The 72,089-nt window shown below is 40.6% G+C and overlaps 1 protein-coding gene across 1 annotated transcript; it reads left to right on the top strand.

The window, feature by feature from the left end:
• Nucleotides 1–22,833: 22,833 nt before the first annotated feature.
• LOC132815939 (neurexophilin-1-like) lies at nucleotides 22,834–65,849 on the top strand. Its single transcript, XM_060825311.1, has 2 exons — nucleotides 22,834–23,106; nucleotides 65,088–65,849. The coding sequence occupies exons 1-2, from the start codon at nucleotides 22,834–22,836 to the stop codon at nucleotides 65,847–65,849; spliced, it is 1,035 nt and encodes a 344-aa protein (XP_060681294.1).
• Nucleotides 65,850–72,089: the final 6,240 nt, after the last annotated feature.

Raw genomic sequence — 72,089 nt, 5'->3', positions numbered from 1 at the left:
ACACAGTACTCCAGATGTGTTCTCACCAACGCCATGTATAACTGAAATATAACCTCCCTACTTTTGCATTCAGTTCTACTCATGATAAACTATAACATTCTATTAGCTTTCCTGTTGACTTACTGTACCACCATTCTAACTTTCTCTGTGATTCATACATTAGGATACCTAGGTGTCTCTGTATCTCAGAACTATGCAACCACTCACCATTTGGAGTATATGGTTTATTTTAATTATTTCTGTTAAAATGAACAATTTCCCACTTTCCCACATTGCACTGCCTTTGCTCAACCTTTGATTTTCTCAACCAGCTGTAGTGACATGTCAGTACAATGCTAACCTGACAGTACTCCTCAATCGATTCTTAATAGAGAACCCATCAAGGCGAAACTCTCTGAGGTCTGATTAGCATCCTCCTCAGATGTGGATTTTTTCAGCTGAGATTTGCTTAGTTCCTCTATTGCCTATGTAAGAGAAGAGAAAGAATTAGTTGTTTAAGTGGGATAAAAGATAGTGTTGATGAAAAATGAGCTAGCTTTGGTGTTAATGGGAGAACACTGCAGCAAAGAACAATGAAGCTTCTTGCATTGACTGCTCATCGAGGACTTCCCATCCCTAGATAAGTTGTTGTGTTCAGATTTGGCCAATTTCAGTATTGTTTTCTTCATGAAGGAGTGAAGAGCCTGATGTTCACCACACACTGCTGTTCTTGGCCCTCTCAGCCTGGTTGTGGTCCAACTTTTTCTGAAAGAGATAAAGGAAGGGTATGGTGGAAGTGGTTGGGAGAACAGTTAGTAGTGAGGCAGGAGCAGGGAGTGAGCTGTCCCCAGTGAGTGAGTAGGAAGTATTGAGTGCAGGAAGGATTGGTCATTTGGGAGGATCTGGTGGAGGAGAGCTGTTAAGTGGACATGATGCATGCAATGATGAGAATTTTAATCAATGAGCCTTAGTAAGTTGAATGTGAAATGGCAGGTTTAGTGTGAGTGGTTGCTCTGTGAGTGTGAAGTAGTAGAGGGAAGATGGAGTTGGCTACCTTTGCAGATTGCAGAAAACATTTCCGTGCATATGTTTCACCCAGGACTCAGCACTGACCTGAACTGCAATCTGTACCCAGCCTGACTACATCTGTTTCTTTGGTCTCTTTCCATTGTGTGGCAGAGAAAGGATGGCCCTCCTCTGCACTATCCCAAGCACAAACATCTTGACGTCCCTGTCATAAAGTCTGTAGTTACCGTGTCTTCCTGGCCTATGCCTTTAGTGCCACAGTGTGAGGCCAATTCTTGACTTGCAGTTCTTCAGCTGTTGTGTGGCTTGGTTTTAACTATGGTGCCCGTGGTGTGAACATAAAAGATCCCTGCAGTGGGGGCACTTCCCATCTCTCCTGCAGCAGAATTCCACAAAATGAGACCAGTTGTACAGTTAGTGAAGGGAAGAACAGAGATTGCCTGAGAAATGTCATCCTAAGCTATGGAGGACTGGCCTACATGAATTTTGCTTGACAAAATAGTTTAACTGAAAATAGGAAAACACCTTCCACGGTGTCAGAGTAGTGTACGTGTAAATATATGGATTTTCAGAGTTGTAAGAGAGCCATTTACTAAAAGAATCGCCAAGAAAGTTTTTAATTTGAAACAGCTATCTGAATTGTACATTTTCTAACTGCTGTGGAACTGAAAGGAGATATGAGTCAGAATAGAACTGTTTTTCACAGTAAATGGTAAAATAATGAAAACGAAATAGAATGAATTTAAAAACCTGAACATAAAATAGTTACAAACCTGATACCTGTGGCTGGGAAAGAATGTTGAAAGTGTGTTCTAGCCTAGCTCTCAATGAAGAGCAGAAAATTGAGACAGAGATTTGCAAACGTATTTGAACCTTATACTAGAGTAACTTATGAACGGTACTTCTTCAACCATTAGAACTCAAGGGGAAATGGAGATCATTAATCAGTATGCGACCATAATAATGCATTTACCTGAATCCTGAGAGTCTGGATGGTTAATGATATCATCAGAGATGAGGTTATTTTCGGCATAAGAGATCCTTCCATTAGAGCATGCCTGCTGAGAAAAATGAACCCCTGAGATTGTCAATCATTTAATTAAGCAGATAAATGTGAGAACAAATGCTTTATGCTGATAAACTGGGCAAGATCAGCCAAGGCAAGGACATTGAGGTAGGAATTTGGCATCATTAGGAGCAGCAGACAAGGTGAGGACTCCTGAGGCAGGCGTGCAGACTCTATGTGTTAGAGCTGATTGAAAATGGATCTTGCTCTACAGAAGGAAAAAGGAGTTTGCTTTTTGGTGAGTCTCTGGTAAGTGATTAAGGATTTCTATTTTTAAAATTTAATATAGTGTAGAAACTGATGATAATGTTAATAAAATATATAAAAGGCAAAATAAATAAGTTAATAATATATTTAAAAATCATTGGGGATTGTAGTTCAGGTATGCACCAAGACTGTGGGAGTTCTTGGATATCATTGTGATTCAGGGTAAATGCATCTTCAGTTTGAAGTTAGAGCAGCTTCAGCTCAGAGCTTATGGGCTGGAGGCCAGGCTACAGACATTTTGATACATCAGAAAGGAGGAAAGTTACCTGGATAATTTGTACCTGGAGACAAAATTCCTAGAAATATACCAACAGTCAAGACTAGATGGTACAAAGGTAACAAACATAAAACCCTGACTCCCAAACAGATTCTGGAAGATTATAAAACGGTTTTTACAAGTCTTGAACATCTTCCTCATGAATATCATCAATGGATCAGAATACAACGTATCTGCTCAGGAGAGTTCAGCTGCCTTCAACTGCAGCCTGTCAGATAAGATTGAAGAGCTAGAGGAGAAGGGAGTAATCATGAAAGTGGCAACTCCTAAAGGCTGCGATAGCTGCATGGTGTCAGTGAAAAATCTGGATAACTGAGGGCATAGATACCTCCAAAGGATCTCAATAAAACTTTGAAGAGATCTCACTGTCCCATGCAGACAGTTGAAGAAATATCAACATTTTCCAAGACAAGGATCTTTATTACCCTCAATATGACGGATGGTTGCTGGCAAGTGAAGCTGGAAGAAAGCATCAGTTTTCTTACTACATTCTGGATATTATTCAAGGGATGCTGATGGTTGGCTTATGCTGTTTGGCATTTCCATGACAGCAGAACAGAATCAATGCAGACAACACAGAAAACCGGTAAGTTCCCCAGAGTGAAAGCTATTTCCCATGATCTGCTAGACTATGGTGCAGAAACATAATGGAAGAATCCTTAGCAGAGTGTGGCGGTGTGACTGTTCGATGGAGCTCACCCAATTAACTTGAAGCTGAACAAGTGAAGGATGCAATTGAAGATCTGAAACAAAAGCAGAAATTGCTAAAGAAGCTCAACAGGCCTGGCAGCATCCATAAGAGGAAAGCAGAGTCAACATTTTGATCATCATAATTCTGATGATGAGTCGCTGCAATCGAAATGTTAACTCTGCTTTATTCCCACAGATGCTGCCAGAATTCATGAGCTTCTCCAGTGATTTCTGTTCAGTTTCAGATCTCCAGCATCTGCAGTACTTACTTCTATGCTGTGCAATTGAAGATGCCTGAAGTCAAGAACATTAATCATGTTCTGACAGCAAAAGTACTTTGCCCAGATCTTGACACAGTAAGAACTGTAGCAGAAGTTCTGTGACCAACAGATGTGAAAGCAGTGCAAAGATTTGTTTGATTTTGAAGCATTTATAGCAAAGTTTTTGCCTGATTTGTTATGATATTGTGAACCTCTGTGCAAGCTACTCCTAAAGACATGCACTGCTATTGGGATACAGCAGCTTTCACTTGAATGAAGCAACTTGTGAAGACAATGCCAGTGCTGAGATATAGAGGTGTTAATGATGAAGTCATACTTCAGTGTGCTGCCAATGAGATAGAGCTTGGAACAAATTTTATTTATAAAGAACAAATGATATTTGCATTTCAGGGCATTAGTGCAAATTGAACAACACCATAGCCATGTGTCTTTGCTTGTGCGCATTTTAATCAAACTTATTTGAGAGAGACAATTTGATAATGGATTTCGAGCACAAGCCACTTCAAAGCATCTTCTCAAACTGCTTCCATCTTCTCCAAAGTCTTCACAAATAATATTACTTTGTGGGTTTATTTGAACACGACACATTAGCAAAGAAATATATGCTGTAATGCTGCCAGGAGTGGCACTACCTACGAAGGAAGTAGAGGATGATAATATTGAATGTGGAATCTTCCAGCGTTGTTATTGCTAAGAAAATGAGATAAGAGATGTTTAAGGGTAAGTATGTACACCATTAAGGAATTAAGCCTAGCCTAAGGAAGGCAAGGGAAGTGCAAGAGAAAACAAAGCAACAAGATTAAGGGCAATAACACAAAAGCTCTATATTTGTACTGAATATCCAGCTAAGTATGATAAAGAGCTGCTTATGATGCATTACATCCCAGACAGTTGATGGATGAAGCTTAAAGTAGACCTTGTCATTCTTACAGGAACTGATTATCTTGTCACCGTCAACTACTGTTTTGACTTAGGGAGTTAGATCAGCTGGTGCCAATGATTACCAGTTAGACTGTAAAATGCCTGAAAGCACACTTCACTTGGTACAGCATTCTAGACGTTGTGATGAGTGACAATAGCCCTTAGCTCTGAGTGGAGAATTTAGCTACTTCATAAAGGATTGGGAAATTGCATACCATACATCATCCCACACTATTCCATATCAAATAAAAAGGCTGAGGTAGCAGTCAAATTGCCAAAAGGGTAATATAAAAATTGAACAGATCCAACATAGACATGCACAAAGCAATCTGTGAGGAGAGAAAAATACCTACTGAAGGTAAAGAAAATAATCCAGTTCAATGACTAATGTCATGCTGCTACCAAGCTACTCTGCCAGTATTGAACAAACTGCAGAAACTCACAGTAGAAATAGGCAGGAATGATAAAATCAAGATAAAATGACAAAAAGTAAAATTTGATTTCAATAAAATTGTTATTCCCAGAGCTGAGCGTTGGAGAGCCAGTCAGAATGCAAACATTCATTACTCTCATAGGCAGCTCATGTGGCTATTTGGAGCCTGTATTGAGCAATTGTCATCTCAATTGCATTTGGTAAACATGTAAAACCCGAAACATCATTGCAATTGAAGTCATTTATGTACAACTAGAAACCAGGGACATGTGATACAAGTATGAGCACTGAATACAGAACTATCATCAGGCTCAGGCATACACCATTCACCAGCAACAGAAATAAACCAGCCATAAAGTTTACCTCACTAACAGCCCTTACCATAAGAATGATAATCCCAGAGAAGGATCATTGTACCAGGCATAATCTGGCACAAGAGGTATAACCAGTGATTTATGCATGTGTACCATTAGGAGATCTGTATGATTTAAAGACTTTGTATGAAATACTTGAGTAGAGATTGACCAAAATGGAACTGACTGATGTTATCATGCTGTCATTGAGTGATAATTTACTTTGTGACCATATATATTAAGTAACCTGTAACTGTAAATGATAGAGCACACATTTTTTATTTTATGAAAAGTGAGATGATTGAGGAAATGTGATATTAACTTTAGTGTTCAATATGTTTGACAATATGTGAATTACTTTTGACCATTATCACTGTTGTTGGTGAAGGCAACATAGAACAGGATTTTATCAATAGGGTACCATTCCCACTCTTATAACCAGAACTGTGGCTCACTTCCACTTTTTTTCTATTTGCCTTCACCCCTGTGAATATAATTAAAAGCTGAGTGAGAGCATCTTGCATGCAAAACAACATTTGATTTAATGGTTGAGGCAAGTTTCTCAGTTTATTTATAATATCAATAATAAAAGAGTACTTGAGATCAGGCAGACATTTTATGCTGTCGGTAGGTATTTTTGTCCTCTCAGAGATTGCTTTGTATTGGTCTGTACATCTCTGACAGTGTTGTCTCTACAGATGGCCTATTAAAGAATCTACTGTTCAAGCCGGCAGGGTCTGTAGCACAGCCACAACATGCTTACACAACTCCATTATTGTTAATGTAAAAGTTGAGAGCACAAAGTTGGCACAGATTTCACTTTTTTTCATGAAAGCATCATTGTGGTTTTTGTTGACACTTGCTTAGTAAGAAAGCTTAATGTACTGATATAGAACTGGTGGTTCAAGGATATGACCCTGAGGAACGCCTGCAGAGATGCCCTGGAGCCGAGGTGACTGACCTCCAACAGCCATAACCATCTACATTTGTGTCATGTATGACTCCAACTATGAAAGTTTTTCCCCAATTCTAGTCTGAGACTGAAATCCAGTTCTGAAGAGTGATGTCATGTTAATGATGATGTATTTCTAATGAAAATTACGGCTGTAAATGTGCACAGTGGTATTTGAAAAGAAACAGCATTGATGCCCTTGGTTATATTGTACCCAATATGCCTGTCACATAGTTAACATACGTTGATGGTTACAGGGAATTTAGGGATATTTCCCTTATTGTGAAAGAAATGATTATGTTTTTGCATTCACTCATTACTGAATATTAATGTTGGTGTCCAGTGTTTTATTCAGCACTCTGTGGGTCATGGATGATTTGCACACTCAGCTCATCCTCCCTTCAATACTTTGCAAAGGACAATATCCAACAGCAATCTCAGCGAAGTAATTAAAATGTTGTAGCTGAACTCAAAGCCCAAGAAGGACACTGCTATCCTGGGATAGACATACATTTGGACAGCCCTGACACTGCAGCTAAGGCTCCTCATTATCTGATCTTGACTGATTGTCCCCTAGACACAAGGCCCTTTCCAATTCTTTCCTTCCTGCTCCTGAATGCACTCTTGACCTCTCCCAGATCCCTCTTCCAATCCTCCATGCCGCCCAGGCCACTCTATGAACCTTCTTATGTCTGACTTGTACTTGTCAGTCCCAAGCAACAGTCCATTTTTCTGCTCCCCTCCCTTTGTGCTGTCGGGTCAAATGAGGAGAACTGTTGGCCACAGCTGCGCAAAGCTGACTGGTACATGCCACCTTTAAATGGTTATGAACCTGGTGCGATTCGATTCAGTGTGCCACTGACTTTATTTTAAAATTTGGACATTGTTGAAAACTGATTCATAGTAATTAATATTCACAAAATATAAATGTGTTACAAAAATGAACCCACCACAGTCTGACGTAATGCCTCAAGATGCTGCAATCACAAGGCTGACTTTAGTTCGGCATCTCAATCCAGAAATTGAAGTTATGCATTGGCATGAATCAACCGCCCTGCACACCACATTTCTTATCTTTGTAAACTCCATACAATCCCATGCCTTTTTCCTCCCTGAAATAATCACTGAAACCACAAATGAAGTGAGATAAATTAATAGATAATCCTTGTTTTGGTGGAATATCGGGTACAATATAACCAAGGGCAGCAATGCTGTTTCTTTTCAAATACCACTGTGCATATTTACAGCTGTAATTTTCATTAGGAAAATATCATCATTAACATGACATTACTCTCGGACTAGAATTGGGGAAAAACTTTCATAGTTGGAGTCATACATGACACAAATGTAGATGGTTATGGCTGTTGGAGGTCAGTCACCTCGGCTCCAGGGCATCTCTGCAGGCGTTCCTCAGGGTCATATCCTTGAACCACCAGCCTCAACTGCTCCAACAATGATCTTCCCTCCATCATAAAGTCAGGAGTGGGGATGTTTTCTGATGATTGCATAATGTTCATCATTATTCAGCAGATACTGAAGCAGTCCATGTTCAAATACAAAAAGATGTGGACAATATCCTGGTTTGGGTTGATGAGTGGCAAATAACATTCGCGCCACACAACTGCCAAGCAATGACCATCTCCAATAAGAGACAATCTAATCATCACTCCTTGACAATCAATAGTGTTACCATCACTGAATGCCCCAACAGTGACCAAATATTGAACTGGGTGAGCCGCATAAATACTGTGGCTACAAGAGCAATTCAGAGGCTAGGAATCTTTAAGCAAGACATGTCCTGACTCCCCAAAGCCTGTCTGATATTTCGAAGGCACAAGTCAGTAGGATGATAGAATACTCCCACTTGGCTGCATGACTACAGTTCTAACCACACTTAAGAAGTTTGACATCATCCACAACAAAGCAGCTCACTTGATAAATACCACATCTACAAACATTCACTCCCTCCACCAGTGATGCAGTGTGCACCATCTACAAGATGCATTGCAAAAATTAACCACGGTTCCACAGACAGACAGCACTTTCTAAACCCAAAACCACTTCTATCTTGAAGGATAAGGTCAGCAGATACATGGGAACCCCCACCACTAGCTGCAAGTTCTCTTCCAAGCTACACATCATCCTGATTTGGAAATATATTGCGTACCTTCATTGTCACTGGGTTTAAATCCCGGCATTCACTTCCCAGTGCCATTGTGGATCAACCTAAAGACATTCAACTATAGGACAACAACCTTCTCAAGGCAACCATGGATGGGCAATAAATGCTGGCCAAGCCAATGATACCCACATTAAATGAACAAAATAAAAAAAATACATGCTCAACGTTACATGGATCATTAACACATGACCTTCAGACGCACAGAATAGAGTGCCGCCAATGAGTGTTAAACTGTGCAAAATTCTCTGCAAGCTCTGACGAAACTATGAAGAAAAATATCAAAAGCAATTTATGGGATTTTTTTGTTTCTGGTAATACTGAGTTACTAAGTACATTTAAGATGTTGAATATCATGACTGATCAGATCAAAATATTTCAATAATACTGTCTCCAGCATGGACAAGATTTTTGTAGAATTCCAGATTTGTTCTGCCATGTGAGCTGGTTTCTCTTTTAATGCTCCACGTTACTTTAGCTTTATATTACCACATAGGCATCCTGATTAGAACAAAGGTTTAAAAATTTCATGTCAGGCTAGTAGGGCCCATCTGCTGTTAGTCTATTTTGTTCATAATTACTGCAGCTGATTTGTGTTATTTCATTTGAATCAGCATTTTACCTGTTCAATTCCCTCAGCAAAGAGTCAATGCCTGGACTAAAATGATATGAATCCTTATTATAATTCTGTTAATAAGGTAATTAGATTGTGTTTAACCTTCACAACACTTTTTCTGTGCTTTTTCTGAATGAGAAGCTTTGTACTGCATTGGCAGCTGGTGTACCCTAGCTCACAGCATGGCCAACTTCTCCACTTGCTACTTCTTGGCTGAATAATGACTTAAAACATGTCTGCACACAAATACCCCGGGGGCTTCCCACAGAATCTACAGTTTGTCTTGTCTGATGATGATAAAATGTGAGAGCTGATTTTATGATTCCATGCTTAGAAGAGAGCTTTGTGCATTATGAGTTTCAATTGGATGCCAAATCACAGGGAGTGCACCTACATTTACCCAGTATGTGATTCCAACAAAAGAAGCTGGGAGGACATTTTCACATGAGTGACTGCTCTTGTGGATTTTCCTTGGCTGCAATCCATGCCTCTGTTCAGTTTAATTTCCAGTGTTGAAGATTATCGAAGCCCCCCTCCCCGTGTTGAGTGGAGATGCTTCTTCCGGTTAGGTTTTCCAAATTATCAAGGTTATTATCTGCTTACATTGTCTTCATTTTTAGTATATCGATTTCCTTTGTGCTCTCTAATGGAGCTTTGTGCAATGTTCCTGCTGTCAAAACCTCAAGAAGTGTGGTGTTTTTTATAAATTAATTTGTGGGACTTGGGCATCACTGGCTGGCCAGAATTCATAGCCCATCCCTATTTGCTCTTGAGAAAGAGGTGGTGAGCTGTCTTCTTGCTTTGCTGTTGTCCTGTGATCTCTGAATTATGAATTTGTAACACACATTTAGCTCTCTTTTTAGTTTTTGTTATCATTGCTTTCTTTCTCTTTCTCTTTCCAAGTTGAAGAGGTTGAAAACTCGATGTCGGAATTTACAGCTGATTGTTGGAGGTTGCTTCGATAGCTGGCATGAACAGAGCACATCCTGGGAGAGAGTGAAGGCTCCTTTTTGTTTTGCATTTATGACAACTTAAATTGTGGCATTTTATGGCCTGGTGCAGCACTATAGTCCTTAGTTGGCTTCCCTTTTGTCCATCTTACTGTCGGGTAAAAACAATGACTGCAGATGCTGGAAATCAGATTCTGGATTAGAGTGGTGCTGGAAAAGCACAGCAGTTCAGGCAGCATCCGAGGAGCAGGAAAATCATCTCTCTGTTGATAACCCTCTCTCTCGAATGAATCTGGATGAGTTCTTCCTGGAGTTATAACAAAATTTGTCACACAGTCTGTCTTATCACAATCAGAAGAAAATTTCTGCTTTGTTACCTTTGATGGGGAGCATTGTTCCACAAAGCAAAGCCAGTTATGCTGGAATTCCTTGTGGTGTTCTTCCAGTTTAGTGTTTTCTCAGACACTTGATTTCTTGCTCCTTTGAAAGGACCCACATGTTGCTAAAAGATTAATCAAATTCTGTATGCTTTCCTTTGTGATTGATTATGTCACCTTCGTCTGGTGGAAGTGAATGCCAGATTGATCAGGGCAGGTAGAATGGTTGAGTGAGGGCTAACCTTATAGAAATTTATAAAATCATACGGGGCATGGATAGGGTGAATAGCCATGGTCTTTTTCCCAATTTCAGGGACTCCATAGCTAAAGGGCATAGGTTTAAGGCAAAAGGGAAAGATTTAAAAAGGACCTGAAGAGCATGGGATGAGCTTCCAGAGAAAGCGGGTGGAGGCTATACAATTATAACTTCTAAAAGGCATCTGGATGGGTACATCAATAGAAAGGGTTAAGAGAGATATGGGCCAAATGTTGACAAATAGGATTGGATTGGTTTAGGATATCTGTTTGGCACAGACGAGTTGGACTGAAGGTTCTGTTTCCGTGTTGTACAATTCTATGACCCTATTACTTAATGAAGGCTTAAAATGGCTTATTTGTTTGGTTCTGGCAGAATTTGATTGGTTGTTGCTAACATTGTGTAACTACAAATCAATCATGGAATTACAGAAGCTCACAGCAAAATAGTACTTCATACACTATATGACAATGTTATTGATACTTTCCCTTAATGATTCCCTTGTCTCATCTCATTTCTCTCATACTGTTTAAAGTTCTGCTTTTTCGATCAGTTGTCTAATTTCTTTTTAAAGTAATTTGTTGATTCAGTTTCAGCAAGCTATGCTAGGATCTTGTTAGTCCATGGTATCCTATGTTTAAGATGGCAATGCCAAGAGATCCAAGATGGCGGCGACTCAGCAAGTCTGAGTTTACAGTGCTCTTCCCAAAACCTGGGTAAAGTGAGTTACTCACCCTCACCACACTTACCAAACCACCCAAAAAAATTTCTAACCTTAATTAGCTGCTTACTATTATATTTAAGCAGTTTAATATTAAGTGGATAATGAGTAAACTAAAGGGATCCCGCAGCTCTCAGAAAACAAAGACCCCTCCCCCACCCTCCTCTCCTCCTCCGGCTGCAGCTGATGTAAAAACAGGCCTTGAAGAGATGATTGCCAGGCTGGAAATGACACTCGTCAATTTCATCGCAGAATCCAGACAGAGATGGAATGCATTCGAAGAAAAGCTGCAGAAACACAGCCAGGCTCTCGAGGGACTGCAGGGCCGAGTGAAGGGGGCGGAGCTAAAGGCCACGACCTCCGAGGCTGCAGCACAAACAGCTGCAGAACAGGTGCGAGCTCTGGAGCAGAGAGTCCGGGCCTTTGAAATCTACATGGATGACCTGGATAATAGAAATCGGAGAAAGAATATCCGTCTTCTGGGCCTCCCTGAACAAGAAGAGAAGGGACAGTTAGTAGTATTTCTGGAGCGATGGCTGCCCCAGCTTTTAAACCTGGGGGCTGAAACTGACCGGGTAAGGGTGGAGTGGGCCTACCGGGTCGCAGCACGCGGATCTGGCCCAAACCAGCGCCCACGCCCGGTCCTGTTCCGGCTGCAGAGTTATAGGGAGAGGCAGATACTCCTGGATGCCTCCAGAAATCTTGGAAAGGATCCTAAAGCTATGATCCATGAAGGATCCAAGATTATGTTATTTCAGGACTTCTCCCCGGCTTTGGCACGAAGGAGGAAGGCGTTTGATGAGGTGAAGAAATGTCTAAGGAACTTAAATATTCAATACACCTTACGCTACCCAGCGACGTTATGCTTTACCCACGAAGGATCCGAGTATAATTTTAGATCACCAGAAGAGGCTAAGGAACTTTTAGACTCGTTTAAATAAATCGTAAGAGACAATTTATGTTGGCTTGCCTCTTCCACACTCCGTGGGGAGAAGTGGATACTTTACTCTACTTTACTTTTGCTTCTGGGAGCAGGGTTGTCTTCCCTTGCTATTTTATGTTATTATACTTAACTGTAATCTGTTGGAGTTGTAATTTTATAGTTATGTGTGTTTGTACGTGGCATTGATGCTATCAGATATACTCAGGTATGGGTGGGGAGGGGTGGGGGTGGGGCGCTCACTGTTAACTCTAGCTCGGTATTATATCTAAATCCTATTAAGGAGCGCCCGGGTCAAGGGTGGGACACTGTTTGGGAGAGGATATGGTGGACCTTTAGAAAGGAAGTAAGGCCCCCTGAGAACAAGGGGGAGGATCTCCATTCAAACATGTTTTTTTTTGTTCTTATTGTTTGGAAATAGTTTCCTGTTATGAGTGTATTAGAGAACATTTTCTCTTGTTTGAAGGATGTAAGTGACTCAACTATACACTCTGGATAATTGTGGATTAGATTAGTAGTTAACTGAGTTTCATTGTTTTTCTTTCTTCTTTAGTATCATTCCTTTGAATTTTGATGATTATATATTTAAGATCTATTTTTATATTAATGTTTTTGCTTGAAAGTTCTGTTTATTTTTGTAAATCTGTCAAAATATTAAATTTCTAATAAAAATATCTTAAAAAAAAAGATGGCAATGCCAATAAAATGGGACTTGAAGTTGACCAGGATGATATTCAATCCATGGGATGTCTCTGCTACTAACAGTATCATGAGCAACAACAAACTGTCTGCAAGAGCATGAAGAAAGGAGATGACAAATAAATGACCAGAAGGCAGAAAGAGAGTTACTGTAAGAGAAAAGACAGCAGTTAACCTTGAGTCAACTCTATTCATCTCTATCAACTGCAGAAGAGATTGTGCTCACAAATTGTCTTTTAGATCTGCAACAGATGGAGTTGAATTCTGAAGTGTCATATGCACATTCCCGTTGGAGGCATGACCATCATCTCCTGAAAACGGTAAATGCTGATGGGGTGGAGATAGTGGATGTTATTTTTCCACAGTTTTATGTCACGACCAGAGAACAGGCGTGCACCTAGAGTGGTCCATGAACTAAAACTTTGTATGAATGTGTTTGCCGCCCCCTTTTAGTTTGACTATTTCAAAGTAAAATCATCAGTAGCAAAATCTTAAGTCTTAAACAAGATAAAGATTAGCATATTACTGTCTGCAGCTATTCAAGTAAACGTGATATGGTTACCAATTAAAAGTGCATTTACAATGCTAACAAAAGATATTTCTAAATGTTAAAGTGACATTAACCTCTAAGATAATTGCAAGCTTGTAACTTCTTAAAGTCTCTTTTCCTGAAATTAAATGGTTGAAACTTGAAGTCAAAGCCAGCAATAGTAATGAGTTCTCCGGTCAATTCCTAGCACTTGCCTTTATAGTAAACTCAATGGGTCCGCAGGATTTGCAAGGGAGAGACAGAAAGTTTCATGTTCCTGGCCACTCCAGACTGTGTCGTCACTTTCAGCAGAAACAGCGGCTAATTTCTGAAGACCTTCCTCCTTGTCTTCCCTTTTACTGAAAACACTCTCTGGTCATGTATCTCAGATTTCCTCCTGCGGTTCTGCACAACATGGTTTTCACAAACCTCTCTTTATTACAATCAAAGCAAAATAACTGCAATGTTAGTTTAAAATGGGCCATAGTTCTGCGAGGCAAATAAATTAATTATGTTAAGGTCCTATTGGACTATAACCTGGTGTAGTGTCATTTTTAATTTTGTCAAGAAAGATTGGTAGAGGAAAAGATCACAAAATACTTAGAGACACAGCTGGCATAGAGAATAGTAAGTTAACAGGTGAACTTAAAGAGGGGCAAAACAAAGGAAGTCCAAAATAGAGTTAACAGGCGGGAATATAAATGCATGGGGAGTTATAGATGCAGAAATCTGATGTTTTGTTCAGACAGAGACCTGACTCAAGGAAGGCAAATTTGGGTGCTAAATATTCCTGATCATAAGTTGTTTAGGAAAGATTGAATAAGAATGGAGGAGGGAATAGTGTATTGATTAAGGAGAGGATTGCAATGCTGGAGAAGCAAGATATCTCAGAGGGTTCAAGAACACAGTCAATTTGGCTTTAGCTGTGCAATAAAAAGTTTGCAATTAATTGCTTGATAGAGTCTACAAACCACCAACTAGTGGGAAGGATGTTGAAAAACAAATCTGCAGGGAAATTACAGAGAAGTAACATTGTTATAGAGTAGTTATAATGGTGACCAATAATTACTTAAGTATAGATTGGGATATTGGTGGTGGAAGAGACAGTGAGAGATTGTGTTTGGGAGAGCTTTCAGCAGCAGTATGGAAGGATGCATTGTCGAACCTGGTAAATTGACGAGGTAGGCCAATGGTTAAAGTGTCAGTGAGGGATTATTTAGGAGGACAGTGATCATTTTATCATAAGATTCGAGATGGTGTGGGCAAGAATAGAGCTGAGCAGGATTGATTAGAATAAAAGATTGGTGGGAGCTATAGTAACTGGACAATGGGTACTATAGCTTTCAAATTGCAGAAGTACATTCGCTCGATTGGATAGAGTGGGACAAAAGAATTCAGATTGCCTGGATTGACAAAGGAGTAAAAAGTGAAAATTAACATGAGAAAGAAAATGTCTGCTCATGACAGGTGTAAGGCAGAAAAATACAATAGAGAACCAATAGAAATGCTAAAGGTTTAAGTGGGAGATGAAAAAGCAAGTAAGAGAAAAAAAGAGGAATCCCAAAGTACTCTATGAACATATAAACAGTAAGGGAATGGCTAAAAAAAGGAATAAGCTTAATCAGAGACCAAAAAGAGACATAAAGTATGGAAGTAGGGAGCATACCTGAGGTGTCAAATGAATACTTTGCAGCTGAGAATGATGCTGTCCAGGCCTTGGTGATAGAGGGGAAAACTCTGTCATTAGAAGGGTTTAAATCCAATAAGGAAGAAGTTCTGGATAGATTGTTCCTACTTAAAGTTGACAAGTATGGGAAGCAATGTAAGGGTTTTGAAGAAGTAAAAATAGAAATTATGGGGATAATGGCCATAAACTTTCACTCTTACTTGGGGAAGATGCCAGAAGATTGGAGAATTGTAAATATTAAAACTTGTTCAAGAAAGGTTGTCAGGGTAATTCCAGTGACTACGAACCAGTCAGTTTAACTTCGGTGGTGGGGAGACTTATAGAAACAATTATCCAAGATAAAGTTAGTATTCACATGGGAAAAAGTGTGATGACCAAAAAAACTCAGCAAGGGAAAATCATGCTTAACTAACTCACTGAAGTTTATTGAAGAGGTATCAGACAGGGTCAATGAAGGTAACATTGTTGATATTATATAGAAGGATATCCAGAAGGTATTTGATACTGCGTCACACAACAAACTTGCGAAGAAAATTATCCATCATGGCATAATAGGGACAGCAGTGACATAGATCTAAAATTGACTGAGTAATAGAAAACAGGGTAATGGTCTGGAGAAGATTTATAATGAAGTTTCTAGGGGTTGGTATTGGGAGCCTTGCAGTTCCTGATCGGTATTGATGAATCTGGCTCTTGGTGTGCAGGGGACAATTTCAAATTTTGCAGATGACACTAAACTTGGAAGAATTGTAAACTGTGAGGAGGACAGTGCAGAACTCCAAAAGGACATTCACAAGTTGGTGGAGTGGGTGGATGGGTAACAGATGAGGTTCAATGCAGAGAAATGTCAGGTTATGTATTTTGGTCAGAAGAGCATTGAAAGACAATATAAAATTGGGGGCAGTAGGGAGTCATACAGTTCTAAAGTGGGTGTAGATTACAGGAGCAGAGGTTCTGTGAGTGTTATTGTATTGATCATTGAAGGTTGCAGGACTGGTGACAGAACAGTTAACACGGCATACAGTATTCTCTGTTTTATTATTGGGCATAGTGTGTAAGAGTAAGGAGGTGATGTTGAACTTGTATAATATACTTGCTAGACCTCAACTGGAGTATTGTGTAAAGTTGTGGGCTCAACATTATTGGAAAGATGTGAAAGCATTCGAGAAAGTGCAGAAGTAATTGTTCCAGGAATGAGAAACTTCATTTATAAGGATAATTAGAGAAGTTAGGACTATTCCAAGGCAGGAATCAAACCCAGGTCCATGGAGCTGTGAGGCAGCAGTGCTAACCACTGAGCCACTGTGCCATCCAACCAAACCTTAGGTCGTTGAAACTGATGCTGTTAACCCAAATTCATTAGCATCTCTTGGTCACTTTAGATTAGATTACTTACAGTGTGGAAACAGGCCCTTCGGCCCAACAAGTCCACACCGACCCGCCGAAGCGCAACCCACCCGTACCCTTACCTAACACTACGGCCAATTTAGCACGGCCAATTCACCTGTACCCGCACATCTTTGGACTGTGGGAGGAAACCGGAGCACCCGGAGGAAACCCACGCAGACACGGGGAGAACGTGCAAACTCCACACAGTCAGTCGCCTGAGTCAGGAATTGAACCCAGGTCTCAGGCGCTGTGAGGCAACAGTGCTAACCACTGTGCCACCGTGCCGCCCACATGCCACCGTGCCGCCCACAGCCCACTTATGCCAAGTCTTCCAAGTAGCTGCACTAACATACTTGTACCATTAGAAATCAAATGAAACTGTTTAAAAAGATAGCTAGGATAAATTCAGAAAATGTGATTTAAACCATATGGTACCCAAATATTAACAATATTATCAAACTTTTGTAGAGCTTCAAAATGCTTCACGACAATGGGTAGTACATTCAAGCAATTTTCAAATGACTAATGAGAGATATCTGCCTATAGTTTTCTGACTGATGTTTGAACATTTTCTTATTAACCTGTTCAGAGAGGGTATTCCACATCTCTGAAACAGGTAGGATTTTAACCATGGCCTTCTATCTTAAAGGTAGGGACACTATCACTGTGCCAGAAGAATCCTGCGTGGCTGCTGTTCCTCTCTTTTCTTTGTATATGCCACATATGCTCGCTTGTCTCCATCGATTTTATATGCTGATGATGTAGATCAGCTCTGAAAAGAGAATGGTCTATATATGAACCAGTTCATCAGCTGCTAGCTTTAAGATCCAGTTGTAGTGTCCCTGCGGATGTCAGACATCTGAAATGCAGGACGTGAGTGCTGGAAAAACCTAGCAGGTCTGGAGGCACCTATGGGGTGAGGAACTGAGTTCATATTTTGAGTCCAGTGATCCTTCTTTAGAAGAGTGAGTTCACATATCAGACTTGAAATATTAAATCTGCTTCTCTTTTCACAGATGCAGCCAGACCCGATAAGTTTCTCTAGCAGCTTCTGTTCCTCAATCATTTGTTGTTTTGGCTGATTAAAGATGAATTATCTTGAAATGTTGAGTGCAATGTAGCCTGGCCCAAATTTTTATTCTAGGTCTTGGTTTAAACTTAGAGCAGTTTACCTGTGTCAGGAAAGAGAAATATGATAAATATCAAAAATTATACTGGAGAGTGCCCTGATCAGTGTATGAATTCTGATATACCAACATTTGCAACTTTTAAGGTATTTCATTAAGGTGCTGAATAATTCAGAATGTCCACTTTAATAAAGCATGCATCAATATTAATCAAAGCTGAAAACAGACCTACATAGTTGAAATCATTTTTCTTGCTTATGCCATGGCAGTAAAGCAGATTTGTAGCACTTAAAGTGATTATGGTCAAGGCCACTAAGAAGTTAGGTCACAGCTGATGGCAGATGTAAAGTTGATATATCTTGCCAAATTATTCAGATGTAATAATGGCACCTGCCTTTCTGAATGCTAATGGAAAACCAAAAATAAGGCAAGTATTTCTCAGATGTTAATCTTTCAATCATGTTTTATTCACTCCTAAATCTTTTATTTGCAGCCATCCATTGTTTTATAAATCTTCCTTCCAAAGTACAAAAATGAAATAATATATGAATAGAGTGAATTACAGATGAATTTGAGATTTATATTGTATGTTGAAGAAGCTGACAGATATTTAGTATTAAGATAAATAATGGCGTTTTATCACTGGAGCATAATGAATCTTTCTGTGTGATGGTGTTGCTAGATGTACATTTCAAATATCTAACTGAAATTCACTAAATACAATGCAAATACTTACTCTTCTAAAAGGATTTTCAACACCATGCATTCAACAGCAAGGAAAAAGTGATGCTTAAAAATGTACAAATCTGAAGCAGTGATCAGATTATGGGTGGAATTGTAATCGGTAAGGCTGTGGGAAGGTTGAGGGGACACTGGTACAGGTTTGGCTATGCATGGATACCTTAAATGTCAAAACTATGCTAGTGATTTAGAAACTCAAAGATTTTGGTCACCCCCAGGTTTGATCAGTGCATGGTTGGAGGTGGCCTGGGAAACGCCTGTGGAGATTGCGGCTCTGTAATGTTAAGAGACAATTAATTCTGATTTTAATCAAGCATTCTGGTTTTAAAATCTAGTGATTGGTCTTCCCAAGATTTATGAAATCTGCCAGGAGTCAGGGGGAGAGAACACAGGGAGGATTCATTTTCAGTGAAATTGATAGGCTGCAAGGACAAAGGAGGAAAGTTATGCCTGGAGTCAGAAAAAATGGGTGAGATTCTTAATCAGTACTCTGCGTCGGTATTCATCGAGGAGAGGGACATGGTGGATGTTGAGATTAGGGATAGCTGTTTGATTACACTCGGTCAACTGAGCATAAGGAGGGAGGAAGTGTTGGGTATTGTAAAAGGCATTAAGCTGAACATGTCCTCAGGTCTGGATGGGATCCATCCCAGGTTAAAGAGGGAAGAAGGAGAGGAAATAGCTGGAGCCTTAACAGACGTCTTTGCAGCATCCTTGAACACGGGTGAGGTCCTGGAGGACTGTAGAGTTGCTAATAGATTCATAGAGATGTATTGCATGGAAATGGACCCTTCGGTCCAACCCATCCATGATGACCAGTTATCCCAACCCAATCTGGTCTCACCTGCCAGCACCCGGCCCATATCCCTCCAAACCCTTCCTATTCATATACCCATCCAAATGCGTCTTAAATGTTGCAATTGTACCAGCCTCCACCACATCCTCTGGCAGCTCATTCCATACATGTACCACCCTCTGCATGAAAACATTGCCCCTTAGGTCTCTTTTATATCTTTCCCCTCTCACCATAAATCTATGCCCTCTAGTTCTGGACTCGCCTACCCCAGGGAAAAGACTTTGTCTATTTACCCTATCCATGCCCCTCATAATTTTGTAAACCTCTATAAGGTCAACCCTCAGCCCCGGACGCTCCAGGGAAAACAGCCCCAGCCTGTTCAGCCCTTCCCTGTAGCTCAAATCCTCCAACCCTGGCAACATTCTTGTAAATCTTTTCTGAACCCTTTCAAGTTTCACAACATCTTTCCGATAGGAAGGAGACCAGAATTGCATGCAATATTCCAACAGTGCCCTAACCGATGTCCTGGCCAGCCGCAACATGACCTCCCAACTCCTACACTCAATACTCTGACCAATAAAGGAAAGCATACCAAACGCCTTCTTCACTAGGCTATCTACCTGCGAATCCACTTTCAAGGAGCTATGAACCTGCACTCCAAGGTCTCTTTGTTCAGCAACACTCCCTAGGACCTTACCATTAAATGTATAAGTCCTGCTAAGGTTTGCTTTCCCAAAATGCAGCACCTAGTATTTATCTGAATTAAACTCCATCTGCCACTTCTCAGCACAATGGCCCATCTGAACTAGATCCTGTTGTAATCTGAGGTAACCTTCTTCGTTGTCCACCAAACCTCCAATCCTGGTGTCATCTGCAAACTTACTAACCATACCTCTTATGCTCACATCCAAATAAGTTTCATAAATACAAAAAGTAGAGGACCCTGCACCAATCCTTGTGGCACTCCACTGGTCACACGCCTCCAGTCTGAAAAACAACCCTCCACCACCACCCTCTGTCTTTTACCTTTGAGTCCCCTTGTTTAAGAAGGGTAGCAGGGATAATCCAAGTAATTATAGGCTGGTGAGCCTGACGTCAGTGCTAGGGAAGCTGCTGGAGAGGATACTGAGGGATAGGATCTATCCTCATTTGGATGAAAATTTGCTTATCAGTGAGAGGCAGCATGATTTTGTGCAAGCAAGGTCATGTCTTATCAATTTAACAGAATTCTTTGAGGAAGTGATAACGTTGATTGATGAGGGAAAGGCTGCAGGTGCCATACATTGGACATTGGCAGAGGTCTTCTTGGACATCTTCAACCTCTCCCTGCAGTAGGCCACTGTCCCTGCCTGTTTCAAGAGGGCCAACGTCTTCCCTGTGCCTAAGAATGCAGCATGTCTCAATGACTACCACCCAGTGGCCCTAACTTCAGTGGTCATGAAGTGCTTTGAAAGGCTGGTCATGGCATTAATCAACTCCAGCCTTCCCACTACTCTTAACCCACTCCAAATTGCCTATCGGACCAACAGATCCATGTCAGATGCCATATCACTTACCCTTCAATCCTGCCTAAAACATCTTGACACCAAGAACAGCTGCATAAGAATCCTACCCATTGCCAACAGTTCAGCCTTCAATACTATTATCCCCTTGAGACTGATTACTAAACTTAGTGATCTTGGACTAAGCCCCACTCTCTGCAACTGGATCATCAGTTTCCTGATGCACAGGCCACAATCAGTCAATATTGGGGATAATATTTCATCCTCAGTAACGCTCAACAGTGGAACCCCCCAGGGATGTGTACTCAGCCCCATACTGTACTCACTGCATCACCAAATACCAGATTAATGCCATTTACAAGTTCGCTGATGATACCACTATAGTCTGTCGAATCTCAGATGGTGACAAAACAGACTACAGGTGGAAGAACTGGAAAAATGGTGCACTGAGAACAACCTAGTTCTCAATGCCGGCAAAACCAAAGAACTCATTTTTGACTTTCGGCGAGATGTTGCTCATGCCCCTCAACACATTAACAGCATAGAGGTAGAACGAGTAGAGCTCCTGGGAGTGGTCATAAACAACAAGCTTTCTTGGACTCTTCATATGGGTGCACTGGTTACAACGGCCCAGCAAAGTCTTTTCTTCCTCAGATAGCTGAGGAAATTTGGCATGATGGCAAATACCTTCGCCAACTTTTATCGGTGCGCCATCGGGAGCATTCTATCTGGATGTATCACTACCTGGTATGGCAACTATACCAATCAAGATTGGAGACGGTTACAAAGAGTGGTGAACTCAGCCCGGACAATCACAAAGGCCAACTTCCCATCTATAGAATGTCAAGGAAAGGCCGCCAGCATTCTCAAAGATCCATCCCACCTTGGCAATGTTTTTCTACAACCTCTGCCATCGGGGAGAAGGTACAGAAGCCTGAACACACACATCAGGTGGTTTCAAAACAGTTTCTACCCTACTGTTGTTGAATGGCACACAAACTCTTAACATTTGCCTGTATCTGTGTATTTTTGTTTTTGCTGCTGTTTATCAATTATTTATTTATCTATGTTACTTAACTACGTGATCTGCTGTATTGCTTGCAAGACGAACTATATGGTGAATGGAAAAGCCCTGGGGAAAATTGATGTACAGAGAGATCTGGATGTTAAGGACCATTGTACCCTGAAGATGGCAACACAGGTCAAGAGAGTGATCAAGAAGGCATACGGCATGCTTTCCTTCATCAGACAGGGAATTGCCTACAAGAACTGGCAGGTCATGTTACAGATGTGTAGGACTTTGGTTTGGCCACATTTGGAATACTGTGTACAGTTCTGATCGCCACTTTACCAAAAGGATGTGAATGATTTGGAGAAGGTGCAGAGGAGGTTCTCCAGGATGTTGCCTGGAACGGAGAGTCCTAGCTATGAAGAGAGGTTGAGTAGATTAAGAGTATTTTCATTAGAAAGATGGAAGTTAAAGGGGGACCTGATTGAGGTCTACACAATCTTGAGAGGTATAGACAGGGTGGATAGCAGAAGCTCTCAGCTGTCAACCTTCACTGCAGCAAGGGACCCGATTATACAGCCCAACCATGGACTTCTGATGAGAACCCAGAGGTGCGCAGCACTAACAACAGCTGTAATTGTTACTTTCTCTTCAAGCCAATTGTTGTTCTACAAGGCAAAGGGAATTGGTTAGGAAATCCAATTCATGGAGGTGATATCTCTATCGGGGCCATATGCAGAGGGTATATTCATCAAGGATCAGCTTTCTTGACATGACTGAGCACTAGTGCCTTTAGGAACACTAAATTTCATGGAAAGTTGATGCTGAAATGTGGACCCTGGTGACCGGGCATTGCTAATGACTGTCACAGCAGCCCCAAATTTCTCCTGAGAAGAGTCATACCAGATTCAAAACGTTATCTCTGTTTCTCTGTCCATGAGTGCTGCCAGACCAACTGAATTTGTCCAGCATTTTATGTTGTTTCCATCACCAACTCCTTCACTAATCTGCAGGATTTCCCAAACTGCTTTTACAATTGCTTCTCCTTGGTGATCGAATCCTTGTTTACCATGGCTGTCATTTATGTCCACTCTGCTCGTGATAAGAGCTATCAGAACCAGAGGAGTCTGATACTTGTCGCAATGGCTTCTCCCATGTACAAGGGCTCATTAACTGAATACATGAGGCAATCAAGGCATCCGCAGGATTTCCGCTTCAGCAGTGTTCAGCTGGTGTGTGACAATTGGAAGGTTATTATTCATGTCTTCCATGACATTGTTACAACACAACAGCCACACTTCATTCTCACCAAGCCCATGTCTCGCAAACAAATCGCTCCCACAGTCAGAAACTCTTTATGTCATTTGCAGTCTTTCCTCATTACTGCACTGGTGATACCATTCTCATCAAAATCATGTCCTTTTGCAATGGAAACTTGAAATATTAACTGTAATCAATTACAATTTGTAATAAGATGGCCCTCCTATACTTTTATAATCACCTGAGGAAAACCCCTCATGTAAATTTTCTTTCCCGTTTATGTTTATGTCGACCTGCTCCATCCCCTAAGGGTTTAGCACAACTGGAGACAGAGCTGCTCATTGGCCCTCCCTGAGATATCCAACCTCTGGGTTTTAAAGCCCAGACAGCCCCCTCAATGACTAGCTCACATGCAATAGTATATGGTCAGACTCAGTTATCAAGGGACAAGGCCACATTTGGAGGCTGACTGAGACTGTTACTTGACAGTAGTCCTCTTCAGGAATATCAATGTTCATTTGAGCAGAGCTTGGTATTTTATACACTGTACCTTGTGGCTTTCCATAACTGTTTCTGACTCCAATATCAGCTCCTGACCCACATCATGTTACAACCTAGTTCCATCTCCATATGGAAATCCTACCAATGTGCATAAGCGACTGGAGGTTGTACATGAATGTTTATCTTCGGTGACTTTCACTCAATGATATTTAGGGTCTTGGATGCTCTGCACTGAGGTGTGATGGAGGCAGGTTCAATTAGGACATTCATTGGATGATTACTTGGATAGAAATATTGTGCAAGAGTAAGGAGAAAAAGGAGATTGAAACGAGGTAATAATGCTTACTTGAAGAACCAGTCATGATGGGCTGAATGGCCTCCTTCAGCACTGTAATACTTTTGTATTCTGTGATTCTGGTTCCTCAGAGTCAGCAACATCCTCATGTTGCAATTTGTGTTTTGCTTATTGAACCTGTGAAAAATGGAAAATGTAAATTAGACTGACATGGTAAAAGGGTAAAAATTGATTAATGTGAAGATATTCACGTCAAATATTATTGACATTTCTGACTGTTAAGTGCCATTTGGCATTGTGATATTTAATTCTGTAACTGTCTGTCTGCACATCTCTCTCCATAACCACACACTGTTCCTCCGATGGTGCCCCTTCTTTAGTAGGGGGCTGGACTGTTCCTAAAGCTCCACTTCTCATTCACTCGCTCTGCATTTTGCATTCTCTCCTGCAAACAGTGAAGGCGAGGAGCTTTAAGTGTGAGAAACAGTCTGTATACAGGCAGATGGATTTTAGAACACAGAAATATTAATGTTAAATAACAATAAGATGAAGATAGACATCAATATTAGTTATTCAGACGTAGATAAAAAGAATTGCCTGGAAAGAGAAATCTGGAGAACTGCAAGGTGTGTTTTTGAGCAGTGTTATGCAGGAGAATGTAGTAAAAGTCTGAGTGTGGGGGTTAGCACTTGAAACTTGGATATTACTTTACCTGCTGTTATGAAATTGTTGAACTTCTTCTGGCATTATATCCAGGATTGAGGCACCACCTTCCAGTTGTGTGTGCCACCATCTATATCTTCTAAGTGGTTGAGCTCTTCTGGAAGCTGCCAAAGTTAAGTCTGCACAAAGGTAACCATCATCTGATCTATGTTTATGGAGTAAACAATATGTAGTTCATTACATCACTGCTACAATTCACAGGTTATAAAATTAAGCATAAAGGTCCTGCCTTCTCAACTTTGTCCCTCTCCTAAAGTGTGGTGAGCTTCAGGTTAAACTCACCACCAGTTGTTTCTCTTTCTCTGTAATGAGAATGCATCCCTAATGTCCCTAAAGATTACAGTGACTCCACTTTGTAGTTGGCTGGATAGTTGGTTTGTGATACAGAATGATGCAAACAGTTTGCGTTTAAACCAGTTACTATGAAAGTACCAGCTCCCTGACCTTCAGGTTAAGCAACCCCAGGAAATTCTCTCTCTCGAATAATGGGAGAGTAACCCTCTGGGAGTATGGTGAGTTTACCTTTAACTGTAAGAATAAACTCTGCATTACTAGCCTTAGGTCTGTCTCCCTATGTTACACATCTACCAAGTCCCCATGACATCATCACAATGGTGATGCTTATTGCAATCAGTAAAGCATTAACTCTTTCAGACCCATATACCTTTCTTCCCAGGCTTTTCACTGATAACTATTATTGTGATTCATTGGTGTGTATAATTACATTTACCACTATTCCAGCGACCTCAAGTCTTTGACTTTACAAATTCAGATGATCTGAAGGTTTCACTACTCTCTTTGAGCATGATTTGGAGGCCCAATCTGAAGGCCAACACCTTCAACATATTGTCTAGCTATCACCATTGTTAACAGCTAACCCAAGAATGCACCTTTTTTAAAAAAAGATTTTGTGATTTACACATGAAAGAAGTGAAACTATCACTGTATTCTAACAGATGAAAGGCTTAACAGACAATCAATTTTTCAATGTATAATTTCAGTTACATCACACTGTAAATTTTTGCTATAAATTCTGTGTGTTAGGATTGAGCCCTCCACGCCCACCTGGTGAAGGAGCGTCGCTCCGAAAGCTAGTGTGCTTCCAATTAAACCTGTTGGACTATAACCTGGTGTTGTGTGATTTTCTCTTTGAACATTTCCTCTTTGCATGATTGGTAGTTTGTTGGGTGGAATGTAGTTTTGTGTACTGTCTTCTTGATGAAAATGAGGACTGCAGATGCTGGAGATCAGAGCTGAAAAATGTGTTGCTGGAAAAGCGCAGCAGGTCAGGCAGCATCCAAGGAGCAGGAGAATCGACGTTTTGGGCATAAGCCCTGTCTTCTTGATGGTCTGAGATCTTCTCGATATTCATATTTGTCGTTCATCCCAGGCGATAATCTCAGGACAGCTCAATTTTAATGGAACAACGTTCCTAGATTCTTTCATAATGACCTATATGTCAATACCAACAATGTACAACCTCTACTGGTTTGCATCCCTGTGAATGATTTTGACTTCTCTGTTAAAACTCTTAATCTACACCTATCGATTCTTTCCTGGATCTGGTAAATTCCACACAGTAGAATTTATTATGTCATGTGACCTGTTGAATGTGATAGGATTTCTCTTTATCATGGAGCACATCATGAAGGTGTAAATGTAAAGCCAATTTCTTTGGCAGGATGGGGTTCTGAGTTTTCAGTTTTCTGCTCTTCCGTAACTCAGGTGGAGTTAGGTGATAATGGAGTAGGGTGGACTTACAGGCCGTAAAAATATGTGACCATAAGATATAGGAACAGAATTAGGCCATTTGGTCCATTGAATCTGCTCTGCCATTCAATCATGGCTGATACATTTCTCAACCTCATTCTCCTGCCTTCTCTCCATAACCCTTGATCTCCTTACTAATCAAGAACCTATCCATCTCTGTCTTAAAGACACTTAATGAGTTGGCCTCTACCGCATTCTGTGGGCAATGAGATCTACAGATTCTTCATCCTCTGGCTGAAAAACTGTTCATCCTCATCTCACTTCTAAAGGGTCATCCCTTCATTCTGAGGCTGTGTCTTTGAGTCCTTGTCTCTCCTACTAGTGGAAACAAGTTCTCCATGCCCACTCTATCCTGGCCTGCCAGTATTCTGATAGTTCCAATTAGATTCCTCACCTATCCTTCTAAACTCCATTGAGTACTGACCTGGAGTCCTCAATCACTCCACAAGTGACAAGCCCCTCATCCATGGGATCATTGGGTAAACTTCCTCTGGATCCCTCCAAGGTCAGCACATCCTTCCTTACATACAGGGATTGAACCTGCTCAGAATATTCCAAATACAATCTGACCAGAGCTTTATACAGCCTAAGCAGTACATCCCTATTCTTGTATTCTATTACTCCCAAAATGAATGATAATGTCCCATTTGTCTTCCTAACTGCAAACTGAACCTACATGTTAACCTTAAGAGAATCCTGCACTAGGACTCCTAAAATCCTTTGTTCTTCAGATTTCCTAAGCCTTTGCCCATTTAGAAAATTGTCTATGCCTCCATTCTTCCTACCATAGTGCAGAAACTCCCATTTTCCCACATTGTATTCCAACTGCTATTTCTTTGCCTCCACTCCTAGCCTGTCCATGTCCTGCTGCTCCCAGCTGCCTCCTGCTTCATCAACACTAGCTGTCCTTCCACCTATCTTTGAGTTAGCTGTAAATTTAGCTGTAAATAATGCCCCCAGTCCCTTCATCCAGATTGTGGTGTATAATGGGAATAATTGTGGTCCCAACACTAACCCCTGTGGAACTCCAATCGTCAATGGTTGCCATCCTGAAAAATACCCCTTTATCCCCATTTTGTGCCTATAATCCAATAGTGCTGTGCAGAAATTGGAATTCTTTTTCAGGAATGACTTAACTGTTCTGGCCCCATATGAGCCTCCCTGTTAGATTGTGATACCAAATGCAGAATTAGCTATGAGGTGGCTGAATTTGTTAGTATTTTGTTTGATGAAATCTTTCAGATCAAGGACAAACTCCAGAAATCTCTTGTAAGCCCATGTAACTAGTCTCTTTCTCTCATCATAAGAATCATCTCTTCACTGTAGTCCTGCACATCCAGCAGCAGGAACTCCAGGCAAGAGTTAGAGAACTGGATGGCAGTTTTCCTATGTCTTACATCCATTTTTCTCGTTTTCTACATCATCCAGGATCTACAAAGAATGCAGCCATTATGAATCCTATCAGGGTCCTTTCAATAGAAATCTTTCTATTGACGGAGTCAGCTCATCATCATGCCCATATTCTGTGTTCAGTTTGGATATCTGGAATTAGTATGCCAACGATCTGATAGAATTAAACAATCGTGTCAAAACCCACTTTGCAAGAAAATCAGGTTCCAGTCTCCCTCCCTGCTCTCACCACAAGAAAGGATCTGTAGGGTAACAATTGATCCTTGTGGCTAGTATCTTTGCTATTTCTATAAATGCAGCCAGGCCAATACAGAACATGCTACAAGAGTAACAAATAAATGATCAAATAAGAAAATGCATCTAATCAAGACATTCATTTTGTGGAAAAAAATGCATTGTCAAATAGTTATTGAAAACAAATATTAACTTTCACTTTAGAGGTTTATTTTCATATAAATTTCAGAAAACATACACCATGAGCTGACATTGTCACTGAGAAACACTCAAATATTTCAGCTGGAACTATCACCAAGCTAGTCAGACCAGGAAGGCCCCGAGAGGTTTAGTCAGTTGCCAGTATTGAGTTAACTGATCCTAGCCTGTATATTCAATGGAGTTCTACAGCTGGCATCAGTGTTTCTAGATTGGAAATGACAGCCAGGTGTGGTTCTTTGTTATTATTGACACTTTCAGCAATATTGTGGATCTGGCTTGGCTCTAAACATTGCTGGGAAATAATATGTGGTCAGTTGGCAGGTTTTACTCACTGCTAAGGCCCTCTCATAAGGTCTAAGGTGTTAGTTAGTGACAGAAGCACATTGAATCATATCCAGTAAGGAGCTTCAAAAGAGAGAATTATGGGAATGAGATTGACAATGAAAAATGCACATAGCTAAGTGCATGCATTACTGCCTCCCATTTACCTTACAGTGAGCCTTTTGGTATGAATGAAGAGCACTGATTTTGGTGGTGCAGCATGTATTCACTTGTGTTCTCATGTCCCAATATCTGTGTGTCCAGTGGAAAGTTTTGAATAGTGGAGCTCCAAAGTGACATAGGAGTACATGCATATGAAATAGTCAAAATGTGAATGAAATATTAGACATTGTAATGAGATAATCTTAGGGCATACTAAACTTTGAACTTTGTATGAGTGTATCTTAGGTTTGTTAGGAAGCTGCTAAATTTCAAGGATTATGTTATAAGGAGAGGCTGTATAAACTGGGCTTGCATTCCCTGGAAGGTAAGCCAAGGGTGAGTTGACTGAAGCTTTTAGGTTTTGAAAGGAACTAATAAAGTAGTGTTGGAATGTTTAAACAGAATTCATTTACACTAATATTCCTAAAACAAATGTAAATGAAAGGAAACTTAATCCTGTCTCTGTACAAGAGAAGAAGCCTGAGCAGGACTAACATTAAAAAACGCTTCTATTATAAGTAAAACTTGTAGCTTATAGACAAGAGGTGAAAAATTTATAAGCTGTAGCCTCAGCTAAACATGAAAACACTCTCTAATGCAAGTATAGGTCAAAATTGTAGTCTTGAATAAATGCAGAACCAGGTATACTTTAACTTCAGATTAGTCTCTAAGATCATATGAACACATGACCATACGAGAAAGAAAGAGAAATAGACTATTTAGCTCCTCACACTAAGATCACAACTGACTATGATTTAAATATGGCAAAAGTGGGGACTGCAGATACTGGAGATTAGAGTTGAGAGTGTGGTGCTAGAAAAGCACAGCAGGTCAGGCATCATCTGAGGAGCATGAGAGTCAATGTTTCAGGCAGAAGCTCCTGATGAAGGGCTTATGTCCAAAACATCAACTCTCCTGTTCCTCGGATGCTGCCTGACCTGCTGTGCTTTTCCTGCTGTGCTTTATCACAATCTCATCTACTCTTATAACCCTTGATTCTCCTGCTTAACAAGAATCTCTCCACCTCTGTCTTTAAAAATATTCAGTGGCCTAATTTCTGAGGTGAAGAATTCCAACGTTGCACAACACTCAGAGAGAGCAAAAATTTCCTCATCTCACTTTAGAAAGTGTGATCCATAATTTTTAAAAAGTGACCCTAGTTCTAGATTGACCCATAAGAGGAAACATCCCTACTTTGTGCACCTTGGCAAGACCATTCAGGATCTTGTACATACCAATCCAATGACCCCTCGGTCCTCTAAGCTCCACTGGAAACAAGCCCAGTCTGTCCAACTAATTCCATTCTAGGTATCAGTTGAGTAGACCTCCACTGAACCATTTCAAATATATCTGTGTCCTTCCCTAACTTTACAAAGAAAAGTGTATGAAGTCAACATTCTATAGTATCATCTAGGTACAACAAAAACAGAATCTAAAAAATAGAAAACATAAAAAGAAGAGCCAAAACATAAGAAAATGTCCAGTTTTTAAAATTTAAAACATTATCTCCATAAAGGTGTTTGGAACTCTTGGCCACTGATGCCTAACCAAGGCCTGGAGTCTGGGTCAGCCTGCAAGTCTCACATTGATCTCTGGGAGGAGCTGAGTTCTTGTTGCTGCTGAAATTGTTGCTGCTGCCTCAAATCGCCAGGAAGAGCTTTGTTGCTGTGGCCGCCAATGCCATCTGAATGTCGGAAGGAGCCATGTCATTGCTGCCACTGATGCCACGGGGTCTAATTGCCGGTTGGATGGGAGGCTGCTGTCATTACATGAAAGGCCTGCTCTCGCTGCCACTTTTCTAAATGCTCATCTTTACTCCCTTTAATAATCAATACTAGCATATTCTCCATGACAGACATCCAGCTAATGGGCCTCTAGGTTCCAGTTTTCTGCTTCCTTCCCTTCTTTCAGGTCAGCAGCAATGAAGTGGTGTGTTAGGACAAGGTGGTTGAAGCAGGAGGATCTGTGTGATTCTATGACATTAAAGAGTTTGTCAGTTATTGTTGCAAGGGAGCAAAGTTATATTATTTCTATGTAATTTACTGTGAATTAAAGCCATAATCAATTAGCATAATAAAACTCTTTATAATAATAAACAACTCACTCTTAAATAATAAGCTAAGGATTTGTTCCCAAACTAATAATCCATTTTTTGTGACAGTAAACATTAAGAAATGTCTCATGTCTCCATGTGAGATCAAATTAAAGGTTTGGAGATGATGCCCACCTAATTCCTGTTAGGAGAAGGGAGGCAAATATGAAGGAAAGGAGTGAGATAGTTGAATATGATTGGATGATCTAAAGGAAGCCAATGCCTCAGGTGCTTCCAAGCCTGAACTAGGAAACAAGTTGCCTCTCGTGATTTAAAATAAGGCCAACATGGGTTATCACTGGATGTTGATCAATATTTCAGATGTAGTAATAAATATAAAACCCAACCTTGAAGAGCAGCAAAGGTCTGTTGTGATTATAATGAAGTGAGTCAGCTAGACCTCATAGATTATGTGTTCGCTGATTGGGGCTGTTAATCTGGTCCAGTCAGGGAGCCCTGGTTGACATATGAAAAGAGTGTGTAAGGCAGTACTATAGACTGTTCATGTGTAAATAAAGTGTGACTAGGTAATGGGATACCAGCCTCTGTTGAGTTATTTCAGTTGCAACGAGAATGGGATACAATCCTGAAGAAACTCTCTGGCAACAGTCGTATTTGAGTTGGGTAAACATTTCTTATATCATGCCTTTGTTTGGGAAGTTTGACTCATTCAACCCTTCCAACAAAGACTGGGCCCAGCATTGGAAAGAATATATTTTTTTTCCAGGCAAATGACATTGTGGCTAATGAAAAACAATGAGAATTCTACTGACAGCCTGTGGAGCTGCAGCTTTTTCTGACATTAGAAGTCTAATTTTCCTGAATTCCTACCTTTCAAGAATTGACTGATATAATTAAGAAATATTACAACCCCAAGCCTCCTTTAATTCTGAGACACTATCAATTTTACTTGGCAATTTGAGAACCAGGGGAATTCGTATCTGGATTTTGGACTAGGCTAGGCTGACCTGTGAATTTGGCTTAACCTTAAATGAAATACTTCGACACCATCTGGTATGTGGGATAAATGACGTAACTATGCAAAAACACCTGCTAACTGAAGTGACTGATATAAATGGGGGAAACCAAACAGCCATCACAATTGAATTGAATACTTTTTGGACCTGGAGAGAGCAGCTCTCTGTAGAGGGACAGCATGTTATTATGGATAGCAAGAGTGATTGCCCCAAGCATACGTCTTTATCAAATAACTAGCTAAACTCCACTAGGGTCATTCAAGTGCCTCAAAATGAAGATGTTGGTGAGAGGTTATGTCTAGTGACCAGACTTAGATGCAAACATAACCACATTGGTGGGGCAGTGCGCAGTGTCAACAAGGACAAAAATTACCGGCAGTAGAATGGAATCCATTGAAATGGCTCTGTAAACCTTGGGCTTGATTACACATCAATTATGTAAGACATTTCATGTGTTCAATGTTCTTAGTCATCTGGTCCAATAAGGGAGCCCAGGCTGACATGTAAAAAGGGTGACCATCGGAGATATGGACATTCTGGTACCTTACTCTCAATTAAGCAATACTATAGTCAAGGACTGTGCATGTATAAATAAAGGGCAATTTGGTGACAAGATACTGGCTTTTGTTGAGTTATTTCAAGTCAAAGTTTAGATAGAGTTTATCAATGCCTTAGAAAGGGACCTGGAAAAACAGCAGGAGAACTGGCATAGTGCTGGAGTTAAATCAGATCCAAAAATACAATGGCAAAAGGAAATCAGGGATTTGAAGCAGAATTTAAGCAAGAAAATAAGCATTCAGTGGAAGTTTGCAGGTCTAAGCAAGTTAAAGCAGCTGAAAGCAAACTTCTTCGGTAGCCTTGACTTTGGTGAAAGCATAATCTTTTAAGTGTTTGATTAATGCACCTTCTGTAAGCATATGTTGTTTTAAATTGTTAATTATTTTCTTTATGCATGTGTATTCATGGGATATTGGGGTCACTAATAAAATCAGTATTTTTGCTCATCATTGATTGCCTCGAGAAAGTGATGGAGGATGAGTTGCCATCTTCAAATACTGAAGACTGTGTGGTGTGAGTACATCCACAAATCTGTTATCTTTTAACCAGTGGTTATGAATGAATGGAGAGATATCTACATACCAGGGTGGTCTGTGACTTGGAAATGGAGATTGTGTTCCCATGTGCTTGCTGTAATTGTTTGTCTGAGAGCTGGAAGCTGTGGGAGTGAAAATGCTGTCAAAGAAACCTTGACAAGTTACTGCAGTGCATCTTGTAGGTGGTACACACTTCTGCAAAGGTATGCTAACAGTGGAGGGTGTGAATATTTAAGTTGGTAGATGGAGTACCAATTGAAAAGACTACATTATTGTCATGTCACATTACAGGTGATCACCATTGCACTACATACACACACAGATATTCCTATACACACACACTCTCACATACACACAGACACAGGTACACAGAGATGGGCACACAGACACCCACACACACCCACACTCACACATGCACCCCCTCACAGACTTAAGACACTCTACACTCACTACACACACACACTTTCTCACACTCACAACCCCCACCGCAGACAGACAGACACACACAGACAAAGACCCACATGCACACATATATTTTGTGTGGTGAATTTGTACTTGCACAGTTACATTGCACTTTGCTCAAAAACTGCATACATTCATGTAGACCTCTGAGCTCAAAAACTGCATGAATTTATGTAAAACTCTGTTATCTCACCTTTTAGATTAGAATCAATCTAAACATTAGGTCATAGACAGAGAACACAGGGGGCTAACACCTTCAACATATTGTCTTGCTATCACCAGTGTTAACAACTAACCCAAGAATGCAATTTTTAAAAAAATGGGTTTTGTGATTTACACATGAAAGAAGTGAAACTATCACTGTATTCTAACAGATGAAAGGCTTAACAGGCAATCAATTTTTCAATGTATAATTTCAGTTGCATCACACTGCAAATTTTTGCTATAAATTCTGTGTTACGATCGAGCCCTCCACAATCACCTGATGAAGGAGCGTCGCTACGAAAGCTATTGTGCTTCCAATTAAACTTGTTGGACTATAACCTAGTGTTGTGTGATTTTTAACTTTGTACACCCCAGTCCAACACCGGCATCTCCAAATCTTGACTACATTATTCTAGATTGTCTTGAGTTGCATTTACCTCGACATCAGGACAACATTGCATCATGCTACTAATTTGTGCCTTATAGATGGTGAATGTGCTTCAGCGAATTCTTGTAGCCACATTATTTATCTGGCTGATGCGTTCAGTTTCTGGTCAGTGCTCTCATGACTTGGACGTTGATGTTTGGTGATTAAATTAAGTTAATGCAATTTCATGTCAAAGGGAAATGGCTAGGTTCTTCTCTTGGAGATAGTCATTGCAAGCACTTGTGCAGACTGAATGCTACTTGTCAAATATCCCAACAATGGATGTTGTACAAATCTTGCTGTATGCATGCAATGATTACCTTAACATTTGAATGCAAGCATGAGAGAACTTGACAATTTATGCCCTTACAATTAATGAAAGGTCAATGATAAAGCAGCTGAAAATGCTTGGGTCAAGGACAATGCCCTGAAGTATTCCCACAGTGATGTCCTGGCTTGAGCTGTTTGACCTCCAATAACCACAATCATTTTTCTGCTAGGAATGTATCTAATCAGTGGAGAGCCATTCTGCCTGATTCCCATTGTTATCAGTTTTATTAGGTAAAGTTATTTAACTTTAATGACTGACAGCAGGCAGATGAAAGTCTAATTAATTGAATTGGATTTGTCTTACTTTTTATGAACAGAATATACCTATGAAAAATTTTATATTGTGCTGTAGGTGTACTGGCACAATGTGGCTCAGGGTCCAGTTAAGTCTGGAGCACCAATCTTCAGTACTACAACTAGAATGTCGTCAGACCCTTTGTTTTAATTTATGTGCACAACCATTCTTGATATTATATGGTGTGAATTGAATTGTCTGAAATGTGATGCTAGGGACCTCAGCAAAAGACTGAGGTGGATCATCCACCTCTGGCTGAAGATGGTTGCAAATGCTTCTCCTTTGTTTTTTGGACTCATTTGCTGGATCAACCACCATTGAAATGAATTGTTAATGGGACATCCACCTTCTACTGTGTGTTTTTAATTGCCCACCACCTTGAACTGGCAGGACTGCAGAGTTTTGATCTGATTTGCTGGTTGCAGAATCATTTTGATCTGTCTGTGTCATCCTGTCTCTGCAGTTTAGCACGTATACTATGCTGTATTGTAGCTTAACCAGGCTGACAGCTCATTTTCATGTACACTTGGTGCTGATGCTGCCATACTGACCTGTAATCTTCATGGATAGATGTAATTGAGAGAGTAATTTGAACATTATGTTACTTATGTTGTTACGTTAGTCACATAATGTGATCACAGTTGATCTGATTGTGGTCTTAATGCCACCTTCTTGGCTGTTCCCCCCATAACCCATGACTCCTTTGTCAATCAAAAATCTGTAACATTGAATATGTTCAATGACTTTGCCTCCTCTGCTGTCTGTGGGGGGAGTTCCAAAGACTGAGAGAAGATCCTTTGTAGATTCAGATATTTACACCATGGAAGGAGGTGATTTGGCCCATCATGTCTTTACAGATCAAAAAAAATCTGACTATTACCACTTTCCTGCTTATCCCCTTTAGCCCTGGCTGCTATATAAATACTGCTTCAATGTTATGAGATTTTCTAATTCAAACACATGTTCAGGCAGTGAATTCCAGAGTCCCACGACCTTCTGAGTGAAAAACATTCTCCTCAACTTTTTTCTTAGAGTTCTACCTCTTACTTAACTCTATACCCCATGGTTATTGATCCTAATAATCATGACTTGACTATTAATGGAAAAATTACCTTCCCATCAACTGTATCTGTGCCACTCATAATCCTATCCACCTCTACCAGGCACCTCTCAACCTTTACACTTGAATTCTTTCCTCATAACTCAGAATCTCCAGCCTTCTGGAGCAGCATCCTTGTAAATCTCCTTTACACCCTCTTCTGTGCAATCACATCCTTCTGATAATGTGGTGACCAGAATTGTATACAGTACTCCCAGCATTTTGTACAGTTTCAGCATAAGCTTCTTGCTCTTGTATTTGATACCTCAAATAATAAAGGTAAGTGTACCACATGCCTTCCTTAACTACTTTATCTTTAAACTGTACCCAATGTATTTTCAGAAGCTACCATAGTATGCATGTAGTATTCTGATTTAAGTTGTTCACTGCCATTAGTCTGCCTTTCTCAATACTCTCGAGCCTTCATAATTACCAATTGTAGAGGATATATCACTCATGAGTCTAAAGAGAAGAGGCACTTGCCTTACATAGTAAGGTAGCTTTTTGCATGATACCAATAAGTACAGTTTTCTACTAACTTGCCAAGCATAATTACTATGGACTGTCAGGAGCTGTGGTAGAATTTGAACTTGCGGGGTTGCTAGTTCAATGACATTACTCTGTCTCACCATCACATTACACAAGCTATACAAACATAATATGCATTTTTAAAAAATATTCCAGAAGGTACTTTCTCCTCTTAGTAGCAATGATAAAAGGCTTTTATTAGATGGTAAGAAGTTCATTATTTTCCCAAGGAGTATAAAAAAGTTTGTATTGGCATTGCATGGATTCTGAGGACTGCACATAATGAATATTGATTGAGTGACAGTCAAAAATTCCTCAGGGCATAACGATGGCTGTGGTGATTGGAGAAGTAATATAGGATACATGGTTATAGAGGCAGCTTGGAGGACATGGAAAATACATGGGGACTTAGGGCTATCATGGATGACATGGGTGACTTGAACGGGTGTAGAGGTAAGGAGGATGGGGATGACTGAGGTGGGGGATGATACATGGAAGCTGAGTAGTGGTATAGGGGTTGAACAGTAAGGGAGATGATTAGTGAGATTTAATGAGAAGGTTCAGGTTTGGGTATCAGAAATGTTCAGGTATTTCTCAATAGCACAGCGTGAAATAGTCATTGTGATTTATACTGAGACAACCGTTTAAGGCACCAAAGCACTGACACAAAGAAAAGCTATCAGGATAGAGTTCAACTCATTGGAACCAGGCAAAAGAATTGAAAATGACAAAAAAACCAAAGCTCAAATTCTGGAGAATGGGAGAGATAGAAAGAACAGCAAAGGGTGAAAAGCAGACAGTAAAAATTATAAAAAGTCTACATAAGAGAATTTGTAAGTATAAAAATTACGGCAAAATTCTTTGTACAACTATATTAGGAAAATATGGTTAATCAGGAACAGCATATATCTCGCAAACTGATACCGATGATACTGCCTAAGAAAATAGTGTAAGTCAAATACTTAATTTACAACAGTATTTATAATGGAGCACAGAATAGTATGTTGGACATCCCAAAAAAATGAAGATTGAATCAAGGATGGGAATTTGCCAAGTATTAAATTCAATAAAGCATTAATAAGCTGAAAGGAACAGTATTAACGAATGACTGAACACCAGGACCAAGTGGTTTCTATCCCAAGGGTTTAAGGAACGGTGTGAGAACATTGCTAATGCCTTAAATGTAATCTGCCAAAGTTCTCTCGATTTGCAAATTGCTCCTTTAGAGTGGAAAATTGAGCATGTCACATTATTATTTAAGGAAACTAGAAGATGGAAATCCAAAAATAATTGATCAGTTACTCTAACCCAGGAAATAATTAGTCTGTAAATAAGTATGGAGAAATTGAACAATTTACATTTTCAGCTTATCAGGAGAGAGAGAGAAAGAGAGAGCATTCTTGGATTTGTAAAAGGTAAGCCTGATGAATCTAGTTATTTTGAAGAGATGACTATTGTAATAGTAATATCAATTAACGTTATTTACTAATGGAAAGCATGAATAAGTTCCTCATAATGTTGAAGTTCATGACATTGAAAGTAATGTATTGACCTAGTTAGGAAAGATGGTGGTTGAGTGAGGCTTCTGAGCTAGGGGCTTGTCTGCACATTCCACTTTTTTTTGTTTCTTTTTTTTCCTGTCTTTTCTTGTCTTTTTCTCTCTTGTTTTACTTACCTCTTGTTGAAGAGCTCGGTCATGGTGATGACATCAGCAGTGGCGAGTGGGCCCAGAATGGACTCAGGGCCGTGACATCAGAGACAGAATTTGCGTCCTGAGCAGTTGCTGCATCGATGAGGCAGCCCTAGTGTGGCTCATGGCTGCTGCTGCAGAGGTAAGTATGGGTTCCCTGTGGCATCAGCATCCAGCGCAGACTCATGAAGGCGTGAATTTGGGCCCAATATGAGCCCTGCAACATCAACAGCAGCTGCATATGCAAGGTGGGCCCAAAGCGGGCATGTGGTAGTGGCAGAGTTTGGGACAGTTTGGTAGCCAGCAGCATCAGGTGACATCTGCATTACTGAGCTCTCGCGAGGATTCAAAAAGGCAAGGGTATCGGTGGAGGCAAGATGGCACTAAAGAGTAGCGACTTTCATTCCAGTGATGGTGATGTGGCCAAGGAGACTCGTGTTCACGTCTATGGCTCGTGGTGGAGCATGTCACAACAAGGACTGTAAAGTTCAACACTTTTTCTTTTCTTTTACTTTTCTGCCTTTATAATCTATGTTCTGGTTTATTTTTCTGTGTTTTAAGATGGCATTGGTGAGTTACAACACTTTTGTAACAAAATACACATGACAATAAATAAATAAATCAAATAAAATAAATAAATTGGCCAAATGGTCAGGCACACTGGGTGGCATGATGTAACAATTTGTGTCTGCAAGGATCTAGATCTGTGTATCAACAATCATGATTTATTAAGGACTGAAATAGTGACATAGAATACCACATGTCAACATTGTCTTCTTTCCTCAGCAATGTCCTAAACAATCTAAATGGAGATATAGAATTACACTTGGATTCTGGGAGAGATAGGAAAGGATTTGAAGTATTAAGAAATGTGGAGTTTTCTTTATGTTCCAGGATGATCCTTTTTGCAGACTCGTCTAGCTAGATCTAGTGGTAGATGAACTGAATAACGACAGCATGAGAAAGCTAGGTTCACCTGTTGTTCAAATTTTTGAGACATCTTCCCCTTCCAGAGTCATCTAAGGTGACCTGAGTGTTGCTCAGTGCCAAAAATGGTCAATGTAATCCCTTCCATGAGTTTCTGCAATATACAATGAGTGATGATTTGATCAGGGTATCTATTATTAAGCAGGGTAGTTTTAATCTGTTGTAAATCAGCACCAGGGTTACATAGTGGGCATAAATGGGCCCCTATTCGTAAGGTTGCCATTGAAATTGAGCATATAGTGCATGTGACTATAGGAATCCCCACATGTATATTGACCAATGAACATAGGCTTTTGGTAGCTAGTAGTTAAGAACCTGTTTTCTAACTTCTCAACTAATACATCAAGGAAGAATTTATTTGAATACTCCATTTTGATGGGAAATCCGACTGCAGATTGGAGTTTATTAACTGATAAATAAAAACCAAAAGAACTGTGGATGCTGCAGAACCAAGCGCAGAAGTTTCTGGAAAAACACAGCAATTTTGGCAGCATCTGTGAAGAGAAATCAAAGTTAACATTTCGGGTCCGGTGACCCTTCCACAGAAGGGTCTAAGGAAGGGTGACCGGACCTGAAATATTAATTCTGATTTCTCTTCACAGATGCTGCCAGACCTGCTGAGTTTTTCCAGCAACTTATTTTTTTTTTCTTGGAGTTTATTAAGCTGTGTAAAGAAATTCTTTGATGTAGCTGTGGATTGAGATGTTACGAACCTGTCATCTGTATATTGGTATCACACAAGGAGTTGGAAGCTAATGGTCTTTCCATGTGTTTCTCATGGCAACCAATAAAGATATTGGCAGGCACCAAGTCTAAAGGGTAGCCTAAGGCAACTCCAGCATACATGGTGTCATTAAAGCTGAACTCAAGACCATAAGTTGCTGAATAAGTTTGATAAACACAAATTCAGACACAGGGAACACATTTCAATAGTTAATATTGGAAACTGGAGGAAGATTTTCTCTAATTTATACACAACAAAATTATACTCCTGATAATATAGATGGGGTTTTTTAATACTTGTGCACAGAGAAAGTCTGCCTGAATAGTGCTGAACGTGAGATGTGATAGTGAGTGAGGAAAACCATTACATTCTTTAAATTGTCACAACTTGCTGTAGAATGGCCTCAATTGAAAGAGCTTCTTTTGTTCCAGCACATGGAAGTGTGGATATTGCATCCTAAAAAAAAATGATGCTTTTCTATTTTGAAAAACTGTTTTTTTAAAAAAAAATCTTAAAGTCAAATCTACTGTGAAGCATAAAAACCAAAAGAACTGCGGATGCTGGAAATCAAAAACAAAAGCAGAAATTGCTGGAAAAGCTTAGCAGGTCTGGCAGCATCTGGAGTGAAACCGGAGTTAACGTTTCAGGCCGAGTGACCCTTCCTCAGAGCTGCTTTCATGTCACTTGACCTGAAATGTTAACTCAGATTTCTCTTAGCAGATGCTGCCAGACCTGCTGAGCCTTTCCAGCAATTTCGGTTGTAGTAAGTGTAAAACATGTCCACTTTGTTCAAACATAGGCATTATATTGGGCTTTTGTTTCTAAATCAGATTCTCACAAACATCAATTTGACTAACTGATCTATCCAAATATTTACAGCATAAAATTGTCTATGTAACTGACTGCTTGGTTAGTACTTGTAACTACCGAAATGTATTTATAGGGAACCTTACATTTTTTCTCCTCAACCACTTTGCATGGAATTGAAGTATTAATTGAGTTGTATCTGGTATTTTGTTCCCATCTGTGTATTTAATTGCAGTGCCTTAAACAGCTACTGAAATATCTTATTCAAGTTGATATTTAAAAAGGGTGCATTAAAAATATTTAAGTTGTAAGTTTTATTTCGTATTGTATGTAGATGGGAGCTGATTATACTCCACAATAAAAATAACATTTATTGGTAGGAAATGTATATCAGAATCTTATCACTGCGTTTTATTGATCATTGCAAATTATTTTATTGGATTGAACCTTGTAAGATTTTGGCTAATTGTCATTCTGCCAAGTTTTATGGAGAGTTTCTCTCTGTAAGGCAGAATTAGCTTTTTTACATATGAGTTCCAAACCTGCCTCATTAACTACCTATCTTGACCTTATGGCACCCTCTCGTCTGGTGTTAGTGGGCTTCTACCACTTGCCGTAGCTAGAAGAACTTGGGACTAACTGGATGTCCTGGAATAGACCAGTGTCCCTGGCACAGCACCATTATTTAAATGCTGCACATCTGGAGAAGCCTGTCACTTTAAGGCATGGCCATTTTGTTAATGCTTGTGCAGGGCATCTGCAGGATCAGCTGCTGGAACATGGTGCAAGTATAACACCATAAGGTGGTGCAACATGTCCACCCCAAGAATGGTGATCATCATTCTCTCAAAGCTACCTGGCTGTGTATGTGCGTCATCACTCCGATGTACCATGCATTGCCATTAATAAAAAAATTAGAGGAAACACTGCTGGTGACAATTGGCAACCATGACAAGCTATCTGGCTTTGAGTCTGTGCTAGGTAGGACAGGGCAAGGCAGCAATGCTGTGAGCATTGATGAAAGTGCAAGGTGAGTGAGTTCTAGAAGAGCCAGCATTCAGAAACGTCTGTAGGTGGATAGGAGATGTGCCATCGTGGTGTGGGGAGCTTGCACATGTTGGATACCAGGGTCTGTGGACATGAGATGATTGTGGTCAGTGCCCTGGAATGTGTTCTGAAATGTTGATGATGGGTGTCCACCCTTTTGTCCAGAGGTATAAGTGATGATTTGGAGTAACCAAGTTCATGCTCTGACTTTCACTTTGCGAATTCTTGACATCTGGTTTCAATGTAGAAGCTTGTAGAATTGGAACCTTGGTATGAATGAAGCAAAATTGTGTTAATGAGGGTGATAATGAGCCAAAGTCCCCATTAATAGGCAGCTTGCTGCTTCCTAGAGAGAATCTCCTTTTAACATCTAGAACTCTTTTGAAAAATTCAATTTGCTGCTCCCAACATCAAGAAAGATCTCATCCAACTTCTCACAAAATACTGCCCCAAAACACACAATGTTCACGGCCTTGAAATTCCAACCATTGTTTTTCTTGAGCAATGGATATGTCTTTGGCTCATGTTTAGATTATGAACTAAGACTATAGGTGCCATTACATAATCGGCTTATGGAAATGACTGAACTCTGAGACATTTTTGAAAAATTAATGGTTGTTAATGTACCATGTTTTAAAAAAAGATAAATATTATTATTGGGTTTAACAGGAAGTCTGATGATGCTGATTTCTCATGTTTGACCATACTTTGTCAGTGGGTGATGCTCGGAGTGGTTTTCAATTTTAAAAACAATTCATGTTCGTCCATGTTTTAAGGAAATTCTTTACATCATCTTTAAAGAGAATTGTTACATTGTTTTATTTAAGCATGAGTTAACATAAATTGCCAGGCATATTGTGGTGAAGGAGATGAGTATCAAATCTTTGATGCATGAGAGACACATGAATCTCATGCAATGGGTCATTTGTAATTGAATTAGCTCCTGAACATCATGAAGGAGAAGTGCCTATGGCAGCTTAGGGAATCTGTGACTGAGGTGTGCCACCTGGTTAATGCAGACCTGCAGGGATAGGTCACCATCTGCAATTTTCTCCCACTGGCAGCGGAGGTTACTAATTCCCTCAGCTTTTAACCCAAAAGCTTAGAGGCACCTGGAAACAGCAAGCTTCATCACCATGCACCACTCCCTTAAGGTCAGAATTACAGCATATCGCTAGCACATTCCAATAATCTCTTCAGAACTCTGTGGTGAATTATACTCCCACTTTTGAGTCGCTGCACATGCCAAACCATGATTGTCAGTTTAAATGCACCCTGAAGAAATCACTGAATTCTTGGTGTTGTAACAATGATGAGCTCAGTACTTTGTGAGGTGATTCTGACTATCATGTATTTAGTGGTGTCAGCATTGTCTGCTGTGAATGAGCTTGGTGATAGCTGATGCTCAGATGTTCCCCTGATGCGTCTGTTGCTTCATTGGATTATTCATGACACATGTAGCAAGCAGCTAGTACATTATGAGTATGTAAGCTCAATGATCTATTTAGTCATTTGAGTACAATACTGTACACAGATTCATAATTCTTGTAATAACTAATGATGTGTGCAGGAACACCGTTATGTACCACACAAATCATAGCATATCCAATTAATGCAATGCTTTCTGTGACTTTGTGGTATTTCATCTGCAACAAACTTAGAAATAATTGGCAAGAGAGAACAGTGCATATTCAAGATTGAATATTGGCCATCTTTGTTGCTCATTTGGTAGTCTCCTTTGTCACAAATTATGTTTCATGCAGCCATGAGTTATACAAGTTGGAGAGCATCAAATTAGGTTGAACCAGAGACAATAAATGGACTTAATTTTCATTTCAAGGCTAATGAACTCGCAACACATGGAGTGAACTCTTATTTAAAGATATTGTATTCCTGATTTGAGGAGTGTTTCGCAACTGCACTTTCACATCATTTCTGCCAATCTCTTTCCCCTGCGATCGACACCCAATGACCCTGGAAATACTGCCCCCAACAGGTGCTGCCTAATATGGAGAAACACAAAGTTTATAAGCTGGAGGAAGTTCCATAATGGGAAGTGGCCATGATGGGATGCTGAAGAGATTTTGGAGCAGACAGCCAATAAAAGTGCTGCCTCTCTGAATGGTCAGAAGTGAGAGATGTGTTGGGGTCCCGCTTGTTAACTGAATAGAGGTGTTCTGAGTCTCAGTCATTTGGCCTCCACAATGTGAAGGAGATTGTTATAAACAAAATATATAGTACAGGCTAATTTACAAGGCTAATTTAAATAAATCATTACTCCACCTGGAGGGAATGTTTAAGGCCTTGAATGGGTGTAGCAACCTTTCCATGTAAAGGTGCTTAGAAAGCTGACATGCTGGGGAAAATGAAACAGTTTAAATGACACTGCCCCCAAGTCCAATATTGTGTAATGTTAATATATCTGCTTATCCAACCCCCTCAGAATTTCAAGAATATTAAAAAAAGGAAAGGGAGAAATTTGTTTTGTTACGTATCCCAGTCTTATTCACCTATATTTGAAAATGTCAATAGTAATGTTGATATTTCACCAACTATTGTAATTATACTGACAATAACATAATATCTAGCATTACACTTTCCCTTCTGCAGCTTCTCAATGTCTTTACTTTGTTGTCACTTTTCCATGCAGTTTTTCCTGTCTGGAATTTCATCAGCTTTCATGGTACTTTCCAGCTGGCATATTTCCACTACCTTCAAAGAATTCAGATTTTAAGCCAGTTAAATGCTGCCCATTGAAGTCTGCTCAGCATAGTTCATCTTTGAAAGAATGTGGATTTGTTAGTGTTTAGCACTTGTTTCCTAATCGATACTGTTTTAAATTGCAATGTTGGGGAAGATGTGGGTTAGATACCATATTAGAAGCATTTGGTTTCCTTTCGTTATGATGTAGATGTTACTCTGAGTGGTTGGTTAGTTCGGTTGGATAGATGGCTGCTTTGTGATGTAGAGTGATGCCAGCAAAGTGGAGTTAATTCCAGCACCAGCTGGGGTCACCGAGAAGGATTCTCCTTCTCAACTTCTGCCTGATGTGTGATAACCATCAGATTAGGCTCATGACCAGTTGAGTGAATCAAAACTATGGGGACTTTACCTTTTTCTTAACACTGTTCAAAAGCAAGATAAAACAAATAGATGCCCTTCCTTCCGTTTTTGGTAATCACTGCTATCTAGTGATAATGCAGCAACGAAATTGAGCTTCACAGTAAATATCTGCCAGTAGTTTGTGGAGCTGCTCGAGTGAGTTGATATGGTACCTATGCTTTACAGGTTCTCTGTTGCAACGGAATGTGGATTAAGCTCCTTATGGAGTTTCAAATTGAGGTGGATAGCAAGTTAGATAGACATTTGTAACAAAACAAATTTCAGTCATTGCTTTTGAAACACAACCTCTTTTAATTCTGGAGGTGCTGAGCAGAAATATTGATGACACAGAATACTGAATTTGAAGGTAGCTAGCTTAATTTACATTTCTTTATTTGCAACATCTCTCATGACTCTTAGTAAGATTGAAATTACAATATGCTAATCATTTCTGTAGTGATGTGAGGATAACTTCCATATATTATTTATCTAATTTGTTTTTGGCTTTGTAGTTGGAGCATATTTCTTCAATCCTACAATCACTGCCTCTCTTTTGCAATGGTTAATGAGGATAACATCTCAAGTACCTTTAATCATTGGTTGTAAACCAATTCACACAAACCCTGCAATATGCCTCTTAATTCTGGTTTGTTATTTCCAGAAGCATTGGCAGCTTTTTAATGCCCTGTGCAAATATCATTTTTTTTACCTGTTAGACTAGTGAACTTGTGGAAGCCATTTCAACTTTGGACAGACCAGAGGGTCAATGATAACCTGTTCAGCACATGCTGTTTTGATTATAGAGGCGATCATGTAGTTCCAGAAGATAACCTATATTCATAGGAAATATGAGCAGGGAATAGTCCTAGAGCATTGTAATTCTGAATTTTCAATGCACTCTCTCAGTGTGAAAGTTGTTCCCTGCCAGTAGTGCAGAATTGCAGAGTCATATAGTTTTAGGACAATGTGTTGCTACAGTATCAATGGCTATTCTAGCTTGCATAAGGAGAGCAGCAGTGCCACTTCATTATTGAGATGCCCGACAGTGGACAATAATACTGAAGTTTCATGAGTGATTTGAAAATTAGTTTTATTCTCAAACCTGTCCTTGCCATATATTTTATTCCAGGATTTTTTTTTTCTCAGCTATGTTGAAGGTAGAGATTGTTCCTCATTTTCTAACAGAGGTCATTGTTTTAAAAATAGCATGTCACAAATTTGTAAATGAAAGGATTGAAGAAAAATCTCAATATTGCAAAAAACATATGGTATCCTAAAACTAAGGATTAACATTCATACTCTTATTATACACATGTACATAAATTTATGATTCCTGTAAATTAAAATAATTATTTCCTTTTCTGATCTTTTGAAGTCAAATCCAAACATCCAATTCAAATGTATAAATGTAGTAACTATTGTATTTAACAAAGCTCGTACACTGTACTGGCACTTATGATGAATACAGCTACAAAATGATGTTTTCTATACCATAGGAGCAATTTTAATCATAAAGGATATCAATACCTAGATTCAGAGTATTGTTTAAATTGGTACAAATGTCAATGCACCTGCAAGCTAGCTCCAATTGGCTAACTTTCAGGTTTAACTCAGGCCTGTTTCAAAATGTCTGCATACTATAGGTAGGTGTAGGTGGAAACTATTTATACATAAATTTCTGACAAATTTTATACTTTGCTTTACATGCATGGTTTTCCCCAGCTTTCTGAAGCTTGCCCTTGAAACCAAGACTGGATTTCTGAAAAGCCATTCATAGGGTTAGTAAAACATCAGGCTGACTGGCCTTAATAAATCCCCAGCATCTACAGCAGCAATCCCATGTCCTTCTTGGAAAGAGCACTTGTGGTGCAGAACTATTTTGAGTATTTTTAAGGTATTGAGTCTATGGATCAGGATGGTTGGTGTGATGATGTCTGGCAAAAAGGAAAATAAGCATTAGCAGCAGCAATTACCTGCAATGAAAAGACCTTCAGGTTAGCAGCGAAGAGAAGTGAAGAGGAGCAACAACAGCTGGTGGTCAGCAGAGAGAGAGCAGCAAATGGAGTTGAGCAAGGAGGTGGCACTATCTATGTCAGAAGGTATAAATCAAATGGAGGCTCAATTGCCTTGATAACTTGGATGAACAACGCATCCATAGAGTCATAGGGTAATAGATTCGTACAGCATGGAAACAGACCCTTCGGCCCAATTCGTCCATCTAAATTTCCTTAGATGCACTAACCCCACTCTCTCCTAATGGGTCCATATCCCGCTAAATCTTTCCTATTCATTTACCTGTCCAAATGTCCTTTTAATGTTGTAATGATACCAAATCTACCACTTCCTCGGCAGTACATTCCAAATATGAACCACCCTCTGTGTGAAAATGTTGCACTTCAGGTCCCTCTTAAACCTTCCTTCTCTCTCCTTAAAAATATGTGCCCTTGTTTCGAACACCACTCCCCTAGGGAAGATACCTTTGCTATTCGCCTTATCTATGCTTCATATCAGATCGTGGTGGACAACTGGGTCCTCAACAACAGATTGCTGGCTTGTAATCCCAACAACTATGAATGTGACCATCGCCCTCAACGTGTTTGCCTCTACTTTTTCTCGAGTTCTGCTAGAGACAGTCAGCAACAGAACACAAAAAGAAGGTGACTGATAGATTTATTGCCAGGGCCATTATTATGTCAGCCTCAGCTGTCATGATGACTCCATACAATTTCTGCAGTCTAAGTTCCTCAATCTCTCTTTGAACCTGATGGTGGACTTGAAGAATATCTGATTGGCTGTGACATCTAAGAGGAATCCTGTTGTGCTTTGATCTGAAAGGAGTTTTACATGGGACAGTTAAAAATTACACATTGTACATCCCAGTCCAACACCAGCATCCCCAAATACATGAGACAAAGATGTCACTGGCTGGGTCAACATTTGTTTTCCATTGCAAAATGGCTTAAGAAGATGGTTATGAGCTGCCTTCTTGAACCACTGCAGTTCATTTGGTGTAGATGGACACATCACGCTGTTAAGGATGGAATTCCACAATTTTCACACAGTAACACTGAAGAAACAATGCTATCTTTACATCTCTTGACGGTGAGTGCTTTGAATGGGAATTTGCAAGTTGGTGATGTTGTGAAAGGGTTAATACTGAGGACTGCTATTGGCATGACTCATTATGATGATGCCATGTGGCCATGTGAGTAGAACAGTTCAATTTCACAAAGGATGGAGATCAAACATCTGGTTCTCCTCAAAATTCCTGTAACAATGCCTGTCATAACAATGTACACTGCGGCTAGTTGCTAACATTCAATAAACTATTTTATTGATTACAAGACACTCTTCCAGTTAGACCAGGAAGTGGCTTACCTCCGGCACACTAGATCAATCAGGCCAGTAGTTTTCTGAATGGTGACAGCAGCTTTCATAATGCGCAGCAGTTGATACTGAATTGTGAGCTGATATGGCTTTACAATTAAATGCTATCAACAACACCCAGAAGTAATGCACCAATGCCATATGGCCACTAGGTGAGTCATTGAATGAGTGATCAGCATGCTGAAGATGCACTTTGGTACTTGGACAGATCTGAAGGTGTTCATTGGTATTTGCCAGCCTTTGTCTCAGAGTAATTGATTGTAGTTTGCTGCAATCTGAAAAACATTGCCCAATAGTGAGGAATTGAAGCTTCATGGCATTGAGCAGTTGTGGTCCATGGATGACTCTGATGGAGCGACAGTGAAGGTGGTAACCTCAGTGAAGCACTAGCTGTTCACATTGCTGCCTGGGGTGCCAATGATTGATTATTATGTTCATTTCTGTCATCACACTGATGCCACACTTACATCTAAGTATCACGATCCTCTCCCCTCAACCGCATTGGCATAAAGCAATAAGCAAAATCCCACCTGTTGAATTGTCAACTTTTCAGACCATCATAGTTGAAAAGGGTAGCACTGGAAAAGCTTGTTTTTTATGGCTCTTCTAAGCAACAGACTTAACACCCTGACGTTTTGTTCAACAGCCTTGTGGGATGGCAAACTTACTCTTCCTTTTTTATTGCTTCTATGTGGTACCACCTCTTTTCAATACTATGTTCAGATTAGTCAATTCAAGTATCTGCAGTTCTTTGTTTTATTCAATTGCTTACCTGCCTGGTATGAACCTTTTGGCTAATGACCTCTGGATATTTGGGGAGTACTGCAAGAGCACAGCCTCCCTCCCCTACTTATCCACCCCCTCCAGCATTGGAACCTCATCTTCAGGACATCTATCATCTGTTCCATGATGGCCCTAGTCAAAGGATGGCCTGCATTGTATTTGTGCTCACCTTCAGTCAAGGGCTGCATAAAGGAGTCGTAATCTATGGTCACGGAGGTTAGCCCGAGTCTCTGTGTAAGTGTTAGATTTTCCGGGTTCACAATTACAGTTACATAATACACAGAGTCAACCATCTGGAGGCAGTTGATTGAGCTCATTAAGAAGCACTAATTTAGATATTATGCCATATTTAATATGTCAAAGGATGGGCATACATTTCCTGTGACAAATGAGAAGGCTTCACCGACCCCAAAACTGTCCCATAGAATGGAAACGCAGAGGTCATGGATCTATCTGGTTTGCCGTGGTACAATGGTTATTCCTGATTTTTTTTTGTTTTGACAGTAGTCATTGGTGTTAAAGGTTTTTGTTTTTCCCTCAAACACCTGGTCTTCACCCAAGAAAGTGAAGGCTCATTTCTGTGGACTTCTCTGTCTTTTTCTCCCTCCCTACCCCTCCCTATTTTGATAATCTACACTGATGTGGATTTCTTGACTGAATGGAAAACCTTTCTATTGATGAAGTCAGTCACATGATAATGTGGTGCTTTCACTGCAACATGTGAACAGTAAATAACATCCTGCACATGGGAGGAATTGGCTATGTTGGCAAACTCTATGATCCAAGCTGTAGCACTGACTTTGTCACAGGGAGATGAGCTGAAATGGTGAGATCGGGAACAAATTGCATCAGTAAACAGAAATGCTAAATTTGTGGGATGAGGATTGAGAAATCCCATTCAGGTCCCTGTTGGATCCTTGAAGCAGCCAGTTGCAAAGAAATGTAGTGCAGATGTCACCTTGATGGTTACTGGGATAGGGTGGCCACCCAGTCCTGCTCCAACAGACAGCATTGCAGTTGACATAGTTCTATGACAATGTCCCAGGACATCCTTATTCAGCAGCGCACTGCACCTTCCACACCTGAAGGAAATGACATTGAGAATGACAGATGCTGGGACTTCAGCAACTCTTGCAAATCCTTTGGGGCCCTTCTGAATGTAGTTTTTCAGCTGCTGGAGTTTACTGTCAGACCTGGGCTTGCTGTGCATCTGTACGTCCTCAATTCTCTGCACATTTGTGGTGCATTCACCACAGCAATGATAACTCCAGCCATGGCTAGATATGTTGTGGATAGTTCCAATGATTCTAGTAGGAAATGTCAAACAAAACAGCTTCTTAGTGATGTGAGCAGTCAGCATTGACATCACACACAAATGACAATTTTACATGGTCCTCGATACAGTGAAATAGGGAGGACTCTGATAAGGCCCTAGGCTGCCTATAAATGGATGTTAGATGAAGTAGACCCTATTCCCATGTGGGCAGCATTAGGGCATATTGCACAAATATAGTATAGGATTATAAATCAGGTATAATTACTCAAATCCTGCAAATTCCACCTCTCTCCCACCTCTCCCACATCACCCAAGCATTACATATAGGAATATTATGATGAACACTTACAGTTCAAAATGAGAGGAAATCAACTCTGATTGTTTGTCCATCATATGAGACCTTCGATTGTCTTTGTGAATTTTGACCTGCAGGTGACTGATTACTTTACCTTTATAGAGATGACTTTGACCAATGACATAGTCAAGATTTACCCAATGAGCCCCGGGGAACATGATAGTTCTCCCAACTGTAGTGACCCACTGTTATCGTGCCCCACCCCATTCAAGGCAGGATATTGGTGACAATCAATGACCCCACCTCTCCATCCCTTGCAATAACTTGTGCTGTTTTTTGCTCCATTGTTATCCACCTTTATGTGCCACTTTCCATAATTATTGTACTCTCTGTAACTGAACATGCAGCTTCCAAATCTGACAATTGTGTTCCAAATTGCCAACCACAGTAGTGGCCCCTGATATCACCTGTCCCATTCTGAACCATTCCTACTCCTCCCCCACCAACCTCTGACTTGTTGTGAATAGACCCAAGGCTGACCATGGCCCACCTCCCATTGCCAACGTGGAATGACAGCCGAACTGATGACTGACTAGACCCCCGTCTGATCTCTCTGTAGATCCCTCTGCTTCCAATGAGGCTCAGGATTTTTATCAGAGCCATAGGTCCCTCAGAACAAATGTAGCCTTGGTAAGAGCATACTCATTGATTTAAGAATTATTTTAAGCTCTCACTCTTTAGGAATTTCCCATCTTTCTAAAGCTCAATCTTTTCTCTCCTGTCCTACTAAACATAGATGGATGTCTAATTATTTTTGAAAGGCACAATTGAAATTTGATAATATGTGGTGTTCAAATACTGTACCAGAATCAATAGCTCAAAACGAATATCAATGGAGTATCAGTACTCTGACAGATTAAAGAAACAAATGTTTAATACATTGATATGCTAGAAATATCGATCACAATTTTGTACTCCATATATACATGGATAAAAGATTCCCCTGTGCCCGTCACTATAATCAAGGTGGCAGTCAGACAAGCAGCAGACATTTCTTCAGGATTTTTGTGCTACTGAGCTGTAGCCTTTAGCAAAAGATCATGAGAACAAATATATCCTCATCTTGTCTTTACAGTCTTCACATGTTGAATCGATTGGGTGATTTGTCAACATACAAACATAGAAAATATGTGGAAAAGAATGCTAAATTGTTGCAATATTTTATGTAAACCAATACCTTGTAAATGCCAGCATTAAATACACATGGTAATTCTTTATTCATTCAACAAGGGCAATCAATGACCTGCACATAAATTATCAGGTACTTTAATCTGATGTGAAAATACACTCAAGCAACAACAGCACTAACACCATTTTATTTGGTTGAAAAATAAAGCACAGCTTCATATGTTTACACTTCCTTTGGTAACGTTCCAATAAATTATGCTGCATATATAGTTTGATTCAACCTCCCCCTCCCCACAGTGTTTAACACAGCCAGCAGTGATGAGAGTAACTCTTTGCTCATTTATATTGCAATGATGTGTTGCAAGACATAACTCTACACATTTGTACTGGTTAATGACATTTGGTTGGCTAGTTTCTGCTGATTGCAAAGTGTTGATAGTTCCATGAGTTCATTACAATCAGTAGAAATTGAAAGAATGCCAGCTGGGGCACAAGATCTTTGAAAATTTTAAGTTTATGAAGTGAGCTTTGTGCTGCACTAGTTCACTAGTGAAGCAAAATCATCTTTTGTTTGCACCAGTAGCAGTCATCATCAGCAGCTTTATATATCTCTGCTCCTTCCTGAACAATGCAAACACCAGCAGCTCGGTATAAATGCACCATGAGAATCCTCCACATTAGCACGCTCTATTGTGTCCTAAGTGGTAGATTTTACAGCAGGTATTCTGACAGCACTGCAACATTTTTAGGCATCCTTTATTATTCTGCAGGGCAATCGTATAATAATACATTCTAAATTAGATTTTGAACAGTTAATATGGTGACACAGATGCAAAACAACCATTGAGGTAATCAGAGTGCTCTTTATCATTAAGGGGTAAATTATCTACAACTTCTATTGTCCGCACATGCAGGATTAAGAGGCAGAGTTAAGAAGTCGTTGCCTGAGTTTTCCTGCTCCTCCAGAAGTTTTTGATCTTACGGTATCTTATTGAGAGATTTGGAAACCAAACACATGGAATGCATTGAAATAACCTACTAGATATTCATTAAATTCATCATCGGCCTTTAAAGGGTATCAGCTTGCTGCCACTAGGGATGGGGTGATGGGCAATGCGATGTGAGCAAGCCAGCCAGGTATTCCTCAGTGAACCTATCAGCAAGCTTTTGTATCCAACATACGTACCTGTGGGCAGCAAGGGTCGTTGGAGGATTCTTTCTGACCTTTACACCAACCTTGCTTCCTCCCTAGCAAACTTTACTGAGGGCCTTCCTGACTGGCCCCAATAAGGCTGCTCCACCAACCTGGTCTCTGAGACTCTTTGCTGGCTCTGCCTCTGAGCACCTGTTGCAGCACTGGTGGTGACACAACTCCAGATGGCACAGCAGGTACTGTAGAACTGCCAATATCTAATTGGTCAACAGTTCTTAGCGGCAGGAAATCCATCCTTCAGGGTCCAGGAAACATGGTGTGGACCAGGCAGGTCGCTGATTGCTTTTAACCATGTTAATGTACTTGGGAATGGACATTACTGGGTTGCCATGAGTTTTCTAGTTGATAGACAGCTCACCACTGTGATATTTGCTTATCCTGTTCATTTGAACCATCAATTCTTTGCAGATAACGTCATGCTGTTTTGACTCTTTTATAACTGCCAGATGCAGTGCAAAAGCCCAACCAAAAGTCATTTTTGCAGATCATGCAGTCTCTGTCATGAGCACCCTCGATAAAGCATCTGCAATGACATTTTCTTTTCCAGACACACGAATGATTTTCAAATTATACGGCTGAAGAATCAAGCCCCATTGAAATAGTTGTAAGTTCCTGTCCCAAATTATTTTTTTTCAAAAATCAAAAGATTATAATATATAGAAATAACAGTTAGTCCACATTATTTGTGATGTATATGTTGAAATGGTGTACAACCAGTACAAGACTCACTGTCTCTTCAGCAGCTGGATATTTATGTTGATGTGTGGTCAGTTTTGACAAAAAGATAACTGAAAGGCCATTCAGTCCTGTCTTTTAATCTTGCACTGATGTCACTGGCACCAACAACGACCATGACTGGCATTGCATAATGTGGTAAAGCTGAACCCGCTGCTGTCGTTAGTATTGGTTTCAAATTTTCAAAAGTCTTTTGATCGTCTTGCATCCATTTGAATTTTTGCCTTTTCCTATGACTTTGTTAAGGGTGCAGTAAGAGTGCTGAAATTTAGTACAAACTTGCAAAGAAAATCTGCAAGCATAAAGAAAGAAACTTGTTTCAATATAATGTAGAGATTCACATTATGTCCTTGGCACAGAAGTCCAAAATAGTCTCGACATTCTTTCAAATTCTATCTTCACTATATTTCTCTTCCTTCTCTCATATTCCTTGTTTTTCTTTCTTATCCCTTTCTCTTTGTTTTTTCTTTTCCTCTTTTTTCCTAATTCATGTTTTTTTCATTTTTTTTCTCTAAATCCAGGTTTTTGTCATTTCTACCAGTATTTTAGCTAATTCCTACTGTGACAGCATGTTTCCTTTCTCTCAATTCTGCATGTTGTATTATCAATCAAAATCTTACAACATCCAGCTTTAACTTCTACCTTCAATGTATCTGCTAAATCCCACAGTTTAGGCTGAGTCAAAGATTTTAAATAATCTTCTATTATAACTTCTAGTTCTAGAAAATTCTTCGCAACCTCTGAAGCCATCCTCAAATTCTGAGCTATACACTTTACTGCAATACAGCTAAGTTATGCACCAGAAATACTCCAAAGTGATTACCTTCGCAACTAACCTCTTCAGTGTATTATCCCAATCTGTTTGGTCTGGGACTAACACTAATTCCCCATTCTAAGGTGACCTAGCCCACTGTATAACTTTCCCTTCCCAGGAGCACATTTCTTCAGAGCCACACTATTTCAAGGACTTTATAAGATTTCTCTACACAAAGATAAAAATGAAACTGAAAATCTTCCTCTCTCATATATGAATATTTCCCTTAAGCTTAAAAAAGTACACGTTACAGAAATCTCTAACCAACTTTGAAGTTAGTTAATTTACCATACTGAGCCTCAAAACAAACTAAATAAACAAAATTCTATCAATAATGCACAAAACTTATTTGCTCCAAAGCCAGGCTTTGAACATTGTTTTGATTTTTAAAAAATCACCATGGCTACAGAAATGTTCACACGTTAATGGTTAACATCAGACACACTGTTTACTAACACAAAAACCAGAAGCTCAAACTTACAATGCATAATATTAATAACTATACACATAAATCCCACAATTTACATCACAGAATGTGATGTATATGTGCTGTCCTTCTTCTAGATGATATTGATCATGGGTTTGGAAGGAGCCTTGGCAAATTCTGAAGTGTATCTGATGCTCACTGCTGATACTGTTCATTGGCGATGAAGGGAGTTTGTGCATCACTTTACTGATAATCAAGAATACACTGTTTTTGTTGGAGATTGGCTGGGTTTGATTATGTTTTCTGGGTACAAGACATACCTGGATATTTTCCACCTTGCCAGATGTTTGCCAGTGTTGCAGTTGTAGTGGAATTATTTATCTGGGAGCATGACAAGTTCAGGGGCGTAAATCTTTAGTACGATAGCTGGAGCACTGTCAGTGCACACAGCCCCTGCTGTTTCAGTGCTGTCAGTCGTTTCTTGATATTGTGTAATCGTGATCCTGTGGACCTTCAGAGAAGGCTGAAATAGATCACTGACTTGACATTTCTGGCTTTAGATTGCTGTGCATGTTTCACCCTTATCTTCTGCACTTACACGCTGGGCTTCCCCATCATTGAGGATGGGGATATTTGTGGAGCTTCCTTCTCCAGTGAGTTATTTAATTGTCTACCACCATTCACGTTTGGATGTAGTCCAATTGCAGAACTTAGATCTGATCATTGGTTAGGGAATCACTTAGCTCTGTCTTTCACTTGTTACCTGATCTCCTGCAATCTTCATTGAACCAGGGTTGATCCCTGATTTGATTGTAGTGGTAGCATGGGAAATATACTGTGTCTTGAGGTTTTAGATTGTGTTTAAGCACAATCCTGCTGCTACTGTTGGCCTGCAATCAATCATCAATGCCCAGTTTTAAACTGCTGGATCTGTTTGAAATCTATTCTGCCCCATTTAGCATTGTGATATTGCGACGTGAAGTAGTGTGTCCTCAGTGTGAAGATAATATTTGACCCCCACAAGGATTGTTTGCTGATCACTCCTACTGATACTGTGATGGACATGTGTTTCTGCAGCAGGTAACATGGTGAGGATATGGCCAACCATTTTTTTCCATCTTTTTGGTTCCCTCACCACCAGTTGCAAACCCAGTACAGCAGCTGCATCCTTTAGCACACTGGCCATCTTCATCAATATTGGTACTGTTGAGCCACTCCTTGTGATGGACATTGAAATCTCCCATCCAGGGTATGTTCTTGGCTCTTGCCACCTTTAGTGCTTTTTTCACGAGGTGTTCAATATGGAGAAGGACTAATTCATCAGCCAAATGGACAGGAGGGGGAAACAGTAGTAAGTGGTAATCAGTAGATGGTTTCCTTGCCCATGTTTGACATGATTCCATGAGACTCCCTCTTGATAGTAAACCACTGTCTTGCTACATCTGTTGGTTCTGTCCTGCTACTGGACAGGACATAGCCAGGATGGGGTTGGTAGAGTTTGGGACTTTGTCTTTGTGGTACAATTCCATGAGCATGACTTTGCCAGACTGTAAACAGCTTTTGGAATTTGGCAGTAACTGCCAGATGTTAACAAGGAGGACTTTGCAGGGTTGACAGGGCTGTGTTTGCCATTGTTGGTTCCAGTGCCTAGGTTGATACCAGGTGGTCTGTTTAGTTTCATTCCTTTTTGGGGACATTTTAATGATTTGATACAATTCAGTGGCTTGCTAAGATATTTCAAATGGCAGTTAAAAGTCATTGCTATGTTTGGAGTCACATGTAGGCCAGATAAGGCTGACAGATTTCCTTTCATAAAGTACATTAGTGAATCAAATGGATTTCATTGACATCATTAGACTTATAACTCCTGATTTTTAAAATTCAAATTTGATCATTCGAATTTGAACGCAGGTCTCTGGTGCAATATCTGGGTTTCTGGATTATGAGCCCAGTGACAGTACATTACAAATTACCTCTTTGCTGATCATAAAATCTTCCATATTTTTAGAAAGCAGTTTTGGTTAAGAAATATTTACCCTTTTCCATAGACACTTTGAATAATATTGCACAGACCGAGATTTATTCCAGTCAAGGAAAGAAACATTCCATGTTAGAAGTAAATATTCCTGAAACATTAAATAATACAGTGACAAGACAGTTCAATTCAGAAGAGAAAGTCTTGAAAAGCAAGCATTGAGATGTTAGACATTCATGCAAGTGAATCCCAAAGCTGATCTATTTTGCGGACAATTGTGTCCATTCAAAAAAAATTAAATTGAGAAACAATTTTTTGATTGCTAGAAGTAATCTAAGTGTATAAATTTGATCAGTCATTACATTTTAATTTAATTTGTAACTAAATTTTAACATGCATAGCTCATGGTGCAACAAAGGTACAATACTGCATACTAGAATTTTGTGGATTTATCTGATTTGCAAATAACATTTTCCTCTTTGAAACTCCTTTGCTGATCAACTCCACTTGTTGTATTATGATTTCTTGAAATTCCTTCTATTACATATTACATAAATACAAGGTAGCTTCAATCACAGCAAACTTTAAATGTTTGTTATTTTCATATTTGTTTATTTTTGTTGTTGACTTTCCTTTTTAAGACACTGAAATAATCACTAAAGCATTATAATGTCACAAGGATGGACTCATCTCACCATCTCTCAATATTTTCTCATGATCTTCCACTTGTTAAGACTACTTGACTAACATTTTAGAGTTCTAGAGCACTTCCAAAGATATCAAGAAGGTAACTAATTTCCTGTTCCATGCTAATTGAGATAAAAGTTTTCAGTTGCTGGGTAAAATGATCACATTTCGTATCAATACACTGTAACTGTTAGATTTGGCAGTGTGTACAGTCAATTTTTTCCAATGTCTTTTGTTATTCGATTATACCATAGCAGGTTAAAGTCTAAGTAGCTATTCTGACCTCCAAATGTTAATTTAAATCTGCAGTAATTGTAGAAGGGTAACAGTCATCTGAACACATATATGTTAATTATGAAAACAAAAATTCATCCAGTTCTAATTTTTGGTTGTAATATGTGGCTACAGGATTATGAAATTCTAAGGTCTGCAATTACGCAATAGGATGTTAATGCACAACTTGAATTCCTATCCCTGCAAGGTGTTGAACTTGTTTGTATATCATGCTGTAATTTGAGGGCAATCAAGTTTTCAAAACAGAAAGCCTTAGTTCCTTTATGGTCAATATCCTAAAAAGGAACTAATTACATTTTAATATACAGTTATTAATTAACAAGACGAAGATCAGAGAATCAGAGATTCAATAATCATATGCTAAAATTGAATATAAAAATGTTATGAAGAAAGTAGTTCAACGATAAAAAACATCCTTCTTCCAAATATTTTTCTCCTATAATAGCCAACATCTACCTAATTAACATGAAGTTTTCTTGAATAATATTGTTTTGAATGCTTAAGTAAATTCTTTGTTGTGCTGCATTGCCATCTTCTTCCTTATCACCTCAGCAGTTTTATAAGGCTGTCTCCATGACAGCTGCTTCTTTTTCTGATCATTTTTGAGGACTGACTCCACAACTTTCTGCTTTGAAAGGGTTTCTCTTTTAATGCTCAGCAGGTAGTTACTGATGAAATTGTTAAATTTCAAATCTGTAACTATCCTCAGTTTGGACTTCAATGTCCCACTTTCAGGAGTCCAGTATTGCATTCAACAAATCAAAGTGTAGAAAACTAATAGAATAAATTTATTAGGCATTAAAATGGCTGTAAATGTTTTGTGACTATGGCACAATATTTATAAAATGCTCATTTGCCATCTAGTGTTAGATACCAATAATGCATCAATCTTTGTATAATTGCTATTTTATTATAATGATTTTCCATCTTTTTTGCAAACATTTGGTACGTAGTTGAAATATCAACTGTCCGTGACCAGGCTGGCGTATGAACAATCCAACCGCTTGTCTTCAGTCATGTTTGCTTGAACGGAAAACAAGAAAATCTTGGCTGCCCTCTTCATCTTCTTCTCCCTGAAGGGTTGTGTAAAGCTTCTGGATGTGAAATGAAAGAAAGGGACAGGCTGTAGCATATATTGGTCTGAGTAAACAGAAACAGATGAGTAGCTTCTGCAAGCAGCAGCAATTTGTCATGCATCAAGTGAGAAAGGGAAGATAGTTTAAAACCCTGCAGGACTTGTTGTCCAGCCTTGCCAGATGTCGCTTTCCTCATGCTTCCCCTGTCCACAATATCTATTACCTGCTCTTCCAGTAGTGACAGTTCATGGAGGGAATTGTGCCTCTCTTCCTGATGCTGCCCGCTCCCTGCAATTGTGTGAAAACTTACCTTAGAGCAAAGAAGGAAGTGTGCAAATGTGGAAGTATGAGTTGATTTGAGATTAGTGTTACTAGGGTAAGGAATATTACAGTTGGAAGGAAGTGAAGGTATTATTAGTGAAGAGAGGAGCAGTTTGCAATAAGTGCTGAAGGTGTTGAAATGAAGTGTGTGACAGTGATTGGAGGAGCGAGCTGGTAATTGGGTGAAGTAAGATGAGAGAATACCTTTAGTTGAGGGTACTAAATCTTTGATGGCATACTTTCGGTACGAAATGGCATCCAAGTTTTTTATTAATTCATGGAGATGGACCAACCTCCCTTGGCTGATGAATCAGTACTCCTCCAGGTTGAACACACTTGGAAGCACTGATGGTTGCAAGGGTGCAAAATGTACTCTGGGTGGGAGTTTTCATTTTCCACCATCAAGACTGGCTCAGCACCAGCATTACTAATTGAGCTGCTTGGGTCCTAAAGGACATAGCTGCCAGACTGAGTCTGCAGCAGGTGGTGAGGGAACCAGCAAGAGGGAAAAGCATACTTCATCTCATCCTTACCAATCTGTCAGCTGCAGATGCATCCGTGCTAAATGGGATAAACTTCAAATAGATTTGCAACTCAAAACTGGCCATCCATGAGGGACTGTGGGCCATCAACAGCAGTAGAATTATACTCCAGGAAAGTCTGGCCCAGCATATCCCCTACTCAATGTTTACCACTCAGCCAGGGATCAAAATTCTGGTTCAAAGGAGATTGTAGGAGGGCATGCCAGGAGCAGCATCGGGCATACCTAAAAAGCAGGGTATTAACCTGGGGAAGCTACCAAACGGGACTACTTGCAAGCCATGGTGATGGATAATTAAACAACTCAGTGGAGGAGGAAGCTTCACAAATATCTCCATCCTCAATGATGAAAGAGCCCATCACATCGGTGCAAAAGATAAGGCTGAAACACTTGCGGCAATCTTCAGTCAGAAATGCTATGTGGGCAACCCATCTCGGCCTCCTACAGTGGTCCCCAGTATCAGACACCAGTCTTCAGACAACTCAATTCATGCCACATGATGCCAAGAAGCTGTTGGAGACATTAAATACTGCAAAGGCTATGGGCCCTGATGATATTCTGATAATAGTGCTGAACACTTGTGCTCCAGAACTTGCCATTCCCCTGTACTTCTTCCAGTGCAATTACTACACTGATATCTACCAAACAATGCCCAGGAATATCCTGCACACATAAAGCAGGGCACATCTAACCTGGCCAATTACTGCTCCATCAGTTTACTTTCAATCATCAGTAAAGTGATGGAAAATGTCATCAACAGTGCTGTCAAGCAGCACCTGCTCAGCAATAGCCTGCTCAGTGATGCCCAGTTCGGGTTCCGCCAGAGCCACTCAGCTCCTGACCTCATTACAGCCTTGGTTTAAACATGGACAAAAGAACTGAATTCCAGAGGTGAGGTGAGAGTGACTGCCCTTGATGTTAAGGCTGTATTTGACTGAATGCGGTATCAAGGAGCCTGAGTAAAACTGGAATCATTGGGTTTAAGGGGTCAAACTCTCCACTGGCTAGAGTCATACCTGACACATAGGACAATGGTTGTGGTTGTTGCAGGTCAGTTATCACAACTTCAGGACATTTCTGCAGGAGATCCTTAGGGTAGTCCTCTCATGCCCAACCATCTTCAACTGCTTCATCAATGACCTTCCCTCTGTCATAAATTTTCACTGATGATTGCATAAGGTTCAGCATCATTCATGACTCCTCAGATACAGAAGTAGTCCTTGTTCAAATGCAGCAAGATCTGAACAATATCCAAACTTGGACTGACAAGTGGCAAGTATGGTAAAAACAAGAACTGCAGAGGCTGAAAACCAGATTCTAGATTAGAGTGGTGCTGGAAAAGCACAGGTCAGGCAGCATCCAAACGTTCATGCCACACAAGTGCCAGGCAATGATCATTAACCAATAAATACAATCCATCCACCACCCCTTGACATTAAATGGCATTACTATTACTGAATTCTCCATTATCAACATCGTTGAAGGGTGTCAATTGACCATAAACTCAACTGGACTTACCTCAGGAACACAATGTCAAAATTCCTGGATGGGCGCAACTCCAACACTCAAAAAGCTTGACACCACCCAGAACAAAACAGCTCGCTTGACTGGCACCGATGCGGTCTCCTCTACATTGGGGAGACTGGACGCCTCCTAGCAAAGCGCTTTAGGGAACATCTCCGAGACACCCGCACTAATCAACCACACTGCCCCGTGGCCCAACATTTCAACTCCCCCTCCAACTCTGCCGAGGACATGGAGGTCCTGGGCCTCCTTCACCGCCGTTCCCTCACCACCATACGCCTGGAGGAAGAATGCCTCATCTTCCGCCTCGGAACACTTCAACCCCAGGGCATCAATGTGGACTTCAACAGTATCCTCATTTCCCTTTCCCCCACCTCATCCTAGTTTCAAACTTCCAGCTCAGCACTGTCACCATGAATTGTCCGGACTTGTCCGACCTACCTAGCTCCTTTTCCACTCCACCTTTCCTCCCTGACCTATCACCTTCATCTCCTTCCTCACTCACCCATTGTACTCTATGCTACTTTCTCCCCACCCCCAACCTCCCCCAAGCTTATCTCTCCACGCTTCAGTCTCTCTGCCTTTATTCCTGATGAAGGGCTTTTGCCTGAAACGTCGATTTTGCTGCTGGTTGGATGCTGCCTGAACTGCTGTGCTCTTCCAGCACCACTAATCCAGAACCAAATCCACAAATGTCCACTCCCTCCATGACTGATGCTCAGTAGAAGCAGTGTGTACTATCTGTAAAATATAATGACAAGGGCAGCAGATACATGTTCCTTTGCACCCACTCACCATTTGAATTAAAAATATAATGCTAGTCCAACCTGCAAAGCCCATGTTTCTTTTCATTCTGTCATGAAACATGGTCATCGCTGGCTTGGGCCAGCATTTATTGCTCATTTCTAGTTGCCCCTAAGAAGGTTATGGTGAGCTGCCTTCTTGAACTGCTGCAGTTCAAGTGCAATAGGTTGACCCGTAATGCCCGTAGAGGAGAGTATTCCAAGATTTTGACCCAGAAATAGTGAAGCGTTGGCAATATATTTCTAAGACAGGATTGGGAGAAGATAATTGCCCTTGAGAAGGTCATGTTGAGCTTTGTTCTTGAACTGCTGCAGTCCATGTGCTGTAACACAGTGACATTAAAGGAATAGTGAAATATTTCTAAGTCAGCTGATGGTGTTCTCATGTATCTGCTGCTTTTGTCCTTCTACATGAAAGTGGTCATGGGTTTGGAAAGTGTTGTCTAAGGAGCCCTGGTGAATTTCTGCAGTGCAATTCGTAGATAGTTACACGGTTGCTACTGACCATCAGTGTGCATGGAAGAAGTGAATGTTTCTGAGTGTGGTACAGTAAGCGGGCTGCTTTGTCCTGAATGTCTTAAGTTTCTTGATTGTTATCGGGGGTGCACTCATAAAGCCAAGTGGAGAGTATTCCATCACACTCCTGACTTGTGCCTTGTAGATGGGGTTTTGGGAGTCAGAAGACCAGTTACTTGCTGCCTAGCCTCTGACCTACATTTGTAGTGACAGGATTTATTTGCCTAGTTCAGTTCAGTTTCTAGTCAATGTTGGTAGCAGAGGATTCAGTGATAGTAATGCCAGTGATTGTCAAGGAGCAATCATTAGATTCTCTCTAGTTGGAGACGCTCATTGTCAGCCAAAACTTGGATATTGTCCAGGTCTTGCTGCATTTGGACATAACAATTCCAGCATCTTTAGGACTAGCAAATGGTGCTGAACATTATGCAATCATGAGAAAACATCCTCATTGCTGACCTTATGATGGAGAGAATGTCATTGATGAAGCAGCTGTCGATGGTTAGGTCCAAGGCCCTATCTTGAGGAACTCCTGCAGAGATGTCCTGAAGCTGAGCCGACTGACCTTCAACAACCACAGCATATTTCTTTTGTGCCAGGTATAACTCCAAACAGCGAAGTGTTTGTCCTTTCATTCCATTGACTTTAGTGTTGCTAGGACTCCTTGATGCCACATTCAGTCAATTAACAAGGGGCAGTCAATCTCAGCTCACTTTTGGAATTTAGCTTGTTTTTGTATGTTTGAACCAGGGCTGTAATGAGGTCACTAAAATGTGTTTAAATGGCCAAATGTCTTAAAGGTCTTAAAATGGCCATTTTTACTGCCTTTTAATCAGTGGCATTTACCTCAAGTGACAGCGAATAAACCTCCCAAACGTCCCTGAAAATTTTACTTTGCAGTAATAAGGATAAACGTTGAGTTGGCTACTTATCTGCTGTGCACATGGTTTGAAAGAAATTATCAAAGTTTCTAAATCTGCTTTATCAGAATTCAAAAATAAATGAGCAATGTGAATTGACTCAGCTGTCAAAGGTACCTTCATGGGACAAAGTAAGATTCTTTCTTCCACCTTGAGCTGTCCTGATTCAAGTTATCTTTCCTGCCAATTTTTCCCTCATCCCTCCTTATTCTTTCTCACTTCTGTTTCTCTCTTTCTTCACTTTCTCTCCCTCCTTCTCTAATTTTAACCTCTCTACCAACGTTCTGTTTGTTTCATTATCCTCAGTTCCTCCTGTAAACCCGTGGCCATCCCTTTTAAAATTTTGAGGTTGTTGACTTTTGAGAAAACTTCTAATCCCAAATGCCTCACAGAATCATTTAATTGTTCCAAAGAACGCTTAGGCACTAAATTTAGATATTTCTATATTTGCAATGCAAACTCAAGAAAGTATTTTGCAATTTAAAATAAAAGGTCTCAAAGTAACGATTTGCACACTCTAATTCTTTTGTATCTTCTCTGGGTTCAATTATGGACAGGAGCTCCCAGTTGTTAGAGTGTGTCTGCACGTGAGGTTCCTCAGTTTGTTACTACTCTGGTTCGGAAACCCAAATCACCTGAGTGAGGAAGGATGAACTTGTTTATTCATCTGCTCCCCAAGTTGCTTGCAGCAAGGCTAATTTAAAATGTATCCTTTCCCTTGTGGATACCTTTCTCCCAGACCAAATTAACTCATAGTTTTAATAGGAACCAATTCAACTAGGCTTCCTTGAGTTAAAAAGAGTGGGTGAGTTTATTAGGTTACTAAATGTAGAAAGAATCAGGAAGAAGAAGTGAATCCAAAAAAGTAAAAGTAGTTAAAAAAAAGGACGAACCGTTATTTTGATTATTAGTGAAGAGTAAATAGCAGAACATCGAGAAACCACTTATGAACTACTATGTACTGTGCTAGTCACCATACTCTCGAAGGATGTTAATACATTGGAAGCAGTTCAGAGAAGGTTTACTGGACTAATACCTGTGCTCGAAACGTCGAATTCTCTATTCCTGAGATGCTGCCTGGCCTGCTGTGCTTTGACCAGCAACACATTTGCAGCTAATACCTGGAAAGAGCAGATTGCCTTATGATGAAAAGCTATACAGGCTAAATCTGTATTCTCTGAAGTTGAGAAGAGTCAGTGGTGACTTAATTGAAACATATGAGATCCGAGAGAACTTTATGAGTGGATATTTGTCTTTCTGTCTGAAGTTTCCTGACTCTATACAGGTGAGCCATTCCATATGTTCAAACAGGACTGTGCCAGATAGTCACTGGATTTATATCCACAGTCAGTGTTTGGTTGTAGCAGTTCTCTCTTAACAGACAATTACAAGCTCAACATGTCTAAAAGTACTTTGGAGTTCTGATCTGCCATCATTTCACTATGTTTTGGATGAGATGATAAGCTTCATATATCTGTTTCAGCAATTTGGGTATATATTACGATTTAATGATGCGGGAGTTTTCCCCATGTTCTCTGTCACCATTAGAACTCTGTCATCTTATTATTTTGTTGATCTTGAAATATGTGGATGTTTGCTGCATGTGTCTATATAGTGGTCTCTCTACTTCAAAGTATTGCATTTGAAATGCATAGAAATACTTTTGAAAGTTGTGATCACACTCCATAGAAGTGCAAGTTTAGTTTGAATCATTGCTATTGTAAGACGATGTTATCCACACAGTAAGTGAGCAGATGTAATTCCACAGTTGTTGAGCAAAATCTCACTATTTTTTTCATACTTATAGGTTATTTGCGTTCATGGAAATAATCCGCAGAAATCAGAACTTCTAAAAACTGACAGCCCTAAGAATTCACAAAAACACATATGGACAGAAAGCAGCAAAGACCTCTCCATCAGCCGTCTGCTTTCACAGACATTGTCTGGCAAAGAGAATGCTACTGCTGTGGACCTGCATTACGAAACTCCAGTACCTTACTCTGACCAGGACATATGGGATTGGTTACGAAATGCATCAGATCAGAAGGAGCCCCGCCCTCGACTTAAGAGGCGACCTATAGTCAAAACGGGCAAGTTTAAGAAAATGTTTGGCTGGGGGGACTTCCATTCCAACATCAAAACTGTCAAGCTAAATCTACTCATCACAGGCAAAATAGTGGACCATGGAAATGGTACCTTTAGTGTCTATTTCCGTCACAATTCTACTGGCCAGGGGAATGTTTCTGTCAGCCTGGTACCCCCTACAAAAATTGTGGAATTTGACTTGGCTCAACAGACGGTGATTGATGCCAAAGATTCAAAGACATTTAACTGCCGTATTGAGTATGAAAAAGTGGACAAGGCAAAGAAGACTACGCTTTGCAACTATGATCCATCAAAAACCTGTTACCAGGAGCAAACGCAAAGCCATGTGTCATGGCTGTGCTCCAAACCCTTTAAAGTTATATGTATTTATATTTCATTTTACAGTACAGATTATAAACTAGTGCAGAAAGTGTGTCCAGATTACAATTACCACAGTGACACGCCATATTTCCCCTCTGGCTGAGGGTGACCTGATTGGCATCTGAGAAAACGGTTACTGTAATTATAGTATTGTAATGAATTCTATATCTTAGTCTTCATTTGTATGAATGGTTTGTACTGTATATAGTTTATTCAGTGTTATTTCAGCTACCTATGACCATTAACTTGTAACTGTCTCTCTTGCTTGTTTATGGTTTTAAGAACAAATGAAATGAAAAAAATAACCTTTTATTTGTGTAGCCGTTGTAGCTTACAACAAACTCATGTACAAAAAATTATTATAATTAATGTAACTGGTGAAAGAACAATTTAAGAGGTATACATATACCATATTATTCATTGCTGTATTAAAGTATTTTATTTCTGGAAGATATGGTATGTAAATAGTAATAAAATACTAAAAGATTTCAGTTTCAAAATGTGGATACCCTTGAATTATGGCACATCAATAATTATTGAAAATTTCCCTGTGACTTTTGCTTCTTTATTTGATGAATATGTATGATGGTGCTTTGGGTCCAGGATGTTTATTATGGATGGATTGTGTAAACTGAGACAGACTCCTAAACAAATACAAACTTCCACTCAGAACAAATGTTTTGCATCGCTGTTGATACAGCATCTTTCGCTGGATATTTATTGATGATTATACTGATTTGTGGCAACTGCCACAACATTAGCTACTGCTACACAGGTGTTTGACAAATATATTCAACTGCTACCAAAGCTGAATGCTGCCAGTTTAAGTATCCATATTGAGAAACAAACTTTGACAACACACTTTGCAATTTCACCTGGACACTGCAATAGAAAATATAGGATCCATAAAACATAGCAACAGAAGTGGGCCATTCAGCACATTGAGTTTACTAATAATTCTCAACTCCACTTTCCTGTTGTTTCCCTATGACCCTTGATTCCCTTACTGATTAAAAATATGTCTGTCTCAGAAACTAGCAGAAGAATGGCACAATCTTCAGTGAAATGATATGAGCATCGAAAAGCAGCCTGCTTTGCTTTTTTGCCAATGTTTCTGCCCGAAATTTCGATTCTCCTGCTCCTTGGATGCTGCCTGATCTGCTGCGCTTTTCCAGCAACACATTTTTCAGCAATCATCCACAAAAGTTCTGCCAGGAATTTCCTAAGTGAAAGCTAACGGGAATCCTCCTTAGGTCCACTGTAGGCATGCGCAGAATCGAGGTGACATTTGTGCAAGGTGCAGCTGTGAAACAGAGAACCCTAGATGAATGGCTTCACTGAATGTCTTCAGAAATTTAAGTGAAGGGCTGCTGACTTTTACTCTCAGTGGGACTCCACCCCATAGATTGGCAGGCAGGGTACCCTTCAGCTTCACAGCACAGATGCATGCACTCTCATGGAGAGGTAGTGTCAGATGACAGTTCCTGCAGACCTGAATGGAATGAAAGGTCTCACAGTTTTCTGGAGGCTCCCACGGTCATTGGGAGCAGCGGGTTATTCCATTATGGTCTCAATGGTGGTTTGGAGGAAGAAGCAGACAACATATTGAGGGCAGGGGAGGTAGCTTGTTGGGACTGGAAGAATAACTACACTTCTCTAGCTCACATGCAATGCTGCACAAACACTTAAAATTCAGACATCCTTTCCTCCTTTAAATTGTTATTTTTTTTAAACCAGGAAACTCAAACACATTAAGTTAAAAAAACCGAATGATGATTAACTCAAAGCGTGCAGCCTCACCATAATGATTAAATGAATGACCCACATACTGGGAAGGGATTGGGGCCAACATCTTTCCCTCTCTCCATCAAAGTTGGAATAAATGGGTTTGCATTCTGATTTTTGAGGGTTTTAGCCTCAACCCACCCACTTTTGGGAGTTCAGATTCAGCTTGATAAAAACTGAAAGAACTGCAGTTGCTGTATATCAGAAACAAAAACTGAAGTTGCTGGAAAAGCTCAGGAGATCTGGCAGCATCTGTGAAGAGAAACCAGAGTTAATGTTTCAGGTCTGGTGACTCTTCCTGAGAACTGATGGTAGCTGGGAATATGTTGGTTTACATGCAGAAGAAAGGGTGGGGGAGGGGTTAAGGAGTAAATGATGGTTGGGGATAGAGTTCAAGGAGAGAGAAGAACAATTGGATAGACAAAAGAGTTAATAACGATCTGGCTGTGAGGGTAAATAGCTGTTAATGGGGACTGTTACTGGCTAACAATACATAGTGTGTAATGGTAAACTATGTGATAAAAAGACCTGATGTGTGTGTGCGGTAGGGGACTAGGACATGGGGGAGTTCAGGTCCTAAAATTATTGAACTTGATATTGAGTCTGGAGGGCTGCAGCATCCTTAAGCTTGTGCTGAGCTTTGATGGAAACTGCAGTCAGCCAGAGACGGAGATGTTGGCCAGGGAACAGGGTGGTGTGTTAAAGTGGCAGGCAACTGGAAGCTCAGGGTCTTTTTTGCAGGCAGAATGAAGATGCTCTACGAAGCAGTCACACAGTCAGTGCTTCACTTCCCCAGTATAGAGGAGACCACATTATGAGCAGTGGATGCAGTAGACTAGACTGTGCGAAGTGCAGGTAAAGTGCTTCTTCACCTGGATGTTCTGTTTGGGCCCATGGAGTCAGAGATGTTGGCCAGGGAACAGGGTGGTGTGTTAAAGTGGCAGGTAACTTGAAGCTCAGGGTCTTTTTTTGCAGGCAGAATGTAGATGTTCTGCGAAGCAGTCACCCAGTCTATGCTTCGATTCCCCAATGTTGAGAAGACCACATTGTGAGCAGTGAATGCAGTAGAGTAGACTGTGAGAAGTTACTGAAGTTTCATCCCACGTGCTTTGAATCCACCCAGAATCACAGGGATCTCTGTGATGTTCAACATTCCACAGACAGCTGTTTCCACCATATCCTGAGATCCACACTCAGTGCCATGCGAAGTCACATATAGGTACACACTCTCGACCTCTCTCTCCAATGGCATCGCAACATATTAGCTCAGGGCTGCACCACTCCGCAGTTCCACTTAATCCTCCGACTCATTGTCCATGATAACAAGAAACCTTTGCTTTTCCTTTCAGGCAGCAAGGCCCAAGATGCAAGGCCCCTATCAGCGTTCCGAAAAGTATACATTGTATCATCCGTCGTCATTTCCGCCACCTCCAAACGGACCCCACCACCAGAGATATATTTCCCTCTGCTCCCCTATCAGCGTTCCGAAAAGACCACTCCCTCTGTGATTCCCTCGTCAGGTCCACACCCCCCACCAACCCAACCTCCACTCCCGGCACCTTCACCTGCAACCGCAAGAAATGCAAAACTTGCGCCCACACCTCCCCCCTTACTTCCCTCCAAGGCCCCAAGGGCCTTTCATATTCACCACAAATTCACCTGCATCTCCACACACATCATTTACTGCATTCGCTGAACCGGATGTGGCCTCCTCTATATTGGGGAGACAGGCCACCTACTTGCGGAACGTTTCAGAGAACACCTCTGGGACACCCAGACCAACCAACCCAACCACCCTGTGGCTCAACACTTCAACTCCCCCTCCCACTCCACCAAGGACATGCAGGTCCTTGGACTCCTCTATCGCCAGACCATAGTAACACGACGGTTGGAGGAAGAGAGCCTCATCTTCTGCCTAGGAACCCTCCAACCACAAGGGATGAACCTAGATTTCTCCAGTTTCCTCATTTCCCCTTCCCCCCCACCGTGTCTCAGTCAAATCCCTCAAATTCAGCACCACCTTCCTAACCTGCAATCTTCTTCCTGACCTCTCCGCCCCCAACCCACTCCGTCCTTTCACCCTCAACTTGACCTCCTTCCACCTATCATATTTCCAACGCCCCTCCCCCAAGTCCCTCCTTCCTACCTTTTATCTTAGCCTGCTGGACACACTTTTCTCATTCCTGAAGAAGGGCTCCTGCCCGAATCGTCGACTCTCCTGCTCCTTGGATGCTGCCTGACCTGCTGCGCTTTTCCAGCAACACATTTTCAGCTCTGATCTCCAGCATCTGCAGACCTCACTTTCTCCTCCAAGATGCAACATGTCAGGGATATCCATGTCCTTTTGGAAACTTCCTCCTTTACCCTCCCTCAGACTCCATTCCCTCCCCCATCCACCTCCTGTCGGTAATTCACCATCCTTCCTAAACTTCTGCTCTCCAATGCTGAACATGCTGTCCTCAACCAAGGTTTCAGCTTTATCCCTCTGCTTCCCCATCTTCATGAATTCTGGGCACAACATGATGTTGAACTCTTCTTCAGTCATCTTCGCCTCCTTGTCCATTTCTTTGGACAAGAATCCTCTCCCCATCCTGCAGACCCCTTCGCCCAGCACCAAAACTCCCCTTCCACCAGGATCCCTCCGTCTGGCCCTTTACCTGCACTTGGTTTGTTCATTGAGAACTATCGATGTGGCATTGGTCACCTCAATTCTCTGCCTCCTCCTCACCCAATCTATCTTGTTTCCCTCCAAACTGACTGCACTCTGTACACTTAGATCCAACCCTGACTTTGTTATTAAGTCTGCTGATGAGGGGAGATGGGGGGCGTGTGGGTGCTGCTGCTGTGGTCTGGTGTACTGACCTCTATGTAGCAGAGACTGAGCACCAGCTTTCAGATACCTCCTCCTGTCTCCCCCCGGACCATAATTCCTTCATGGCACATCTGGCCATTGCATCAATTACAGAAACCTATCTAATTTCATCTGGCGATCTCCTCCGCCACCACCCCCCTCCGCTTTGCCAAGCTTGTCCTCACCCTCAATAAATTCTCCTTTAACTCCTTTCATTTTCTTCAGGTCAGAGGGGTGGCCATGGGTACCCACATTGGCCCGAGTTATGCCTGTCTCTTCGTGGGGTACGTGGAACATTTCTTGTTCGGGTCATATTCCGGGTTCTACCCACAACTCTTTCTCCGATATATTGATGATATCATCAGTGCTGCTTCCCTCTCTTGCCCGGAATTGGAAAAGTGAATTGACTCCGCTTCCAATTTCTACCCTGCCCTCACTTTCACCTGTCTATCTCTGACTCCTCCCTTCCCTTCCTTGAAATCTGTTTCCATTTCTGGGAATAGGCTGGTCACTAATATCCACTATAAACCCACCAACTCCCACAGCTATCTGATCTATACATCTTTGCAACCTCCTTCCTGTAAAGACTCCACTCCATTCTCCCAGTTCCTCTGTCTCCATTGCACGGGTTCTGATGAGGACAACTTTGAAAAGGAAACCTCCGAACTGTCCACTTTTTTCTTCAACTGAGGATTCCCTAGCATCGTCGTTGACAGCACCCTCAGCCAGGTCAGACCCATTTTCCGCACTTCCACCAACACTGCCTCTCTTCCCTCCCGCAACAGCGATTGGGTTCCCCTTATCCTTACCTCCCAACTCACCAGCTTCCACATTCAGAAGATCATCAGCTGTCATTTCTGCCACCTCCAGCGAGTTGTCACCACCATCCACATATGCTCCTCCCTTCTCTTGTGCGCCTTCTGCAGGGACCGTTCCCTCAGGGCCATGCAGGTTCACTTTTCCTTCACTATCAACACCCCCCTCCTCCCCCAGCCCCCCCAAACCCTTACCTCCACGGCCCCACAGCACCATCCACTGCAACTGCTGAAGGTGTAACATTTGCCCATTTACCTCCTCCCTCCTCAGCATCCATGGGCCCAAATACACCTTCCAGGTGAAGAAGCACTTTACCTGTACTTCGCACAGTCTAGTCTACTGCATCCACTGCTCATGATGTGGTCTCCTCTACACTGGGGAAGTGAAGCATTGACTGTGCGACTGCTTCGTAGAGCATCTACGTTCTGCCTGCAAAAAAACCCTGAGCTTCCAGTTGCCTGCCACTTTAACACACACCCTATTCCCTGGCCAACATTTCTGTCTCTGGTTTGCTGCAGTGCTCCAGCAAAGCGAAGCTCAAGCAGGGAGAACAATACTTCATTTTCCACTTGGGGACCCTGCAGCCCTCCAGATTCAATATCAAGTTCAATAATTCTAAGGCCTGAACTCCCCCATGTCCTAGTGTCCTACCACACACACACATCAGATCTTGTTATCACATAGTTCACTGTTACACACTATGTATTGTTAGCCACTAACAGTCCTCATCAATAGCTATGAACCCTCCTAGCCAGATTGTTATCTGCTCCTTTGTCTGTCTAACTGTTCCTCTTTCTTTTTGGGCTCTATCCCCACCTATCGTTTGAGCTCTATCCCCACCTTACCCCCTCCCCACCCTATCTTCTGCATTTAATCTGACATTTTCCCAGC

This window comes from Hemiscyllium ocellatum, chromosome 5, assembly GCF_020745735.1.
Source record: "Hemiscyllium ocellatum isolate sHemOce1 chromosome 5, sHemOce1.pat.X.cur, whole genome shotgun sequence".
Lineage (NCBI taxonomy): Eukaryota > Metazoa > Chordata > Chondrichthyes > Orectolobiformes > Hemiscylliidae > Hemiscyllium > Hemiscyllium ocellatum.
The sequence above is the reverse complement of the archived record's forward strand: the minus strand, read 5'-3'. Positions and strand labels throughout refer to the sequence as shown.

Excerpts from the sequence above, each read along its gene's own strand:
- LOC132815939 (XM_060825311.1), top strand. The coding sequence starts at position 22,834 with ATGGCTGTCATTTATGTCCACTCTGCTCGTGATAAGAGCTATCAGAAC. Across the intron at positions 23,107-65,087 it reads GCAAACAAATCGCTCCCACA|GTTATTTGCGTTCATGGAAA; the intron begins GTCAGAAACTCT and ends TCATACTTATAG.